Genomic DNA, 71,341 nt, shown 5'->3' with positions numbered 1-71,341 from the left:
CAAACACAAGCCCCTTTATAGAACTCAGTGGCTCAGTATGAGGTAGAGGGAAAAGGGATGTTTTAATTTTTTTATTGACTTCAGAGGCTTCAGAGTCCCATGGAGAGCACGCTAAAGAAAACAAACAACATTCACAATGACTCGTGAAACATAACACCTACGGACCCAGCCTGGCCACGCACGATTCAGCTTCTTCTTCTCGAGCGTGTCTAACACTGCCGTCGATTTGTATGAATCAGCAAACAGTGCAATAACTCCAGTACTGTTAAGGCAAGATACCCAAATGGCCATCGAATGGAACTCATTAGTCTGTGTATAAAGCAGAAGGCTGTATTTAAAAGGGAATCTTTGCCTTGCCTTCTAAAGTCCAATAGCACTGACATGTCTGCCTGACAGGGGCCTCGTTGTAAAAATGACTTTTGCAGAGTTGGGTTATTTCGGTATTCTTTTTTCCCTTGAAAATGGAGCAATGTTCCATACACCAGCAAACAGGCAGGAAGAAATACAGAATCTGTCATCTGCTTCAGACGCCTGGCCAAGCGTGGGTTACTCTACACTTCCCAACCGTCTGCTGTTTTTTTCACTGGGAGAGAGAGAGAGAAAGAGAAAGAGAGAGAGAGAGACAGAGAGAGAGAGAGAGAGAGAGAGAGAGAGAGAGAGAGAGAGAGAGAGAGACGGGGAAAGAGAGGGGGAAAAGAGAGATGGGGAAGGAGCAAAAAGAATAGGAAAGAAAAGAAAGGAAAACAAAAGAAAGGAAAGAAAAGGAAAGAAAAAAAAGACAAGAAATGAGAAAGAAAACCTCACACCACAGAAGAGAAATCCAGTGGCCTGGCCAAAAAAGCCTCCATTATTACCTTACGGCCTTCCCACCGCTCCCACAGCCCATGTGTTTCACAACAGGCAAGGTTTTACTCATCTTCCTGCTACATATTTCACCAGGGACAGTGAGGGGAAGAGAAAGATGGGGGAGAGAGGGAAAAGGAGAGAAAGATCACAAACAGAAGGGTCGAAGAGAAGAAGAGGGGGTCTATGCAGAAAAATGGAGAGAGATGGAGAATGAGGGGGAGAGAGGGTGGAGAGAGGGAGGAAAAGAGGGAGAGAAGGGAAAAGAACAGGGCATAGAAAAAGTGGGGAGAAGAGAGAAGAGAGGCAGACTGAGCAAGTGCACAAATGTGCAGCACTGATTGAAAGAGCTGACAGACACAATAAAGGATCACTCCTTGTAAATGGCTTTTTAAGATATTATATTTCTCTGTTTATGTTAGATTATGTCTGTGTTTATATAAGCTTATTTTACCAAGGCCTGTGTGTGTGTGTGTGTGTGTGTGTGTGTGTGTCTGTGTGTGTGTGTGTGTGTGTGTGTGTGTGTGTGTGTGTGTGTGTGTGTGTGTGTGTGTGTGTGTGTGTGTGTGTGTGTGTGAGTGTGTGTGTGTGTGTGTGTGTGGTGTGTGTGGTGTGTGAGTATGAGTGTGTGTGTGTGTGTCTGTGTGTGAGTGTGCATCTGTCTGTCTCTCTGAGTGTGTGCACACATGTGTGAGTGTATATATTTCTGGGCACATTGATTATTTCAGTGCATGCTCGGCGCTAATTGTTCTTGATAGCCTTGGAAAAGGACACACCATTACTAGTCTCCCTGGATTTGCCTCTGTCACTGGTATAAATGGGCTTGGACCCAGAGCTCAGCTGCAAAATGAGTGCCTGATTATACAAACTTTCACAACAGACACAAACTCTCATACACACACATGCACACCATCTGCGTACACACATACACATACACTTACTCACACACACACACACACACACCTACACATACTCACACCCACACACACACACCAAACACATGCACTTCCTGAGTGATAGATCACTACACATTTTTCCCTGAATGACCATGCTGTGCGACTGAGGTTACGACAAGTAGTGTAGGACAGGGTGATAGATGAGAGAAAAGAAGGAGCTTATTAAACAGGAGGCAACAGGAAGGGCCCTCTGCTCCTCCCCTGTTGTATCCGCACTAGCCCAGCTCGCTCACACAAACTCCCACTGGTGCTAACCACTCTTTCAGGAGGCCTCAGGTCTCTCGCTCTTGCCCCCCCACCACCCCCCGAACCCCCACCCACCCCTCTCTCTTCTGCCACACCACAAGTGTTCCTATTTTCCATGAGGCACTGTTTAAGAACTGTGCTTTTTGGTCAACAGTTAACAAGATCAACAAGCTTGATTGGCCAATTTCATGGCACTTTGCTTTTTATGGGGGCCATTCTTGCTATTCGGTGGGCGGCGTATGTTTCCATGGCCTCATCCTCCGCCATGCGCTGTGGTTTGGAGGGAAGGTAGTGGCTACTGTCTTCAAGACATTGCTGCCACCTTTAGGGCTTAAGCAATACACACATGATGATTTACTTTTTTTTCAGGTGTGATGTGCCTTCAACATAGGTTAGACACATCAATGTGAGAATGAGCCATTTGGAATCACCATGACAGTTTTTCTCTTTTGAGTCTCGTCTGTGGCTCAGTTTCCTCTTCAGAGACGCTGCTGCCATCTACTGCTCAGTACAACAGAGTCACAGTTCAGGTCAGCTTTCTGACCAGGACAGTACGCACACCCATTTGGAAAACAAAAAATGTATTTCAAATATATTCCTTCTAATACAGTGCCACTTGAAAGTATGTGAACCCCTTGAGCACTTAAGAGTTTTCTGTTGTTTTACCATGATTTTTCATTTTTTTCATCACCAATTTTCCATAGATGAAATGTCAGGTTTATGTTTATCATTTGCATGTACTTAGAGGGAATTGTTTGAGTAGCCAAAAAACGACATGAAACATGGAATTAGTGTATTCGCAAAAGTAAGTGAACCCCCAGCTGCATTGGTAAAGTCAAGCAGGTAACAGATTTGGTGAAACATATTTGGGTGCTTAATTAGTCAATTAAGCAAACCAATCAACTGAGACATTCTTAGGAAAAGGGTAGGGCAACTTAAAATTAAAAGAGAGAGGAAACCAACCAACCTACTGTAGTGCCAAGGTGTACCCACACAGATCAACAATGCTGAGAGGAAACGAGATATCCGAGAACATCAGGAAGAAGGTACTGACAGCCCATCAGTCTTAGGAAAGCTATAAGACCATCTCCAAAAGATTCCAGCTCCATCCATCCATCCATCCAAGACAAATAATTTAGAAATGGAGGGCATTCAACATCTCTGCCTAGAAGTGGACGCCCATCAAGACCATCACCAAGAAGCACCAGAAGAAGAATAAATCAGGTAAAAGTCAACCCACACATCACCTCTAAAGAGTTTCGGACCTCTCTGGCAGCATCTGGGGTAAATGTACATGGGTCTACAATCAGACGAAAATTGCTGGTTTTGATCGTGACCAAATAATTCTATCTCGGACTCATCTGTCCAAAGAAGGGACTTCCAGAAGGGCAGTTTTGTTCTTTCTTGAGAGCAGAGGCTTCCTTCTAGCAACCTGATCATGAATGTCATGTTTATTCAATTTTCGTCTGATTGTAGACCTATGTACATTTACCCCACATGCTGCCAGAGAGGTCCGAAACTCTTTAGAGGTGATGTGTGGGTTGACTTTTACCTGATTTATTCTTCTTCTGGTGCTTATTGGTGATGGTCTTGATGGGCGTTCACTTCTAGGCAGAGATGCGGTCATGTTGAATGCCCTCCATTTCTAAATGATTTGTCTTGGATGGATGGATGGAGCTGGAATCTTTTGGAGATGGTCTTATAGCTTTCCCAAGACTGATGGGCTGTCAGTACCTTCTTCCTAATGTTCTCGGAATATCTTGTTTCTTTTCTGCATTGTTGATCTGTGTGGGTACACCTTGGCACTACAGTAGTTTGGTTGATTTCCTCTCTCTTTTAATTTTAAGTTGCCCTACCCTTTTCCTAAGGATGTCTCAGTTGATTGGTTTGCTTAATGAACTAATTAAACACCCAAATATGTTTCACCGAATCTGTTACCTGCTTGACTTTACCAATGCAGCTGGGGGTTCACTTTCTTTTGCGAATACACTAATTCCATGTTTCATGTAGTTTTTGGCTACTCAAACAATTCCCTCTAAACAAGTACATGCAAAATGATAAACATAAACCTGACATTTCATCTATGGAAAATTGGTGATTAAAAAAATGAAAAATCATGGTAAAACAGCAGAAAACTCTTAAGTGCTCAAGGGGTTCACATACTTTCAAGTGGCACTGTATATATTTAATTAATAATAATAAGAACAACAAAAAATTAAATTAAAAAATAAGAAATTAACTCCCTTCAGGGAACCATAGAGGCGCAATGAAAATGGACTGTGCTGTATATTTCACCTCCACTAAAATAATACTTTTAATACTTTGCATTCATTTAATACTTTACATTCTTTGTGAAATGTGCAAACAAATTCAAATACCCTCAGGTAGTAATTACTGTAACTCATATTATCACCACAAGGTGGCATCTCTCACCACAAAACCCAAGCAGCCCAGTACGGAAAATGTCAAGATTAACCAGCAGCTCAAGATGTGCTTTTGCCCTCCCCCATTTAAAACAGCTGGGAAGGGAGACTTTGTTATGACTTGAAATTATGTCTTTTTGTTGATTTATACGGAAGTTATGCGTCAATGCTCAAAGCAAATATTTAAAAGCTGGATAAGACAACACCATAGAATACACGTGCGCTCCCACACAAACAAACACACGGGCCAGATTCTGAGTACCCCTTTACAGCGTCTTTTCCTCCGACGTCACCCTAACAGGAAGCCGACTTAAATTGTCCGTCTGTGCTCCACAAACACAAATCTCGTCAGGCACCCTGGGCGCTCGGTGTGTCAGGTGCATCACTTTGAAACATCTGAGCTGTGAGAAATATTTACCTCCGGCAAACACCTCGCGCCGTTTGTTTTATTCTCACTCTGTTGCCGAGAGATACAGCAATAAAGCTTATCAAAGCGCCTCTCTGAAAGACCCATATGCTTAAAGTGCCATCCAACGTCACACGTGAACGCTGCCGATTAGCTGCGGCTGATTGCCATGCACCGGGCCCAGAGACAAGGTTTCAAGGTGTTTGTCTGTTCCTCACAAATATTTGCGGCGTGACGCAGTGTTTTTGCCTCATTGTCCGTGAAAATGGGCCACCGTGGCACCAGCCACACGATGCCCACATGTTGGTAACTGGAGATGCTTCACTACTGTACCACACAGGCCAGAGCTGGATACTACCTGATAGCCTGACTGAAACCAGATCTGCACTGCCATGCTAATCTGGGTGAGGAGGACAGCAATGCAGAGATTTGCCTGACCAGATAGAACAGTAGCGCATGACAGCAGGGTCATTTTTGTTTACTTTGAAAGATCCACAGCAGCACATATTTGAGCACATATACACTATCAGAAATCTACAGGCTACAATGTGTGCTCTTGTATGTCTCAGGAGTTGGTATGCTCCATTGTAGTTTTCACTAAGTTAACAGTTGCATCACAACTGTTGTTTTTCATATTGTCTGAGAATTGAAACCGGAGAGGAGTTCATAACAAGGCCGGGCACTTAACTTTGCCTAAAGGTGAAATAGATACTGTTTCCAGTATTCTCATGCATTTTGATCTGCCACTGAGAGAGAGAGAGAACAGGACAGGTTTTCAAAGAGCTTAAGTAACAACTGGCTAAGTGACCTCTTTTGAATTACCCTTATTATGTAATAGCAAATGTAATTGGATAACATTTGGGGGGAATAAATCAAGGATTTCATCCAGCCAGCCAGCCCCACCTTCCCTCTCACCACTCTGTCCACAGCACTCCGTGTCCCAAACAAACACGAAGGAGAGCCAGATTAAGAGTCAACTCTCTGCAAAAGCCCTTTTTCTGTAAGAATTTCAAACATGCACTCTCCCTGGGCGAATCATAAGAGAACTTCACCGTAACAACAGGAATTTCGAGGAAGTTCTGTGTCTGAGATGAACTCGGTGACCAGAGGTGAACCCTGCATGTTTCCCAGAGAGAGCTGAAGTATTTTGTTCCACCAATCATCAGAGATGGCTAATTAGGTCCTGTCTTCACCCAGATCCAGATCCAATCAACTGATGCAGTGCATGGGGTCGAGCCAACGTGTCCTGGTGCTTTGTGCCAGTGCGTCTCAGCGGAGCATCTCACCCATTTGTCTTAACCCTGCTCTGGGTTGCATTTCCCCTTGTGACTAACCAAGAGAGAGAAAGAGGGAGAGAGAGTTCAAATTAATACTCTCTTTATCATTTATCAATGGCGATTGGCATTGATGGGAAATGCACCTGTATCACCCCTTGTGCTGCATATGTTAGGCCTCCCTTGGCCCCTCAGCCCACCAATGATAGTGCTATCATCATTAGAGTTCCAGCCGGATTGTGGAGCAGAGATCAGCCTGAAGCGACGGGTCTCCAAGTACAGAATTGACAGAAAGCTGACCTCGATGATAAGGTGCTTAAACAGTAGGGTTGTGGTGGACTGTGGTGCTCAGGGGTATCACATGCTGCCTGGTGTGACTCACATTGCTTATCAGCCATGAGTAAGACTTTCATTTGGTCTCGACATGGGTCAGCAGGCAGCAGAGCGTTTGCATGCAGGGTGATGCAATGGTTGGAAACGGGATGGTGGATCTAAAAATACAATTAGATAGATTATATCTTTGTGGATTTAAAACAAATGACAGGTTTATAGGACCAGTTACTGTATTCTCTGTCGGTGAGAACAATTTTTTATTTGCAAAATGGTTCTTCATTGTAAATGTAGAGTAGAGTGTGGCCTCAGGTTCTATGCTGAATTATAGTTGGCACATAAAATTTGAATGCACTTGTAAACCCTGTCTTGCTGTCATAGGTAATAGCATGTATTATAATCGCCTGAATTTATGAGATGCTTTGACATGGAATTTCGAATGGTATTACATTAAAGCAGATTATGTCAAAGAAAGGATGTATCTTGTGCTTACAGTGACGATGATTGTGAAGATGATGACTGTTATGATAATGAAGACAATATACTATCCTGACAAAGTGTCTGTTCAGCTTACATTGAGAGGAGATTTTACAACCTCTTTATAGCCCGAAATGCAGATCAATCTGCAACTGATTATAATTCCGACACAAACAAAATGTTACTGGACTTTGGGAAATGTGAGCAGAGAACCTGTTGTCTTTTGACCGTTTTCTCCTACTGTTGAGCCCTCCCCTCAGTCTCTGGGGCAATGAGGGACATTCCTTCCAAACTGTTAACAGATACTTGATTACCAGCCATCATTTCCTCTCTGGTGAGGAACCCATTTTCTGGGTCATTGGGTTTTGCCACAGGGGTGATTGAACCTTTAAAAGTCGCTCCCTCAAGCTTGTACCTGCTCACCCACTTCCTTAAACATGTGATGACAACGACAGCGCTGAATGTTTCAAGTTTCAGACTGAAATTTTGCACTGAAATTTGACAGAACATTATGGTCATCACTCTTGAGGGTAATATTCTTCTCACAATATTCAGTTGCACGTCAACACAAGGAGGAGGGTGACAGGGAGACAGAGAGAAAGGGACTATAAGAGAGAGGGGGGGGGGGGGGGGGCATCCCATGCTTCTACTCACCTGCTTTGTTTTTTCCCCTCTATTTTTTTGGCTTCGCTCATCTCAATTAAGGCGAAGAGGAAGGGAGGGATCCATTGCTCCGTGTAACGAGATTCCAGGGCTAATCAGTGACTTTCCTGCCTTATCTGAGCCATCAGGACACTAGGGAGGATGTGTAACAGAGACAAGGGCTGATGTCATGCTGTGATTGATAAGCTGTGTGTGTGTGTTTGTGTGAGTGTGTGTGCGTGCATGTGTGTGGGTTTGTTTTTGTGTGTGTGTGTGTGTGTGTGTGTGTGTGTGTGTGTGTGTGTGTGTGTGTTAAATGGAACACATTCTAGATGCCGCATGTGATACTGGCTGATAGTGCCTCTGCTGGCCCTACTGTAAAAGGTGTGGAGTGTGTGAGGAAGAGGGTGGAGGTGTTGGACGGGCCCACAGGATGGGAGGTGTGTGTGTGTGTGTGTCTGTGTGTGTGTGTGTGTGTGTGTGTATGGGGGGGGGGGTATAGAGATGGTGGGGCAGGGGTGGGGGGAGTGCGGTTTCGGGAAGGTGAGAAAACATTAATGGCGAGTGCTCCTCTAATGATCCAGATTGAACCTGATGAGCGTCTCGCTCTGCCTCTGTGGCTGACGGTGTCCCTTACACTGGCCCACTATGCAGCGAATGGAAAAATGAGCTCACGGCTCGGAGTGCCACTGACTTCATCCACCCGTAGCTCGGTGCGACGCCTCAGTGCACCTGAGTTTGCTCTCCGAGTGGGACAACGACGTCTCTGTGCCACTCATGTAGACACGAGCCGAGCACAACCCACCACCTACAAAAGGTAGCGTGTTAAATAATCTCTGACCATTTCTAATCGTTAAGAGAACATTCTACACAAAAAAACATTTCAACAAACAAATAATAAACAGAACTCACAAATAACAAAAACAAACAAATTAAAAACAGTTTTGACCAACAATCTTTATAATATGCATGAATGTTCATGATATATTTGACGGCCATGTTAACATAAAAACAATAGGAGTCCAAAACAATCACGTCAGTGTTTGCTGTAATGTATATAAGCCTCATTCATCAATAGTAATCCCATCTGTTTCCATCAGGCAGACACAGACTTACAGGCATTACAGTCCCTCCTATCCAACCTCAAAAAGCTTTACATTACATTACAGCAAAGCGTTGCTTAAATGTCACCAAGCTTTGAAGACATCATTGATACCCCTTAACTCCCACCAGAGTGTTGAGTGAAGCTAAAGCATGCTCTTTCTACTGCATAATTCCCGTTAGACGTTTGTCCCTCACTGCTAGCTGTAGTTTCTCCCTGAGGACGTATTTCATTACTGAGAAGCGGTGACTGTGGAAGTCCACCCGAGGCCCAGGATGCGGCTCATGCGCGGGCGCCCCTTAAACCATTTCCACACCCAGGTGGCGTGCCGCGAGCCCCTCATGCCGCGGTGATCACAAAGGCCAGGCGTGGGGATTCCAGCCATCCCCTTCTGGCCCACATGGGAGCGGAGGATTTTAGGGCCTCTGGCGCATGAGGGGGGGGGGGGGGGGTCATGTTACCCGTGGCACTCCAGCAGAAGCAGAGCTGAGGATTCACACCATTTTTCACGTGGGCCCTCCAGCGTTGATTTACAGGCCTTACGAGGCCTCAGGCTTTGTTGAATGGGGACCGTAGTGGATAGGAACAGGCTGCTGTGCTTGTGGCAGAGAGGAGAAAGAGAAAGGGGAAGAGAGGTGGGTTTAGCGGGGGCCGTAGTAGATATGAACAGGCTGCTGTGCTTGTTGCAGAGAGGAGAAAGGGGAAGAGAGAGTTTCCCCATGATTTCTTAGGCAGGATATTTCTGTTATTACTGAGAAGCCTAATGCGAGCTGGCCATGTTATCGCAGTAATAATGTTTGAATTATTATGTACACATTGCCATATATGATGTGATTTTAGTGATTTGTGGGCTGTTTGGAACTACCCATTCTAATGGGCCTGAGAACTCGGCGTTCACAACAGATTAGGGGGAATGTTTCTGTGACATTTTAAAGTCTGCATGAGAGAATGTTTTAAACAAAATAAGGCAAAGCTGCACAGTTTGAGGGATGGGGGGGGGGGGAAGCTACACTACTTTCTGTCAGGACATAAAGTTCCCTCAACGCCGTGAGGGCGTTATGTTGTACATCTGCGGTCAAGCCGAATGACCTTGTGTTATCAGGTAACACATATCCGGATAAATCCAAGCTAAACACACAGACCCGTTTGTTTGGAATCCCAAATGGGCCTGCGTCGCATTGGTGGAAAGTCCGGGGACGTTGTTTACACAGCTCAGTTTATAAGGATTCGGACTAATTACAACACGGAATCCAACAAAATTAGCAATAATCTCTTGGGAAAACATCATAATAGAGCACTGTGGAGTTGGTCAAGCATGAAGCACCACAAAAATGAACAGGAAAAAATAGAGAGAACTGAAAAGCGTGACCACATCTGTTGCTATTTTATCTGTGACAGACTTCATACTGTCTCACTATTGAAATGCCCCCGTTATTATTAGCAGCCTTCTCTAATCATTTCTGACCACATATTAACGCTATACTGCTTCTGACTAAAACTGTTGAAATCGAGGCAAATTCATTCAAAACATTCCCCTCGCACAGTGATACACACAACTAATAAAATAAGGATTTATGACACAGCATTACCATGGAAATACACATTATACCAGAACGAGCCTGTGCCTGAGTTGCTTTGATCCACTTTATTTGCACGCTGTCGGAGTTCTACCAAAACCCTTCCTGCTGAATTGCTGTCCCTCCTGGGCTAAAAGTCCCCCAATTTTCTTTTACTTCCTTTTCACTCTTACCCAGATGATACAACTGGAATTACTAAAAGCGACGTACATGTGATTTTGCTTTGTCCTCGAATTAGCATGGAAATGAACTGGAAAATGGCATATAAATGGAACCATCAGCCGGACCAACAATTGGCTGTTTAAACAAAACCAGCACTGTCGGGGACGCTAACAACGCTCCACTGTGTCTCTCCATCCACACTGATTTAGAACAAAAAGAGGGGGAGAAAAAGAGAGAGAGAGAGAGAAATAGACAGAGAGTTAAACCCTCCCTGTGGGCCTGTGCTGATATGCTGCTGGCTGGAAAAGAAAAGTTGTCAGACTGAAAAAGGGGGCTGCGGAGTGGGGAGGTGTGGGTACTGGAGAGTGGGGTGGGGTGGGGTGGGTGTCTGCATTGTGGCCCTATCTGTAGATTCAGCTGAGTCCTGGCGCAGCTGCCTGGACACCAGGGGAGGGGGGTAAAGAAAGCCTCCCAGTAGAAGGAGCTGCCCCATAAACGAGACAGGGCCATTATGCCAGCACCCTGATTGATCTTTCACAGGACTGGGCTCACAGGGAAACACTGAGCGGCGCTGAGAAACGCCAGGGGAAAGGCTTGTTGACAAACAAGCTAAGCTCTGTTCGGTGGCGGGAGAGAGGAAAGAGAAGCTGCAGGTGCAGAGAGAGGGGGCACACTTGGACCGACCCCGCTTCTGTTGGCACGCCGCGTGCCAACGCTGACATTTCCTGCCCATGGCCCGCACAGACTGGCATCCTGGCAACAGCCACACGCCGCTAGGGAATGAACAAAAGGTTAGCGCCACCATCACAATGCAGCGCCACACACACGTTTATGTGTGTCTGAAGTACACTGACGCACACACACACACACACACACACACACACACACACACCCACACACACACACACACACACACACACACACACACACACACACACACACACACACACACACACACAGACAGATCAGGACACACAGAGTACATGCACTGCCACATATGTACAGCTCGCTCAGCATGGAAGGAGCGGCCGGTACCTCCCCTGGGCTTTTGGAATCCCATGGAGCCTAGCATTCCACTAGGCCTGGTGGGAAATAATCTTTTTTTTTATGTGGACTGGCCCAGGCCAGTAGACAAAGACAATGTGACTCGGGCCTTGGGCCAGGGGCTGTAAATCTGACTCTGCGTCTGCCACCAGGCCGAGGGATGAGTTATGGCCGCTGATGGCAGTGCGAGAGGGAGAGTGCTCTGGTAAATGTTTTCAATCTCTGGGTATGTATCAAGAAAATGTGCACGCTATTCAGGTCTGCTATTTTCATAGTGTGATGAAAGATAATAAATCAGATGAAAGAAACCGTGTGCCCCATTCCTAGCGTGTTGCTTACAGTGCCAATAAACTAATCAGACCATATTATGATCCTTTAATAAGGACTAGACCAAATACCACGTTGCAGTATTTTACTTTTTTAACCAAGTCACCTTTTTCAATTCCGTAATCAAATTCAAAAGTATGGAACTCACTCAGTCTCATTCTATTTTGAACCGCATTTACAAGTCCTGGGTTTATGGCAAATGTGGGTGTTTCCTTTTTTGTTGTTTGTTTTTAGTTTAAGATCTAAATAAAGACATAAAACATTTCCATGAATCAATTCCCTCGTGCTGTTGTGGTGTGTACTCTGTGTTCTTGGCCTTGGCTCACACAATGGGCTTTTGTTGAGCCCTTTCCCCCTCAGGTGAGAGTGGAGTGACAGTCCGAGAGGAGGTTGCGAGGAAACATTCTAACATGGGGATGGGCATCAGCCACCCCAGCAGAGGATCCCAAGCAGCCTCAGATCCAAATTTGGCAGCCAGTCCCAAGGAGGATGTCAGATAAAGCAGGCAGGCACTCAAACGCGCTGGAGGCCTTATTTTTAGTTGCTGTATTTAGCTGTGGTACGTAGGAAGACGGAGAGGAGAGAACAAAAAAAAAAAAAAAAAAGACTGTACCCCGCCCAGTGCACGCTGTCTGCTCGCAAGTTTCACACGATGCCTGTTTTTACTGGGAATCACCTTCCAGTTCGCATGGCACGGGAGAGAGAGCGCTGCTCTTCCTCGCAACCCTGGGTCCACTGTAAACAAACTCTGGGTCAGCATCTTAGACAGTACCCAGCTATGGGAGGGAAGCACGTCCTGTTTGTTTAGAATGCCAAAATGACACCCCACCCCACCCCACCCCACCCCACCCCACCCCCCTCACAGTGTGAACAACTGTCACTGCAAGGTCCCAGTCCCCACAGAGGGGTCTGTGTATTTTCTGAGCACCAAAATAAAAAAAGGATTTTGTGAGTAAACAGGATTGGTAAATATAGGCTAGTTGTTTAATGGCACCGACAATATCTGTGAAATCATTTGATTGTTTTTGGAATGCAGGCAATCAGGGTGTCTATTTTTACCTCAATTGTACAGGGTTAATAGGAGAAGTGGGATTAATAATATGTGAATATGTGATTAGACTCACAATTCTCAATGAAAATTAATACAAAATGAAAATGTATTTTTAATAAAGTTTAAAACAGTTTTTTTTAAACATTAAAAAAACTGTGTCACACAATCAAAAATAATTCCTTCAAAATCAAAACTTAAAGACCATTATATCTATATATAATTATAACTCTACGTACTAAAACATTTAGTAAATATTCCTGGAATTCTATTACAGTGCATTTATTTGACTTAAAGTAAAGCTTCTGTAAATATCATCCTAAAAATGTTAACATGTTCAGTTCAGACAGCATGACATGGGTGTCTGTGCTGAAGCTTAGCCAGACAAAAAGGCTTCAGAGGTTTATTACATGCAGGTGTTAGTCTCTAGTCTTCCACTCCAGCCTTGACCGCTGAGAGATTTGAAGCCAGGAACTTCAGCCTTCTAATGTATCATCACACTACAAACTAATGAGACTTACAAGCACACGCTAAACATTTCTAGCTGGTATTTTCTGTATTTAAATGTATTTTTAAAAATCAGTGTACAAATGCACAATGTACAAAACTCCCATATGTAGAAAATGCTCCGGCCTGTTCTCAGATACAAGCATGTGTGCTTGTGTGGTTTGGCTGGCACATTTTGTCCAGTGTGCATATGGCTTGGCACTAGAATGTGGAGGAGATACACTAATTACAATCTCAACAGGGAACAGGGGTGGCATGTGACATCCCATTGAGTCAAAATATGTGTTACAACCTGGAACGACTTAAGAGGCACTGTCTGACAAATTATCTAACAAATTTGAATATTTTTTATTCTAGTTATAAATGTAAGGCCTATGATTTATATAATGAATGTGTGGGAGAGAAAGACAAGGGAGAGGGGTCCCGTATCCCCACCCTATCCTTTCGCCAGCGCGAACACAACAGCTTGATATGTCTTCAAAAACCAGCTTGCACGGTCAAATCTCTTTGATCAATAGGCTGAACAATCCCTCTCAAATAACCAAGTAGTCAACTCCCTTCCGCCAATCACTGAAATTGAATATAGCCAAAGTGCAGTCCGACTTGGAACACAGGCGTTTTTATGGTCAATTCAGGGCAAACACAGATAAAGTTTATAGTACTTCTTGTGCGGAGATGTTAATTTACATTCGTCAAAACGATGAGGATGAGGCTTAGACGGATCCAATGAGAATATGCTTTGTAGCCTATGTATCCTAAAATGTCCGCCACAACCAAGCCAATTGAAAATGTCACTGAGAGAACATCGCCTTAAAATAAAACAGAAAAACTGTTGAAGTGAAACTTGAAGTGACATGTTAAACATGTACGCACTTTACTTGAAATATTTTAGAATATGACCAAACTACAAAACGTTTCGCAGTAACTAATAACATTGGTTATGCTTGTTTTTAACCTTCGTTGAGGCTGTTTTTGTTTATTTTCTCCAGACATACCGTGACAATAAAATGAAACATGCGTGGCAATCATTCTTTGCCAAAGTGAGGGCCTAGAAGGTACAAGAATCACAAAATGTTTCATGTCCTAGACTGTCTGTTGTTAATTCACGACCGGGGAAAAACAACCCTTGACATTCATGCCAGGGCACGTTTTTATGAATGGAAGTTTTCCCCCAACTTTCAACGTCCTTTTTGTGAATGAAAAACAACTGGAAAACCTAGTAGGAAACCCTCTTGGGGTCTCAAACTCTGATTGGTCTGTTAGTTTAAAGCTCCACCCATGGTTGCTAGGCTTTAAGATGTCCTCTGATTTGATTGGTTGAAAGACGAAGCTGAGGATTCATTCATAAGTCAGGTCATTCATTTGGACAAAAAAAAAGAAATCTGAAACCCTGAAAAAGGAAATCCACCAATCACAAATCCCCTTGACCCAACGAGCATTCGACAGCAAGGAAAGCAAGTCTCACCAAAAACAACACTCATGGCTTCAAGGAGGATTCACAGCCCTTAAAGCATTCCTGTTTGCAGTGAAAATACTGTGTTGAAAACAAATACACCATGGTTTTAAGTCACATCCAATGGTCTTATCCATGGACTCGAAAGTTGTCAGAGCATGCTTTAGTATTGTAAAACGAATTTGAAAGTTTTACAAATATTTTTTAACAAAATGGCACACAGGTCCCACCAAAGTTTCGCGTGTTTGTGGAAAGATATAGTAGCCTAAAGCACCCATAAGCTTTACAGAACAGCTCAAAACAGGAAATTGAGGTTGCATTTATCTTTCGTTTCATTTCACTTGATAATGCTTATAGTAGGTTAATAACACTATGAGGACTGTTGTCAACATTCACTGACACTGTGTAGACTTAAACTGTGAAAAACGATGCAAAGTGAATGTACTAGGGAAGCAGAGAACAAGCTGTCTGTAGTTATCTACATTCTAAACGGTGAGTGACGACGTTGTGCTTTAGGCTATATGGTCGTTCGCCATTGATTTCCTTCTCTGCGTTTTTTTGTGAATGGTAGAATGGAGCTCATTATGTATGCAGCTTTCTCCCCGCTCCATTCACAACTACCGCTGCCCCTGTCCTGTTCCCTCTCCCTCTCTCTCTCTTTGCAGGCTGCGCGGATCTCATTCAACACAGCCTAAATGACCACAAACGGTTAACGGATGGATTATAAAATGGACGGATATTTGGACCAGCAAGTGCCTTACACTTTAGCTAATGTACGTATGGATCAGTACACACGTATTTTCACGGTTTGCAATGCCTTCCTCTCCGACGTATATGCTTTGCTGCGCCTCGGTTTCTGCTGCATGTGAAATGTTTGGAGCAATCGCCTTAACGGTGAAAACAGTTTTAAGTTTAGTTTAATGCTACATAGCCTTATGCCTGTCTCAGCGAACCACTTTCGGATGATTTTAAAGTACGTAAATAAACTGTTACACGTGACAAAAGTTAGTGTGATCACTGGCGTAGGTTAAGTGTTGGATCTGAGTGTTTATAGACTGTGTTGCTGCTCAGTCTTAGAGTATTTTGAAAGCAAACTCTGTCCTCACAACCTGTATGCATACTAACATGTTTTCATTGCCTAGTTTATGTGTAGCTAATTATCAAATGTAATGGAGAAGACAACCCTAATGCACATTTGCAATATATTTATTCTCGATCTTGTCAAAACATGTTGTCAATATTTGAGTATCGTTGACAATGTTAAGAGTGCCAGTATGATTATTTTTGACAACATTAGTTTACATTATAGCTTAAATTTGGGTCTGTGTTAATGCAATTATTGATCTATTTAAGTATAATTTTCAGCATAATTTAAGTGTTACCGTTAATGCGTTATTTTAAAACAAAATATTTTCCAATTTGCCATCTTTTTTTAGCTAATCGTTTTCTCTCACCCAATGTTTTTTCAGAAGACGCAAGGAAATGGGCCCCTAAATAGACTGTTGATGGCTGCGAAAAGGAAATACATGGACACCGAATTACCCCCTCAGGAATCAGAAGGTAAACTATCAAACGCGTGGAGATTGTCTCTTAAAGTCTGTGGCTTTTGAAGACAGATGAAGACTGTCATTTTTCTACTTCAACCTCAAAAGCCACAAACGACTTTACAAGGACTTACATGCAGACTTCTGCATGTGTGTTACATGACTTATAGTTCGACTTGTTTGTTACATCTTAAACTGAGGACAGTACTCTTAGAGGTCTTGTGTCATTCATCCGTCTCTTTTTCTCTTTCAGACCTCTTTCAGGATTTAAGCCAACTTCAGGAGACGTGGCTCACAGAAGGTAAGACCAATTTGCCTTGTGTATATCTCTCGCTGTATGTTTTGTCCCTCTAGCGGTTGCAACAAAAGGTCAAGTGAATCAACCGTACGTCCATACAAAACAGAACGCATGTTAATTAATTGAACCTCCGGAAGGTCCGCTTTTTAATATTATTTCAAGGAGCTCAACGTGTCCTGTTATTGCTGCTCGTTATTGAACTTGCTGAACAATTTGTGGTACTGCAGTATAATCATGAGCATGGAATTTATTTGCCGTCTCAATTTGTTATCTAATACGATGTTTACAACACAAGAGCCTGGTTCATATTTCCATTGCATTGACAATGACATTGGCCTTAAATACCTCACGCACTGCCATTTACATTAATAACTTTGCATTTGTGCCAGATGCAAAACAGGCATTTGGTCATTAATGTGACAAATTAATCTAAGTTTCATTGTATAGAACTAGGTTGCATGGTGTATCTTGTTTCGGCCATGTTGGCATAGGTGTCTCCAGCCAACACACACACACACACACACACACACACACACACACAGAGACAGCCTGAAGAGACTGGTACTCTGGAGGGGAGGTGGTGAAATGAGGCTCGGCAGAAACAATGCTCCGTATTTGGAGCTGAGAGCACACAAGTGTTACAAGCCTACTAGAACTAGCTGCCTGACCTATGTATGGTGATATAGGAACAAAGTGAAGCCTATAGGTTCTTCCTAATTTCCTAACTTTTAGGAGTGGAGCCGTAAAATCTTGGTTTTGGTTAACTGTTTTTGACTGTTGACGTTCTTTTCTCAATATAATCCCTTATGTTTTGCTCTGAGATAAAGTTTGAATTTAGTTTGACAGTTGAATAGGACAGATGATAAAGCACATACACAGGATTTATGGGTGTTAAGCAGATGCGGTACTGGGGTTCTGTTAACCCCCTTGGTCCTCGAGTTCCTCAAGTGTCTTTGACAAAGGACTTCAAAGGGGATACGGGATGCAGTAGCAAGGCAGTTCAAGGTCATTCTTGAAGTGTTGAAGTGGAGCCATAATTGGCATCAGACATAATGGATGCAGAGGAATTCAACAATTTGCCTTCCTGGAAAACTGGCGTCACAGTTGCCTCACGGGCAAACAACGTGATACTCCACTGCAGACAGTCAGACGGCCCAAGATACAACGTAAAACTCACCACTGCCACAAGTGCTGTAGGTTAATTACATGGTGACAACCACTGCTGAAGGCGAAGGCCATCCTTTCACAGTTTGTTCCCTTTGACATCGTCATGTTTGCCTCTGGAGAGTGTGTGACTACCAGTGGGCCTTTCTCCCTGGAAGTAAACACAGGTTTATGGGGCCATTCTCTAAAGTATAGACTTATCACCCATTATCATGCAGTGTGGACCTGTGAATTTCACACATCAGCCCAAAGGCGACGCGAGACAATGGCCATAAAATGGCAACAGTAGGGGAAGCTCACAGTACTTGATTACCTTTATAGGCTTGTGTGTGTGAAATCTTCAGGGAAGGAATCCTATGAGGCAATAGCACATTGTGAGAATTATAAATAGAGTGAGATACAGATTTATATGTAGTGTGTGTTTGTGTGTGCGTGGCGGGTGGTTGTAGGACCTATCAAAGAAGAAAAGCATTAGTTGTGCCCTAGATGAATGCAGTCCTTTGTTCTGCTTAGTTTTTGTTAAGGGTATATAATCAAGTGATGGATGGTAGAGTGATTCACCATATTGTAAAAAAAAAAAAAAAAAAATGCTCGAGGCATCATAGAGTTTGAAGGAAAGGAAGAGAGGATGAGACAACAGGAAAGTCTCAATTGAAGGAGCTTGTTCAGTCTTGTCATTAGTTTTTACTTTTAAGACTGGGACCTTTTGGCTCCGCCCAGGATCTATTTGACTTTAAAAAAAGGAAAAGTGCTCATTGAGTTTTCCTCAGAGAAAAGGGAAACATGTCTCCACGCACTCACAGACGCACTTCCAGTCTTGTGCTGACTTGCATTTCAAAGCCCCTGACAAGACGTTCCTGAAAGCTAACTGACTCCTCACACACACACACTCACACACTCACACACACACACACGCCTGTGTTCCAGTTAGCCCAAGAGACTTGTAGGCTAGAGGCACTGAGTCTCAGACTATCCTTAATGTTTTTTTTCTTCGTCTACTTCTATTTTTTTTCTAAGGCACATTGCATGTGTTCCATTTCAGACATGTTGAAACTGGTCTGAATGATTTAGTGTTTGATCTGCAGGACCAAACACACTGGCCTGTGCTCTGTCCCATAAAAAAACGGCCTTATCCTATTCCTCGGGGCAGAGGAGAGGAAAACTTAAATGGAGGTAATAGAATTACTGTATAGCAAATGGGGACAGAACAGCATGTAAGAAAATCAGTGTGATTTATCTGACCGTGCTCAGAGAGCGAGAGAGAGAAAAGAAAAGAAAAAAACACAGGAAACGGAAGGATGGTTTTAAAAGAAGTGGATTTGAGAGTCTCTTATTTCCTCTCTCCTGGTACTGTGCGTCATGTAAGGTCTGGTGCCTAAGGAAAGCGTAGAGGACGAAAAAAAAGTCTGCTAGGGTGCAAACACTGGGCTAGGCCCTGCCTCTTAAACTGGATCCGCTGATGTCATTGGCACTGGCATTCACGCGGTCTGTGTGTTGGGCCACTTGCATTGCATTGTGGGAGGAAAGTCCGGGAGTAGACTTGAGTCAGAGTGAAGGACATAAAAAATAATAATAATAATAATAATAAAACTGCCCTCTCGGAGGTACAATCACGCTGCACAAACAAGTGGAGATTATGGGTCATTCTGCCTCTACGCATTCATTTCCTTAACTTCCTCATGAGTGCATCCCCTGTGAAACCTCAGCCAATTATTTTAATTAATCAGATTTTTAGAACATATAGTCAACAATCTAAGTTATTGTGGCTAGTTTTTCTCAGGTTTTTTATTGCAGCTTTTGTTTGTGGTTGACTTAGCACTTGTGAAATCCAGTGATTGTAAGTGGTAGTCACTGATTTTAACATAGGAGGGTTTGATTTTTCTATATGGCATGTCCTCGCTCCTCTATCATGCAACCGGGTTACCATGCCAACGGGTTGGCTTGCTGTCGGCGGGCTGCTAAGCCCAGTCCCACCTGGCCATAAGCCCAACGGGTGAACACTGGGCACTAGTGTGCTCCAATCCCAGTGGGTCAAGATGGCCTCACCCCCCCCCTTCTATTCCCAAGGTTGGCACACCAGTGCAGAGGGAGGCACAACTGATCTCGCAGCCCCCATGGAAATGGCAAGTGGAGAAAGACAACACCATGTGTCAAAGTTGCACCTGCAACCAGCACTTGGGTGGGTTTGCATAACGACTACTGAATGCCTTGGTTGTGGTTCTATACAGTTGGTTGTGGCTCAGTTCATTGTAAATGGTTCTTGTTTGAAAGGGGACTTTGTCGACGGGTGGATATGGAACTCCTCGGGTAAAGGAGACATGACTAGTGCTGATTTCAGTAGCAGTTTGAAATGGTTGGTTCTCCGGTTCCTGCTGAGATTAGCTGGCTCAACATCGGGTTTAGGGACACAAAAGGGAGGAGTGCACATTTTGTGTGTGTTGGAGTCGTCTCCTTTGGATGGCTCTTATTTTAGGCGTTTTTTTCCCCCCTCCATCTTGGTTGCTACCAACATTCCAAAGCAAGCACAATAATATGAGGTCCCTTCTGGAATGACTTTGGGATGGGCAACCGTTTTAAAAGGTCACAGTGAGTTCACAGCCTGTTATTAACATTGTGAGTCAGTCCTTTCAGTGACAAGTTATTATGTTGTGTTTACACAGTCCGAGTCAGGCAGCATTGTTGACTGAGTACACTCCATTCAATACTCACAAGCAAAGCAGCCTAGCAATAGAACTCACTAACCCTCCACATAAGTGCTAGATGCTGTGTGTAGCATTCATGCATGTATCCAGAGGGCTTTGTAGGCCAGGGCGAGTGGATTTGTTTCAGTGAGAGAGTGTCTGAGTGTGCTTGATGTTGACTTCACCCTATGTGGCCCTTGAAACAACTGAGACAGTAATCATTTTGAGGTTCACCAGAGAACTGATCGGAGTCCAACTTCTCTCCCTCAAATTTGGAAGGAAGAGGACAAAAAGTGCTGGATAATTGCCCCTGGGAATGGCATATGCAAAACACTGCTATATCAAGTTCTCAATCAATCAACAACATCCACATGTTTAGCTGTGTTGCTGTAAAAAATAACTTGAGAGCGCAGTCATATTAAATTAGGTGCCGCACCATAGCACTGGCAAAGCCGTAGCACTCACTTACCAGGCTGTCAGGGCTCTACTTCATAAAAGACAGACCTGAGAAGCTCACATCACATGATTGAAGTTCAAAAGGGGAAAAAAAGAAAACTCATCCTGGAATCCTCCTTGCCCTCAACCTCCACCCACACCCACACACACAGACACAGACACACACACACACACACACACACACACACACACACACACACACACACACACACACACACACACACACACACACACACACACACACACACACACACACACCTCCTTCTGGCTCCTCTGCTGTCTGTCTTTCTCGCTCCTTCACTCGCCAACCACTTCTGGCCTGACCTTAAGCAGCGGCTCATCAAAAGGCCTCTGGGCAGGTGATGAATTCCAGAACACCTCGGCGAACAGCGCACATCAAGGCAGGCCCTGGATGGGCTGTGGGGTGCTCCAAGAACAGGATGAGAGAGAGACAGAGGGAGGGAGAGAGAGAGAGAGGAAAGAGGTAGAGATAGTGATAGAGAGAGAGGGAGAGAGACATGCCATGCACTCCAGTTGAATGTCTTCATTCTAGTTGGCCTTCATCTTGTTTAGTTAACATTTATTCATTGATTTACAAAAAAATCATGCAACGCAGCTCTAAAATTTGAACCAGGATACATTCACAGTTTATCTAAACCCTGAGTGTGTGTGCCGTGATTGCAGATGTGTTGCAACCCACGTTTTAAGTCCATCCTTGGCTGAAAGTCAGTGTATGGCGAAAGGGAGGAGGAGAAGCTCCTTTGGCCGCCATATTGATCTGCCATGGGTTGGTTCAATACACATAGTGTGCAACTGACATTCACTCACATAAAGCCCAGTCTAAAGGCTTTAAATCACAAAGAGCAGTGGTCAGGATGCCACTAACACAGCCATCAGTTATCCCAAGCAGGGATACATTCACTAAGACTGATTGCCAGCTTTTGTTGCAGCAGGGCGAGGTTTTTTTGTCAGTGGTGTCTTTGGACTTGGACCCCCTGTGATGCACCTTGGGGCTGGGGGGATGGTGTGTGTGTGTGTGTGTGTGTGTGTGTGTGTGTGTGTGTGTGTGAAGACGAACGGCATGAATAGGAGTCTAGCTTAGCATCGGCGCTTACCTTCATGGGATCCAGCAACAATGAAATTCCCAATTCACACTTACATAGTCACACACACACACACACACACTTGCGTGCACACACACCACTCTGTGATATTGATCCGCTCCTCGTGGAAAAGTGCTGGCACATAGAAAAAGAGGAGGTGAAGGTCGCCGGGCCCCGGCCGAGGCAGTAACTCAGATTTCAGCGGCTGGGGGCCGGGAGGCGTGCAGGGCCATTAGAGCTTCAGGAAAGATCAAAATGACAAACTCATTCAGAGGCCCGCTCCCCGGCCTGATCATCAAACAGTAGTTACAGGAATATTCACGGCTCATAGGAGACACATAACGGGCCGCTCGCTGGTCCAGTGCCCACTGTGATGGACGGCCAGGGGATCGGTGCCGAGGCGTGGAAGAATGAAACATTTCAGAGGCCGCTTTCTGAAAGGCAGAAACTACTGCTGGGGACGGAGTGTCTTTATACTGAAATATCTCACTGGGGTGAAATGGGTGACACTTGCCTTGGAGCCTAGGACGGACATTAATAATAATTATCTGTAAATACTACTGTAAAATAAATGTGGGCAATTGGCAAAAAATTAAGTCACAAAGATTTTGGACACATGTTTTCCCAGTGCAAATGCCCATGCCCACAATGTCCATGTAATTGTGACATAGATCAAATCTACACCAAAACTGAATCAAAGGAGTTTAATGTGTGCATTTTACTTCATGTTCTTTGTCTCACCACTTGCCCTCTTCTTTTTTGACTGCAGCTCAAGTTCCTGACAGTGATGAGCAGTTTGTCCCTGACTTCCACTCAGAAAACTGTAAGTACAGTCTGGATCTGTTCATTAATAATGTTGCCATGCATGCATGTTTGTGATTGGGATAGACAGAGAGATGAAAAGGGTCGATGGATGATGAGAGACAGAGAGAGAGAGAGAGGGGGGGAGAGAGAGAGAGAGAGAGAGAGAGAGACCAAGGAACAGCTCCTGGTGCGGGCGCAGTTGCCTTGCTCCTATAGCATGGGACTGTAGCCTCTTCCATGACCCAGAAGTCTCTGACGTGGTTACATTTGGCTGCCTGTGTTCTACCTGACAGGTCCATTTGCATGCGCTTGAAAGAGTGAATGGGCCGACTCAGGAAACCAGTAAAAGATCATTCAGGCGGCCGATACAAAGATTGCCTTTTGTGCCCATCAGAGGTGTAAATGGACAAGCAAATTCCACTGGCCCACAAGCCCAAGGCTGCCTTTTCAACGGCGGTGTTCCTTTTTTATGTTGTTGTGTCTTCACACAAAGGTGTCTAAGGCTTTGTGGTGGTATAAGTGGCTGGGTGTGTGTGTGTGTGTGTGTGTGTATAAGTGTATGTTTGCATGTTTCCCCTAGATTCTTTGTCATCCCTTTAACAGATCCATAGGTTGGGCCTGAACTATGTCTGTGAAATGAAATACACACAAAAAGCACAATACCTGTTGGGAAAAACATGTGGGACACAGTGACGAGGTTAGGGAGTTCACAAGATGAGTCACCTCATGTTATTTTCGAGTGTGCCAGAGACTGCAACCTGAAATTGAGCAGCCTCAATTAAATGGGCCGCACAGACGCTACCACAATTCTTAAAATGTCAATGTAAGCTTCCACCACCATAGCAACATCTCTTCCTCAGTGTGTGTGTGTGAGTAAGACCGAGTTTGAGTGAGAGAGTGTGTGAGTGAATGATTGTGTTGGTTTCTGTGTGTGTGTGTTGTCTATTTGTGTGTGAGTGTGTGTGTGTGTGTGTAAACAGCACAGTGTTTAACCCTATCACTGCACTGACAGATGCGCCCACTAACATATTGTTCCTGTCTGCCGCCCGACAATACGTGAGAGGAAGTGGGGCTGAACTCGGGGGCACGCAAAGGTCATGTCTACTTAACCCCAGCGGGGCGCAGCCAATCGCTAATCACATCACCGGGCCTTAGCAGTCACAAAGCCACTAGGCATTCAGCTTGACAGACCCTTCACATTAGTGAAGTGCAGCGGAGCTTTGATTGACAGCCACACCGATCCTTTACCCAAGCACTGACCAGAGGTGATATTTGTTGTACCAGGTCAATTTCGCCACCCGTGGAGCTGAAGAAAACTTCAACCGTGTGTGTCTGTGTGTGTGTGCTGTGATGTGTCTGTGGTTTAAAATGTCCGTGAAGTTAGGCCTCTTGAGGGAAATTTAAAGTGAGGCATTTCTGTCCCCGTGAACTCTTACCTCTCTTAGCCTCGTGACCCCCCTGAGGAGGTGAGTCAGACCCAATCAGCCCTCTGAATGGTGCCAGCCAGCAGGATACCTCACAACAACAGTCCTCAGTCTCGTCTGTTGCCTGCAAACAATATCTGAGTGGCACAGAAACAAAGAGGGAATGAGAAAGCGACAGGGAGAGAGAGAGGGGGGGGGGATATGCGTGATATCGCATGAAATGCCGCCGCGTTGTCTATCGAGCCAGTTGCCCGTTGGGGACATGAGGCGGAGTGGAGCATGGGCCTTTTGGTAGAGCAGGCAGGAATGTTGGATGGGGAAAGAGGGTGGGGGGAGGGGGAGCTTGGGGTTTTAGCGAGTGGTTGTGCAACACCTGCACATCTGGCAAATCTATCCTCGCCGAGGTTCGGCTCGTCCCTCCTCTCCTCAATAACAGCTAACAAGCCCAGCCCGGCCACATGATTAAACAACAGCACAAAAAAAGAGTAGAAAGGGGAAAAAGGGGAGGATGACCTTTCCTTTCCTCCGTGTCTTAGGCAGGTGGAGATTACCTATACTGGATAGTATGGACATTCTGTACTGTACTAATGAGCTGAGCAAGAGCAGGCTGACCAGTTCATATCCCTTATGGCAAAAAAAAGATTTGTTTCATGATGTGTACCATTCTGTTGATTGCAACATATTCACACACACATTTCCCATTGTCATTTGCATGCTCAGATCTTGACATAAGACATGATAATAATGATAGTTAATTTAGGACACTTCATTGTGTGCTCTTTTAGAAAACCACTGTGAAATATTTGTGTATTACTAAGACAACGCATGTCCTAGTGGACTAATGGATGTTTTTGTCGAGCGGACACAAACTATTTTGCTGTGCGATTTGTGGTGGTGGTGGCGGGGGAGGGGGCACCTGAGGGTTTTTTCTTGTGGGGTTTGGGGGGGGGGGGGGGAGGAGGTCAGGGGTTAGATTGTCCTTTGGGGCTTTCGTCTCCGTGGGGACAGAGCCTCAGCAGAGGGCTCTTTGTCTTGCGTCTGTCAGCTGCGCCGCTCTGTCGGTTAAAATAACGCATGTGTGCTTTGTCACCTTCCTCCGACCTAAGTTCAGAGCGCTTATTAGACGCTTATCTTATGAATGGGGAATTAATAAAAAGTGTAAATTCAGGAGAGAAAGGTGTGACGCACCTTATTTCCGTTTAAGACTGATACATGTGTTTCTCATGACACGTCTAGGTGTATATCTACTGTATATTTTGGACTGATAGGAGATAGGGAAGTGGGAAAAAAAGAAAGGTGGAGAAAAAAAACAACAATGGGCTTGCTTGTGAGCATTTCTCAAAGCAAGAGCTTTACTCTCAGTCTCTCATTCATGAAAATGTCTTACAGTCAGGCAGGCTCCACCCTCATTCCTGCTTTTTTCTGAATGGAGCTTCGGAGCCCTCCCCCTTCCTGTCTCTCCACAAAACTAAGCTGAATTTAAAAACTCCACTAGCCCCCCTCCTCCCTCCTCTCTCTCTCTCTCTCTCACTCTCTCTCTCCTTCCCTCTCTCTCTCTCCCAGTCTCACTCTCCTCTCTCTCTCTCTCTCTCTCTCTATGCCTCTCTCTCTTTTTCTCTTTCTTCTTCGTTGAGTGTTCCAAGATGTGAGCTAATCCAGCAACTGCAGTGTTGTGTGGGCTGATTGTTTGGTTTTGTGCCTTGTAGTAATTATATAGGAAGTTGTTGCTCTAAATCCAGTTCCAGCTCATGAGAAGAGCAAAAAAAAAGACTTACGAGTGTAAAGAGCCGGCAGGAATAAAAAACAAAAGGAAAGAAAGAGAGATGGTGAGATACGCAGACAGAGAAAGAGAAACAGAAAAAAGAAACCAACAGATTAACTCAGCCTGGCACAAAACTCTCCCTGTAGGGAAACTGTCTTCTGTTTTTGGCACAGAGCGCCTTTGCATAAATGTGCCGTCTGGGTGTAGTTGTCGTGTTATCCAGCTGTTTGTTTGGTGAGCTGTCTGTGGACCGTTTGATGGACTTATCACCAAGCTCTTCCATTTCATCAACCCACCCCACCTCCCCTCTGTCCCAAAGCAAAATATGTAGTTTGAGTACTCTCAACTTTCCAAAATACAGCTGCTATGCAACAAGTCTGCAAAAACATCCAGCCGACTGCCAGAAACACATGGATACCATTCGTCCTATCCTGTGGAAGGGGCCGTCCCTCCCAAGGAACTTTTTTTCTACCGAGAACTGACCCGTTCATACGCGCGCACACACACACTCACACACGTATGCACACACACGCACACACACACACACACACACACACACACACACACACACACACACACACACACACACACACACACACACACACACACACACACACACACACACACACACACACACACACACACACACACACACACACACACACACACACGTACACACGTACACACAGACGTTTTTATGAATGGGCTGGTTGTGAGGCACTGGCTGAGGCAGCACATTGAGCGCAAACGGAATCTCCATTCATGAATCGGAGAGGGTGAGCATGAAGGCTCAGCACTGCGGAACAGTCCCCCTCCCCCCCACCCACTTCCCCTTTCAGCAATAGGTTTCGTAAACAAAGCAAGCAAGGTAGCTAAATTTGACATCCTTCAGAAGTCTACTTCTACTTTATTCTGTGCACTTCTCCTTTGGAGGACTACTTTTCCTTCTAACCCTAATGAACTTCAGAGAATTCAGGGAAGCTTACTTTGTTTTTGCCTTCCAAGAAGTGTCCCCTGTGTGCACTGTTTTTTTTTGGGGATACTTTTGTACCACTGAGTTGCCACTGAACAAAAAACACTCTAAACCAGCTACCCCACACAACAATCACCCATCGGGAAGCTTTTGTAAAACCAGGGGGAAGCAGTGTCCACTCCTGTGCTGTGCTGTGTGTGTGTGTGTGTGTGTGTGTGTGTGTGTGTGTGTGTGTGTGTGTGTGTGTGTGTGTGTGTGTGTGTGTGTGTGTGTGTGTGTGTGTGTGTGTGTGTGTGTGTGTGTGTGTGTGTGTGTGTGTGTGTGTGTGTGCGTGCGTGCGCACTGGAAGCTGGATGTGGCCTCAGTCAGCTCTCGTCCAGCCAGGCGGAGAGGTATGGCCACTGGAGCGGTGGACGAGCACAGTGAATGGACAGCAGTGTGTGTTTTACTGCATCGCTGGGGCATGGGGGAGAGAGGAAGAGAGAAGGAGGGGAGGGGAGGGGGATTTGGACGGCGAGGGGGGAAGGGAAGGGAAGGGAGGGTTTAAATACGTACCAGCCCAGAACATCGTCTGCTCGCTGCGTCCTCTCTGAGGAAAGCTATTTTTCCCTCTCTCTTCATTTCTGTTGCTTCCCCCCCTCCTCCTCCCGCACCTCCTCCTCTCTCCCTCTCCTTCCCTCCTTAGGGCTCCCGCTGAAAGAGAGGGAAGTGTTGGGGGAAGGACGACTAATGACAACAAGTCAGCCCATGTGTTGGGCAATACTCAAAGTCCAGAAGGGCGATATCCTCAGCAGTGAAAAGAACTCGTTGTAACAAACAGCCATTGCGTCGTCCATATCATAGAGCTGTCATTGTCTTTCAGACACAGAGATGATAACTGTGTTTATTCTGGGAGTCTTTGGCTTGCCTAATGGGTCCGGTAACTGGCTGGACCACGCTACGCTAGGCTGTGTTTGCCCCCTCAACCCCGAACATCTGTTTTGTCCATTTGTGCCGTTGGTTCTGCTGACACAGGGCTCTCCGCTGTGGCCCGACGGGCCTGAGCGGTGGAGGCTCGTCTCCATCGCCAGTTTGGGGGTGGGGTGGGAAAGGTGGTGGTGGTGGTGGTGACGGGGGAAGGGTGGGGGTGGGGGTAGGGTCTGTGCGAGAAATGAAAGGTTAAGTGTTTCTGTACTCTCACACCCATTCTAATTAAGATCTCCGATGAGATCCCTCAGCTGAGTGAGTGACTGAGTGAGTGAGTAAGCATGACCAACGGAGAGAGAGATAGAGGGAAAGAGACGGAGAGAGAGAGAGAGGGAGGGAGTGAGGTGGGGGAGAAAATGGCAGGCGGCAGGCCTGTTAGAAATGTATTTCTCGCTGGCTTGACGGAAACTCGATGGGCACGTGTTATCTCCCTCCTGAGATGAGCGAGAGTGCTCCCCTCCTCCTCTTCCCCCTCAGCTCCTCTCCCTCCCTCCCCATCTCACCCCTGGATGGGTATCAGTACAGTGGGAGCTCATTATATAATTTCAGTAACGGCCAGCAAAATCAATACGTGCATTAAACATTAAGAGGGGACAGCTATATTGGGGGCTGAGGGATGCGAGGTGGGGAGATTAATTATCCACATCCTCTTCACAGAATCTCTCTTTCTCTCCCTCTTCCTCCACACACTCTCTCCCTTTCTTTCTCTCTCTCCTTCCCTTTCTATACCTCCCCCTGCATCTTTCCCTCTCTCACACCCTTTTTCTTTGTCATAGACACCACTCACCACACACACACGCACACTTTAACAAAAGATATTGTAGTCATCCCTGCCTCTTATTGTGTTGCTTGCTATTACATCATTACAGAGAGCTAGTTCAGTTGTTATCCAGTGTCACTTTACAACAGGGTGTGGATGGTCAGACGGTGTGTATTCTGTGTGAACTGGCTCCTTGTAAGATCCTGCCAGAACAGCTGGTAGGGGTCAAACCAAACCAAAAGCAGAAGTCACTTCTCCAGAAAGAGGAAGCGAGAGTTCTGTGATGACCTGCTTCTCATCACATGCCCTCGGTTTCAATCACCCTCCTCTCAGCACGCGAAGCCCACACTTATTAACACGCTGCCACAGCCTAACCATGCTGAATCTGCACGAGTGAGAGAGAGAGAGCACTGAGCTGCATGCTGTCTGACAGATAATTTCCTGTCAATGCATCAATTGTTTTTTTTCCCTGTCAGATCCCGTTCGGCTTGTTTGTCAACATTGTTCTCAAAAGTCTTGAAAGAGGAATCTCCGAGGCCGCCCTCAGGCCACTCTTTAATTAGATCAAAACGGCCCGGGGAGCTCACTGGCCTGCTGGGCAGCTTTGAACCGGGCAGATAGCCTGGCAGAGGCCCCATTTTGGCTTAGAGAGAGCTGCGCCGGTTTCTCTGGCTGGCCCCTTCTCATTCTGATTGTGCAATGACCTGAACGCCACATGTCCAGCACATGTGTCCGTCTCCGTGTCCGTGCGTGGCAGAAGCGGCCAGGGCTGTTTCTCTGAGGGGCTGCTGAGAAGCCATTTCCTTTCTCTGCGTGTCTCTCCCTTTTCCACTGACCACTTTTCTTATTAAAGCTTATGTTACACACTCACTCACTCACTCAAACTTGCTCTGTGTGTGTGTGTGTGTGTGTGTGTGTGTATCTTTCTCTCTCTTTCACACACACACACACACACACACACACACACACACACACACACACACACACACACTGCAATTTGAAATAGTTTCCCATTTTTCATTTATAACAATACAGACTTTATTAATAAGAAAAACGTTAAAAGTTTACTTTTAAAATAAAAAATCGCTTCCATTAGAAGGAGACCATTAGCAAAAAGCAGTACACTTCTCAAAGAATATGATAAAAAGTCTTACTTTATCGGTTACTGTAAAAAAGAAGGATCTCTCCTGACAGGCAGAAAGGCATGGCAGCTTTTAGGAGTGGTGGGGGGTTTTAAATGGCATACCAAAAATCAATAGCCTCCTTTTTAACCTTTAAAGCCATTGTGACATAATTGGCATCCTTGTTGTTCTCATTGATTTGTCACTACTGGAATCAATTGGCCAATGGAGAGAGCCAGGTGTGCAGCCCACACACACACTTTCTTTCTTTCTCTCTCCCTCTCTCTCGCTCTCACACACACACACACACACACTGTCTCTCTCTCTCTCTCACACACACACACACACAGACACACACCCTTTCTCTCTCTCTTTCTCTCACACACACACACAGACACACACACATTTCCTGTCTCATCGGCCCATGTAAATTGCCTGTTTCTTACATACAGCATGCACACTGATTATGGTTGTTCGGGCCGAAACCTCAGTCCATCACATCAGAACAGGTGGATTATGTGGTTTCATTTGTTTACTTAACCCAAAGTAGTGTTTACGCACTCACTCTCACGACCTGACTAGAATGATCAGGTGTTCCCTTGCGTGGTGCTCCCGTTCTCTTGGGATGTGTTTATGGTCATGTTATATTATTTTACAAACCCACCTGAATGATTACATACATTCGCGCGCGATATTCAGGACTTGGCTGTGAGCGAGGGCCGTGGCAGGTTCCAGGGTTCCAGGAAACGAGCGCAACATATAAACACGGCCGCAGTGTAAAACTATCCAGATCCTCAGCGCTTCTCAAGTTTGACTCTAGAGGTGAACTATGGAGAGGCACAACCACATAATGTGCAGATAGCTGGATGTATTGAGTTTTAATACTGTCCAGGGAGAACAGTGCCAGGTTTCTGGAAGCAAACAGAAAAAAATCTATGGTCCTTGTATATATAGATTACATAAATTAGTTAAATGACATGATTGTGTTGGTCCTTGTTTATATACATTACATAACTGAGTTAAATGACATGATTTTTTCCCCCCAAATATATGTATTTATAATTATATACCAGATGGTGAATGAGCTTGTTTTGTCTTGTATGTGCGAACAATCATGTAGACATTTTGGTTTCCAAAATAGGGCCACCACTATTTCCATCTGTTACAGCTGGTGAGTGGTGTGTGTGTGTGTGTGTGTGTGTGTGTGTGTGTGTGCCAGGGGTCCCAGGATTTGTTTGTGGCGGGATCTGCCTTGAATGGCCGTCCATAATGATCCTCCACTTCCTAAAGCACTCAACCATGACCGTCACCTTTCACCCTGGCCCATCCTTTCCTCTCAAGCACGCTATTTACATATGTAAAGTCCCACCACAAGCACCACCTCCCACCCTGGGCCCAGCCTGCCCTGTCCTGCCCTGCCTCAACAGACCCTCCCTGAGTGGGGGATGCTCCCCCGATCAATAGCTCTCACACACACACACAAACACACACAAGGGCTTTTTATACAGCCTGTTCAAGGCGCCAAAATTGCACCTTTAGTCCAACTCCCTGTCCGAAAGTATGAAGGGGGAATCGGGGGGGGCATTGTTGTTCTGCCTCTGAGCTGGCAGTGGAGGTAGACACAGAGCCAAATCGACGTCTGTGTAAAAGGGACAGCCAGCATGGCAGACCAGAGGTGTATAGCAGCTAACTAAAATGAAGCAGGACTACTGTGTTGTCAGAACACACAAATCCGACATGATAAGCACAAACGTGTTGTATATGATGCACACCAACTTCGCTTGAGTCAGAACACTGGTATTAATGCGCATGGCTGGCAAGAGCCTGCCCACACCAAGTTCACCTGTCACGCATCTTGTCATGCTTTTAAAAAGAGTTTTAACCTTTGACATAGTCACAGTCTCTGTAAGGCTCTGTTAGGTTCATCGCCATGTTGATAAAGTGTGACAATCAAAGACAAATCGATTCAATTAAGTCAAGCTCAAACTTCAAGAGGCGCTGTAGTGCAATTTTCTGAGTTGGAAGTATCCGAGTTCCAAGTGGTCTTGAATGCAGCATTATAGGTCAAGCTATGATGCTGTGTTCAACGCCACCCGCACACTGGCTTGGGCAGCATTATGCCACCTCTGTATGGTTCAGAGTAAACAAGCGAAAGGATGCCATAATGAGGGCTCTTTTTAACGGCAGTATAGGCGGGTTCACTGTTTAAAAAAAGGAAACAGACACACAATGGCCTCAGGTTTTTTCACACCTCCGTGTCTCTCTAGGATAGAGGTGTGAACGCCAGTGAAGTCTCTGCATGTAAATGGGAGCTGCCAAACAACAACAACCACAACAAACGGAAAAAGCAGGAGGGACAATAAGCTCTGGCCTTATGATAAGGTTTATTACTGCCTCTAGGAGAAAGCGATGAAAAGGAGAACAGAGATGTCATCCTGACTTTGTGGTTTACCGCTCCCACCCCCTGCATGAGACATCAAAGAGGGCAGTATTGAGCCTCAGGTGATCCTTTTGGTCATGAGGGTTCAAGTCATCTGAAAATCTGAGGAAGTTCCCATTTATCAGGAGTGATACCACCATTCCACCCCCACCCCCCCTCCTCCTCTCAAAACACCACCTCTTCTTCTCAAAATGGACCTCCTGCCTATTCTCAGTGCACAACCCCCCATCTCAACACAGCCCACGCTCTGTGTACAGTATCTGACAGGGAACATCTAAACAATTCGCTCAGATGGTGCACGCCACATCCACAAGTTCACGACCCCCCCATCGAAACAAAACGATTCGATGAAATATGAGAGGGGGGATGATGTAACTTTCAAATGAATTTGCCCAAGAGAGAAACCAGAAACGACAAAGCTTTAGTTTTGAAAAAAAGAGCTGGGTTTTGAATGAACGAGGGCAAAAGAGAGGGATGGAGGGAGAGAGAGAGAGAGAGAACATGGAGTACCTCAGCCTCACCTCAGCGTTTACTCCACTGCCACGGCGGTGTAAACTATGGAGAGGGAGGTTAACGGCACTCGGATGCGCTTTGACGTGGTTACATTTTCCCGAGGATTTCCTCTGGCTGCTGGCAGGGATGTTTCACAGCACTTAAACCACATCTTTAACTATTTTCAGAAACCATCATTCATTCCACTCTAATTCTCTCTCTCTCTCTCTCTCTCTCTCTCTCTCTTCTAGTCTCTCCCACTTCAATATTCTAATTTCACACAGCAACCTGATTGGATTTTCACGGAAATCTTTTAATTCTTAACCTAGAGTTTCTCCCCTCCCAAAAAAAACACTCCAGCTCGCTTTTTAATCCTTGACCTGGTTCTACTAATTAATTACTTGGCATTCGTCAGTGATAGGGTCAGGAGAGATCGGCTAATTGGAAAAGTAGTGCCAGGAGTCGTCACGCAAGCGTCCAATGTTCTTAAAAAAAAAAAAAAAAGAACCAACAGAGCATAGAGCTCCTGGCAAAGACACCTGCCATCCACACCCACCGAGGACGTATCGACGTGTGATCGTGTTGCCTTGACACAGTTCCGCCAATCCCTCTTTAGAACCTACATCAGAAAGAAGGAAAGATTGAAAGAAAGCGATGAAGGAGACATTTTAGGCCTCGGCTCTCAGCTAGGCAGCCTGACGACACATAATACACACGGGTTCCATCAGATCTCTGGCCCGCTCTAACACCCAGACGCAGACGTACTTAGACAGTCGCACATTCTTCCAGTGAAGCACTTTGATATCTATATGCAGGTCTAAGCCCTTGCTCTGCACATGTTGGGAATAGACTGGGGGGGGGGGGGGGGGGTTGTGTGGGATTAATGGGCTTAAATCCCATTGTCTCTCTGTGAGAGATTTAGTTTAAATACTCTCTAATCCATCAGAGCTGCCAACTAAGCCAACACTTCCTCACTTCTGTGTTTAGCACCCTATGGGGTGAAGAAATCTGCGAGATTAAGTAAATGACGGTTGTCTGTCGTTTTTCTTCCCTTTTTTCTCTCCGCCAAATGCTTTGTTTCCGACACTTTTTTTCATCATAGCTGCTTGGGGGGTTGGGTGTGTGTGTCGAGGTATTACTGTAACAGGAGGCACTCTCTTTCTATTTTTTTCTCTTCCTCTTTCTCTCTCTCTCTCTGTCTCTCTCACTCTTTCACACTGGGCGAATGAAATCTGTAATTACCTGGGAGTCGTGTTCTCGGCGGCCGTGCCTGTTCTGTCAGGTCCTCCTCGCCCACGACAGTCGGCGCGCAAACAGCCGTAAACACGAGCGTCTGGCGCATAACGAGGAAAGAGAGAGAGAGACAGACAGACAGAGAGAGGGAGAGAAAGAGAAAGAGAGAGAGAGAGCAGCTGCTCCTGTTTACTCTACGCCGCCCAGAAAAACATCCTGTGCCGCGCAGCCAGCGGAACGCTTCACAGGGCCCAACAATAAACAGCAGCAGCCAGCGCCGACCCCACGCTGGAGCTCCAACTGGAGCGTGAGCAGCAGGCGCTTCACATTTAGCCCGAGCCGGGTGGCAGACGTCTGGGGGGCGACACGGGCCTGCTCTCGGCCCCTAGTGAACACATATCACCACAAAAGGTTTAGTTATAGGAAAGATAATGAAAAAACACAAAGGTTAGAATTGTTAAGTGTAGAGACAGCAGCGAGTACACAGCGCTTTGAGTTAGGGTGTGAGCATGTATAAAAGAAAGATGCTCCACTGCCTCACTGGTATATGGTTTGGCATATATGTCATTAGATGATGTCTTGCATTTCTTACAGTACATATTTTGTTATACATCCTTTTGGCTGTTTTTAATGTGGTCGGTGGATTAAAGCCATGCCTGGCTTTGCTTGAGAGAAGTAAGACAGGGAATAGGGTCGAGTGTGTTTGCTGCAACAGCTCAGCAGTGAAGGCTTGACCGCGCCGTAACGGCTGGCATGTGTGTTTAGACAAGGCCCTCTGACGACAGCAGAGTTTGCGCTGGGCACAGAGGAGCACCACGGTTCGTGTTGTGTCTGCCCTGGCAACACATAAAAGCGGGTGAGGACAAGAACGGCCTCCCGATGGTTACTGGAATGTGTTTGTGTGTGTTTGTGTGTGTGTGTGTGTTTGTGTGTGTGTGTGTGTGTGTGTGTGTGTGTGTGTGTGTGTGTGTGTGTGTGTGTGTGTGTGTGTGTGTGTGTGTGTGATTGTGTGTGTTCTCATCTGCTGTGTTGTTTGTTTGTAGTTGAGTGTCACTGACATGCCCAGGTACTTTCAGTGCAGACAGACGCATTTGAGTTTTTTTTGTTGTCAACGGGTTTGTCAGGAGTATACAGGAATGTTTATTAGTCACACAGAGTTCTCTCTCTTTCTCTTTCCCTCCGCTCTCTGTCTCTCTTTCTCTTGCTCTGTGTGGTTGTCTTAGACTTTTTGACCTCCACGTGCTATTTCCATCGGTGTCATTTTCTAACATCTAGCTTTCTCAGTGCAATATCCTCTAATTTTCTTTCTTTAAATTAGTTCCTCTTCTCATTTTTTTTCAGTTTCATCATATTGGTTACTCTTTCACAACTTTTTCTGTTTATGCTAATTTCTCGCTCATGAAACAGTTTAGCTCGGGAAACAGTGTCCTCACTGTCTATCACTCTTTTCACATTTATTTTTCTCAGTCTGTTTCCCTTCCAATTTCTTTTTATGTATATCTCTCATTTCCCTTCTCTTTCTCTGTTTTTCTTCTCGTCCTCTTCTCTCCTTCCTGACGTTTTTGTTCTCTCTCTCTCTCTCTCCCCCTCTCCATCTCCCTCCAGCTGTGGCGTTTCACAGCCCACCGGTGAAGATCAAGAAAGAGCCGCAGAGCCCCGGCTCCGACCCCAGCCAGTCCTGCAGCCACAAACAGAGATTCAACTACCCCAATGGAGGAGAGCAGTGCCTTTATGCCAGGTGCCTGCCACACACACACACACACACACACGCACACACCGTACTCACACACACACACACACACACACACACACACACACACACACACACACACACACACACACACACACACACACACACACACAAAAAACACACACACACACATACTCTCACAGCTCTCCCTTCACATACAAACACACACACATTCACCCTCACAGATACCCACACTTACTCCCACACACACACACACACACACGCACACACACACACACACACACACACACACACACACACACACACACACACACACACACACACACACACACACACACACACACACACACACACACATCCAGTCTCACAGATACCCACACCTACTCCCACACACCCACACACTCTCCGCAAGATTAGATGAAACCGCATCCTCCTGATTAGCGAGGAACGTTGCTGCCTTGTTATCAGCAGAGAGGAAACACACAATCAGGCATTTTGACCATGATCTACAACAAATGGGTTCCTCAACACTCTACAAACACAGGTTGATAATGATGTACACTTACAAGAGTATGGTAGTAACCTAGGAACACAAGAGTATGGCATGAACCTAGGAACACAAGAGTGTGGTAGGAACCTATGAACACAAGAGTATGGTAGTAACCTAGGAACACAAGAGTATGGCATGAACCTAGGAACACAAGAGTGTGGTAGGAACCTAGGAACACAAGAGTGTGGCAGGAACCTAGGAACACAAGAGTGTGGTAGGAACCTAGGAACACAAGAGTGTGGTAGGAACCTAGGAACACAAGAGTGTGGTAGGAACCTAGGAACACAAGAGTGTGGTAGGAACCTAGGAACACAAGAGTGTGGTAGGAACCTAGGAACACAAGAGTGTGGTAGGAACCTAGGAACACAAGAGTGTGGTAGGAACCTAGGAAAGAGTGTGGTAGGAACCTATGAACACAAGAGTGTGGAAGGAACCTATGAACACAAGAGTGTGGAAGGAACCTAGGAACACAAGAGTGTGGTAGGAACCTAGGAACACAAGAGTGTGGTAGGAACCTAGGAAAGAGTGTGGTAGGAACCTATGAACACAAGAGTGTGGAAGGAACCTATGAACACAAGAGTGTGGAAGGAACCTGTGAACACAAGAGTGTGGTAGGAACCTATGAACACAAGAGTGTGGTAGGAACCTAGGAACACAAGAGTGTGGTAGGAACCTAGGAACACAAGAGTGTGGTAGGAACCTAGGAACACAAGAGTGTGGTAGGAACCTAGGAACACAAGAGTGTGGTAGGAACCTATGAACACAAGAGTGTGGTAGGAACCTAGGAAAGAGTGTGGTAGGAACCTATGAACACAAGAGTGTGGAAGGAACCTAGGAACACAAGAGTGTGGTAGGAACCTATGAACACAAGAGTGTGGTAGGAACCTAAGAACACAAGAGTGTGGTAGGAACCTAGGAACACAAGAGTGTGGTAGGAACCTAGGAACACAAGAGTGTGGTAGGAACCTAGGAACACAAGAGTGTGGCAGGAACCTAGGAACACAAGAGTGTGGCAGGAACCTAGGAACACAAGAGTGTGGTAGGAACCTAGGAACACAAGAGTGTGGTAGGAACCTAGGAACACAAGAGTGTGGTAGGAACCTAGGAACACAAGAGTGTGGTAGGAACCTAGGAACACAAGATTCTTAGTATTGTACTCTAACATTCTGCCTTAGCCACACACACTGTGCACATTTAAGAAAAGACAATGAAAGGGTTAGCTGCGCTACAAATACACCACATGAAATAGCAAAGACAAATGAAATATGTGTGCATACTGCATACTCATGCTGTTGTCTGTGTGGTGGCTCCTGCAGTGCCTATGAGCAGAAGAGAGCCGTGGCAGCAGCAGCAGCAGCAGCAGGCGGGTCCAAGAGCTCCTGCCCCGGAGCCCAAGCGGGGACCATGTCCCCCATGCAGCATTACTCCCCCAAGCCACCACCCATGGGGGCCCGGCCTGAGCAGGGCTACATGAACAACCCTGCGGGCTCCCAGCCTCTGCCCGGCCACAGCCACAGCCACAACCACAGCCACAGCCACAGCCACAGCTACTCTCTGAACCACAGGTAAACCCCCATCTCCACCTGGAACACATAGAGCAACGTGACCTACACATGAAAAACACACAATAATTTTTTTTTTTACATTTAGTCATAAAGCAGACGCTTTTATCCAAAGCGACGTACAAAGGAGTAAACAATCAAGCTACGAGCAATAGAGACCTAGTGTAACGATAAATAGTACTTTACATAAGAAATAAAAAGTGCAGGAATGCACTACTATACTGTATGTGCCTGAATTAGAATTATGAAGCCATACGATATTTTGGGATCAATGCTGCGTTAATCTATACCATTGATTTTTTTAGCATTGACAGTGAACTGATACCTTGACCGAGCATGAATGAAATGAAATCGACACGAGAAGGGAATCAATATGGTTACTTATACTCTCAGTGCTCTAGCTTTTTTCTCCATCTCCACCTGTGGGCTAAGACTGTGGTGTCTTTGCTTCCTTCTCTCTGCTCCAGGTATCAAGGGGGTCATGGCCAAGGGGACATGTGTCCTCAGTTCCCCCCTCAGAGCCAGCCTCTCCCCTGCATGCATCCTTCAAACAGTGCTGGGCCGGCGGGCAACGCAGGCGGAGGCGGAGGAGGTGGAGGTGGAGGCGGAGGGGGTGGTGTTGGAGGCTACCATCGGCAGCACTCGGACCCCTGCCAGCCGTACCTGCAGCAGAACTTCAAGCAGGAGTACCTGGACCCCCTGTATGAGCGGGCGGCGCACCTGGCCGGACCCCAGCATCCTCCCCAAAGGTTCCCCCCGGCCCACATGATGGTCAAGCAGGAGCCCACCGACTACACTTATGACCCAGGTGAGTGTGTATGTGTATGTGTATGTGTGTATTGGTTTGTATCATCAGTGAGTCTACAGAGAATGAGTGAGTAAATGTATGTGTGTGCGACTCTGCTTGCATCTGTGTGTGTGTGTTTGTGAGAGAGAGAGAAAGTGAAAGACAAAGTTTTTGAATGAAACAATGCACAGTCGAGGGTGTGTTGAGGCACTTGTGTGTATTATAGAAAGGTTTGACTGAAGGAGTGTGACAATGTGTGTGTTTGTGTGTCGGTGTGGATGTGTTGTTTGCACAGGCAGGGTCAGAGCAGTGCAGGCGGGTGGAAGTAGTGTAGACGGTGCAGGGGACTGTGGCGCCCTGGCAGCACACTGCAGTCACTGACTCATACAGTCTTTCGCTGGCTGCAGATTCCTTGAAATGGCTGTTCTGCTCCGCTTTCAGTTTCCCCGACTATGGCCTTTGGAGCAGAGGACAAAATGGCTCTTGGTCCAACCCTCCCTTCCTCTTCTTTCCTTCAAAAACCTGTGGTTTTCCTGTATTGTCTCATGCACTCCTCTCCTCTTTTCTCCTCTGCACAACTTTCTTCTTAGCTTCTCTACCATTTTTCTTCTTCTTGTTCATTCTCTACTTCCCCTCTTTTTTCAAACCATTTTCTCCTCTTTCTCCTCTTTTTCTTGACTTCCCCTCTGCTGCTCCCCCTTGTTTTCTTCTCTCATCAGCTCTTCTCTCCCTCTCCCTCTCCTCCACCTCCTCCTGCTCTTTCTCGCGTTCTGTGAAAGGGAGGCAGAGGAATTTCATTGAGAAAATGGAGGGCATTGGAAAGACTAGAATCCCCAGCGGAGCGCTCGGAGGTGTAGGGTTTCAGCAGCGGCTTCCTTTTCTGCAGGCAGATGAACTCATAATGGAAAAATGAGCGTAGCCGCGGTAACGCGAGCCGTGTGCTGGCTTGGTGGTGATGGGGTGAGGTGGGGGCAGGAGGGAGGAGGGCAGGGTGGGGTAGCCGGGGGCCTTGGCCCATAGAAACACACAGCTTTGCTGAGAGCAGCAGAGTCCAAGTCTCTCTCTCTCTCTCTCATTCTTGCTGTCTCCCTTTCTATCCCAGCCATGTGATTGAGAGAGTAAGTGTGCGTGTGTGTCAAATACAGTGACCGAAAAAAAAACCTTGTGAGGACCATTCATTAATACAGTCTGAAAGATCAAAACAAGGGATGTCTTGGCTGTGCTGAAGTTTGCATAGCTGACGTGCACTAGATGGAGGGATGGAGGGATGGAGGGAGGGAGGGGAGGTCAAACACAAACGTGGCTACAAAGGCGGCCCGGTGGCCATGAAGCAGCGTCCCGTTTCTCCCTCTCTTTCAAACGCACTGGATTTGATAGGGCTGTCAGACTCAGCTTTGTGCTGGCCAGGAATCTGGCGGCGTCAGAGGCGAGCGAGCTCAACAAAAGGATGTTTGTCTGTGGATAAACTGTGCTATCAGAGGTGGAGCCCGGCCTGCTGTGGCCGCCTTATCAGTAAACTGTGAGGGGGTGTGCTTCACCCCCCTCCCTCTCTCTCTCCCGATCTCTCTCTCTCTCTCTCCGAGTCATTCTGTCTTTTCCCTGTTTCTGTTTTGATCCCACTCTTGCTTTCTGTGAACCAGTCTGTCTCTTTCACTTTTTTGTCTCTCTCTCTCACTTATTTTGAATCTGTATATCTGTTTCCCTCAATTTTCGTCTTCCCTCTCTTTTTTAATCCGTCTATCTGACGGTTAGACTGTCTCTCCCTGTTTTTGTCTTTCTCTGAATCTGTCCATTTGCCTGTCTACCTCACTTTCTGTCTCTCTCTCGCTCTGATTCTGTTCATCCATCCTTTCTCTCTCTTTCTCTTCTTCTTTCATACTTTTTCCATGAATCTGTCTATCTGTCTGTCTCTCTCTCCCTCTCTCTCTAACCCAGCCAACAGACCAGCTTCTCAGGCTGCCTGCGCTCCCTCAGGCCCTGTGGCAGGCACTCCTATTAGCACAGGAATGGTGAATGAGCTGGAACACATTCAACACCAGAGTCTGACACTGATGAGGGTGTTGTCCTCAGTGTTGTTGCAGACTGCGCGAGAGCCTCATGCAGGCTCGCTGACATTTAGACAGTAATTATAGTCTTACGCTCTTTGACAGACGCGGTGGCACAGCAGAAATGGCAAAGGCATTTAGGTCTATTAGGATTATCTCTCACATACACTCAAGTGCATGTATTGATCAACCCTGTCTACCCTATTTAAAAAAGCAAACAAACAAAAAAATGATCATGTTACTGCAGGAGGAAGTAGAAAACATCAATTCAAAAACTTATCAAAACATACAGTGGCAAATTGTCAGAGCATGAGTCACCTTGCAAAGAAGCAAGGGCACTCCACCTCGGAAACCTCCCCCACGATACACACTTAGAACGACAGCACAGACACACACAGACAAAAGGAATGAAGCGGAATTAATGAGGAAAAAATTGTTTTGTTTGGGATATATATATATCGTTAAGAGCTGTAATGTACTAATAATGAATAAAAACTGGAATGTAAGCGCACACTCTCATCTCAAGTCTCCACTCCCTGCCCTGAGAGATGCAGACGGTCTTGAGAGAGTGAGAGAGTGAGACCGTCAGAGATGCACACGGTTGTGAGAGAGTGAGACCGTCAGAGAGACAGACGGCAGTGAGAGAGTGAGTCCGTCGGAAACGTAGACGGGAGTGAGAGAGTGAGACCGTCAGAGACACAGACAGAAATGAGAGGGTGAGACCTTCAAAGACACAGACGGCAGTGAGAGAGTGAGTCCGTCGGAAACGCAGACGGGAGTGAGAGAGTGAGACCGTCAGAGACACAGACAGGAGTGAGAGAGTGAGACCTTCAAAGACACAGACGGCAGTGAGAGAGTGAGTCCGTCGGAAACGCAGACAGGAGTGAGAGAGTGAGACCGTCAGAGACACAGACAGGAGTGAGAGAGTGAGAGAGTGAGACCTCCATTACTGGCCGTAGCCAGTGTGACAGGTCGGCTGCAGGTGGGTGCAGTGCGGTGCAGACGCTGCAGGGAGCCCGCTGCCCCAGCTGGCTGCAGCACCGCGATTCCACCGTGCCTCTCTGGTCGCCTGGCGCCTATAAATACCCCCGCCGACAGGTGATATTATGACAAATGCCAGTGTCGTCCTTGCTGCACTCCGGAGTAGAGGTCAATACCATCAGTATAACACAGGGGGTTCTGAGACAGAGGCTCAGGAGCAGAGGTGGAGGACTGAACAGTCCAGCACATAGTCGTACAATGTGGTTGACTCAGCACTGCTACACTCCCCTTGATGCTAACTTATCCCCTCAGCTTTGAGATTTGACTCACTCCCCTCCTTTTTGTCTCTCTTAGATGTGCCTGGATGTCCTTCTATGTACCAACACAGCGAGGGCTACCAAAACCAACAGCATAACAATGAAGGTAAGAGTTTCCATCAATATCCTGAAGAATAATGTGATGCACAATACAGTATACCACTTACATCTTAATGCATAGTTGGCAGATGTCTATAACAGTGACACTGACTTTGACTTTAAAAGGCTAATCTCTACAAAGGGTATGCAGAGAAGGAATTGGTATCCTTTTATGCAAACAAGGTATATCCAAATTCTGCTTGATTATGCTGTGTCTCCTTCCTCTCACATCACATCACCTCTTGGCCTCGTAGGGAATCCCCTATGGAACCGGTCCATGTGAGGGTGGAGTGATGAGTGCTTGAATGACTAATGCCAAACTGGCCTGGGCGAGCTGTAGAGTGTTGTGGTGAAATGGTTAGGCAGAGACTCGTGGATTCGCCCGTTCATAACTCGAATGCGCCCGAGGATTGGCCGGCGCTTTCTGTGGTCATTGGCTTACCAGGCCAGAGGGTCTGTGTTTCCATTGGCAGAGTTGCTCAATCCCCCCCCCCCCACACACACACACATCCCCTTTGCCTCAGGAATTCCAGGATAAATATTACTACTGGAAAAGCAAAGTATTTTTCCTGGAGGAGTGAAAAAAGAATCCATCTCCTCGCTACACTTTGTTTGTGTCGCACCATTTTGAGTAATCCCAGCAGTCTTCTCTACGCCCTGCTCTAATGAGTTATTAATAACAGAATGGCCGTCACATCCTCTGCAGCTGGTCAAATGTCCCGAGCGCCACAGATCATCCAAAATAAGTCTTTGTCCTTTTTTTCCCCCTCTTGTTGTCGTTGTAGAGTTCAGCCTCTATGAATCACAAGGACTTGAGGAGAAATGCTATGTACTGTATCTCCTGAAGAGTTTCTTGGAGTTATGCAAGGCTTTCTTTTTTTGTCTTTTCTTTTTTTCGTTTAAGCAAAAACACATTTGTTGCCCCAGTCATGATTTTCAGTGTAATTCAACCTCATCGCCTTGACGCAGGCAATCTGGCTTGAATGAACAAGCAAACATTCATAAGAGCTTTGCTCTGTGCCTTTTCTACCTAACACATTTTTTACCTTTCTTTTTTGTTTTGTTCCCAGGTTATCTCTTTGAAAATGACTCCCGAGTCGTTCCTGAGAAGTTTGAAGGTGAGTGTCTCACTGAATATCCTGAGGTATTATATTAACTTCACAAAAGAAGTACACACATCAAGAATGGGGTTACTAGGAGCATCAAACGATGGCTAAATGGCAACAACACACATGCACACAAACGTTTGTGTTTATTCACGTGGTACACAGACCAGGATCAAGTCTCGGGCAGACAATAATCCACACCTGTACACACAGCTATCAGTGACCACATCCTTGGTGCAAGACGCAACTGATACTCCTACAAACAATAACCTTAAAGGCCTTTTTTGCATTACCGACTTGGGCCGCGATGGTGCGTGGTGTCTGTTTCCCCATGTGTGAGGGATACCAAGGCTCTCATGACATCTTGAAAATGAGCTGAGCTGTCTGTTTCCCATGGCGCTGATTGATAAGCTGGGCTGGGATGGGAGTCTCAAGGACAGTCGGACCAGCTGAACTGGTGTGAGCGTATTCTCTAGCCAGGTGTCAGTTACCCTACCAGGGTTCCCACGCTTGGGAGCCAGTTAATGTAGTGAACCTGCTAATGCTGATATCATGCTCACCATTGAGGAATGCAACGTAACTTCCCATAGTAAATCGAGAACCAGGAGTTTGCTTACTCTTAATTTTATAAATGATTCTTTGAACTTGGTATCTACTTGTTGTAGAGCATATTGGTGGACATTGCTACTTGCCACTGTAGTTGAAGTTAGCTCTGTCATTTGTTTTACATCTGAATTGCCCACAGCATGATGTTCTGCCTTCTCCGAGTGCAAGTTAGCTTGGAGTTGAGTTTCTAGTCTTCCTTCTTTAAAGACTGCCCTCGAGGTGAAGGATTACAGTCCTTAAACCACCCACAGACAAACAGGCCTACAGGTTGTCCACTGCACTTGAGTCAGACTGCTACGCTGTAATTAAGGTCTATCCGATCTCTCCGTGAAAGACGATCTGGTGTGGTCATTTGCACCAGCAACACAAGACCGTAGAGGTTGTAACCTTGTTTCAACAGGTCTGGTATGAGAATTAAGAGTAACGGATCCTGCTCACTTAACTAGAGGCTTGCGACCACACAATCTGTTTACAGAGGGATTATACTTTAGGGTGCCTTTGTTGTGAAGGCATACATAGCTTTCTTTGATTAGCAACAGCATTCCTCTGTCCATCCCTTTGTCAGAGCTTGACCCTTGTGAATTCCATGTTTTCCCAGCAGGTGAGGTCAAGCAGGAGGGGGCTAGCGTGTTCCGCGAAGGCGCCCCGTACCAGCGTCGTGGATCTCTGCAGCTCTGGCAGTTCCTGGTGGCCCTGCTGGACGACCCGGGCAACGCCCACTTCATCGCCTGGACTGGCCGTGGCATGGAGTTCAAACTCATTGAGCCCGAGGAGGTAAGACACCATCCAAATCTGTCCTGAAACTTTGCAGGGAAGATAATTACTTCATAATAGTTATGGGGGCCCTAGACTTTTTCTCAAGGAAGTAGATATAGCTGATGAAGTGGTCATGAGGGGATATAGGGCTGATCTAAGACCATGGCAACTTTTCCAATCCTAATACACAAAGTCCAGTCAGCATTATTTTATTATGGTGCCCTGAGACAATTTCTCAAGGAAGTCACTGATGCATCAGCTGAGCCACAGGTGACATGTTTGGAGTCGCCTCCAGCCCATGCTGTCTTGCAGTGTCTGGAACAAGGGATCCGTAAAAGAGATTCGCCTTCCTCATCAAACCCATCTGTCCCACCACACATCCCCAACTCCCCCAGGTCATGCCAGTGCCAGCTCTCCATTAGCATCCATGCATTATTTACCCCCTGTCCTCTGGCACACTTAGCGGCCCGAGCCAAACACAAAATGGAGGCCGGGCTCCATTACAAAATATTACCACCCTCTGCACTCTGCGGCGCATCTGAGCTAGGCTGCTGTGGTCGAGGGCGAGTGCGCGTTACCCTCCCATTGTCTGTGGTCAGTAGACAGCTAAAGAGCATTACTCAGCAGGCAGCAACACTCACCGAGCCTCCATCAGGCCAGCACTGTACACATTAATCATTCATTACAGCTGGACTTTTACAGCGGCTGAGAGCTCTCTCTCTTTATTTGAGAGATCAAACACAAACATCCTTGTATGGGAAGTCCCGTACCCCCCCACCTCTCAATCACAATTCTGTTTGGAGAACTTTAGATTCAATCGTAGATTTTAAACCCACTTAATAATACACACACACATCAAAAGGAGTAGAGCTGGAGCAAGAGCGCACCAATGGTGAGGTTGTGTGTACCTCACTTTTCAGATGGTCGCCTATCCTGCTAAGTTTAGTTGGAGCGCTTGTGCGTTTCAGAGGGGGGTATGAAAAACACACGTTATATCTCGCCGCAGGAGATCAGCTCTCGTGCATGTAATTGCGGGGTAACATAAAGAGGAGCTGAATCAACACGTTGGGGGCTCGCCCTATTTTCCGCACTCCTGCGCTCTCGACAGCAAAACCTTAACCTTAAGACACACACTGAGCCAACAGCACCCTCTAGTGTTAATTGTCAAAGTGGAGTGATTCTCATTAGATTAATATGTTTTCAAAATATTAAGAAATAATGAGCGTTGGTAAATAACTGATAGCTAGTCTTACCGGTGAACCTGAATCGTGTGCATTACAACACGGTTCTTTCAGCCCAATCACACCTTCTTTCTCTTCCCATTCCTCTCGCAGGTGGCCAGACTTTGGGGGATGCAGAAAAACCGTCCAGCCATGAACTACGACAAATTGAGTCGCTCACTGCGCTATTACTATGAGAAGGGAATAATGCAAAAGGTAAGTAGAGGAAAATGTCTACCTGGCTACAAAGAGACTGATCAAGGGACATTTAAAGGCACCCAGTGGAACTTTCGAGGCTTAAAAATAAACATTCAATTTCTAGTCTTTTTTACACCTAGTAAGTTAAGTTTCAATAACTCCATACCATTACATACCGACATTCAAGGAGCAAAGATGAGACGTAGTTGTGTGGTGAGAACTGATAGAAAATCGTAAACATCAACAATCGCCGCCATTTCCCCCCCAAATCTTTATTTATTGGTGCCGCCAATAAATAAAGCAGGATTCCAGTCAATGGAAAAATGGCCTCTCCCCACCGACGATTGTTGTTGTGTACGATTTTCTATCAGTTCTCACCAAACAACGACGTCTCATCTTTGCTCCTTGAATGTCGATATGTAATGGTATGGAGTTATTGAAACGTACTACGTGTAAAAAAGACTAGAAATTGAATGTTTATTTTTCGAGTCTCAAGCCTATAAAGTTGCACTGGGTGCCTTTAACACAGTACAGTGACGACTAGGCGTATCATATAGTCTAATGTTATTCTAATTTACAACATCAAAAATGCGTGTGTCAGCATTTACTGCGTCCACATATTGAAAAACAAACTTTGTAGTCTCTAATCTCACTGTCTTCGTCACTGGCAGGTGGCGGGAGAGCGCTACGTTTACAAGTTCGTGTGCGAGCCGGAGGCGCTCATCTCCTTGGCGTTCCCCGACAATCAGCGGCCCAGCCTGAAGGCTGAGTTCGAACGCTACGTCAACGAGGAGGACACGGTGCCACTCTCCCACCTGGACGAGGGGGTGAACTACCCTCCGGAACAAGCCGCCACCGCCATGGGGGCCCAGCCCTATTCCAAAGGCTACATGTACTAATGCCACCGACTTGCCCCCCTTACTTCCCCGACCCATCCCACCTCTCCACACCTTTACCGCCCTCCCTCCCCATCCCTGCACCTATTGCACATGCCCACCCCATCCTCTTGTATATAAGGCTATGGTGTTTTTTTTTGTTTTGTTTTGTTTTAAATTAATCTCATTAGGGATTCTGCATTCCTCTCACTTCTGAGGCTTATCCAATCCAGACACAAGTCTGTGCTTACAGAGATTGCTTAATAAAGACCCAATATTACTACTAACCAGGTGGCTGTGGATTATTTGCATGGATGTGAGGGGAAGTACTTCTCAAATAATGAGTAGTTTGTGGTGATCAAAAGCGGGGATTTTCCATTACCAACCCTATAAAACACGATGGAAGGGACTCCGTACTCTTGATGGAAGGTTGTTTGTGCTGTTTGTGAAAACTTGAACTCAGTGTACCTCTAAGACACATCAACAAAACTGTTCAAACCGTGACTGGACAGACAGAACACATCCCAAATCCAACTGGCTGGGCAAGGTGCCAACACCAAGGACCAAATACACAAAACATTTAAACTCTCATAAAATATATCCCCTTCCAATATATAGTGCACTTACTACATCTGAAACTCAGAATAGCAGATATCTCAAATAAGATTAAGATGTTAATCTAAAACATAATATAAAATAACTCTCAAATGTATAGAACATTAATATGTCCATGTCTGGCAGACAAACAAATCCAACTAAATATTTGAAAAAGAGCCCAGATAATACCTTCTTACTAGATAATGAATGATTTGACCAACTGCACTATTAGCTCTGTATTCTCTGGAGCAAACTCAATTTCTTTTAAAATTTACACCACAAGCTCCCATGCAAAGGACAGCTAATTCCAGCCCCAGGGGTTAGATTTCATCAGCACTGATAACTGTATACACTAGTTGTACTACACAGAAATACAAGGTTTATGACCCAGCAAATAAATCTTAATTTCCCATGAAATATTCTGTCGAGGTGAGCATAAACATTTTTATGGGCTCGATGGATTCAGTTAGGCTTGAGGAAACAATCCCATATCTCCCTCTCCGCTGTGGCCACTGACATAACCTAAAAAGCTACCGATAAAACCACTGATAAAACCATTTAATCAAAATCCATTAAGCTTGGTGCCAGACAAACTAATGGATATGGACTATATAGGTCTAGTGTTTGACAATACTACAATACTTTAATGACACTTGAGAACGGAACTTTTGTTTTAGGGGTTAGCCAATGTATTGCAAAAAGTACACACAATAGTAAACTATTTCCTGTTGTCTGTTCTGTCGACACAGTATAAACGTTTTTAATGACCTATAAATATATTACTCCTCTCTCTCTTTCTCGCTCTCCCTTCCTCAGACACACAGGCACATTCAGTTGCACATGCACAACATCTGTTCGAGATATCCAGTCCCATTACGAGACATCCACATTGGAAATAATTGAATTGAGTACCTCCTTCCGTTACCCATTCTTGTCACCAAATATGGGCCTGGATTCTGCCTAAAGCTAATTACAGTCCCACAGTACAGAAATCTCTATAATATGTTGAGTAATCTGAATTGATATCTGCTTAACACGATTTATAAACAAACCAGCATTATAGCATTAAGAAAAAAATAATCGATTTTTAATTTCACATGTATGACTACTGTAAGGCAAGTGGATATTGCCAACTGGGATGTAAAGCGAGGTTGGAGATGTGTCCTGTGTCAAAGAAGAGTGTCAGGAATCAGGAGCGAAGCAAGAGGAATGCCTCCGCTTTGACGAGACAACAAGAGCTGTAGTGGCTGGAGTAGTGTCATGAGAAAGAGACTATCTTCTGCGGAAAGCTCTGGAAATTCTCCAGGCGTTGGGCTCTTCGTAGCGATTGTAGAGCGGCTCCAGACGCTGCATTTTCTTCTGCTTGCTGAGGCGTGTGGGGTCCGACACTTTGAAGAAAGCTGGGGCAAACTCCACCAGCCAGCGCGGGTCAATTGTGGTCACCTCTCGCATGTATTCTTTTGTGGTCAATATCAGCTCGTGGTACACTAACCTAATGACGAGAAACAGGGAAATACTCAGTCAGTGACACAGGAAGACAACGCTTCTTTCTGTATTATGTTGCAACATTCTGGTCTGACAGTTTAAAACGTCGATAGACAAGGCCACCAGTGCCAACAGTAAGGCAGGCGAGATCAAGGACGTTCTCCTGGAGGGACATTTCTAACTAAATCAAAGGCTTAAAGAAATGAGACAGCAGAAGGTATCAACAGGACCTTTTGAAGAACACTGCCTGAAAAAGGTTATGTGTAGGTCATGTCTAGACAAGCCGAAAGTTATTACCAACAGAGCCTCTGATCTCTCAGACTTTTACAACAAAATTACACAAACAACAACACAACACTTTCAGGTGTGTTCCTGTCTCCTCTTTGATGGTGTACTCACCACTCTGGCTGTCGGTTGAAGAGGGAGCTGGCCGGGTGGAGGTAGACCACGTTCTGGTCGATGAGGGTTCTGTAGCCCTCCTGCGGGTCCTTCTTGGCAGCGTTACGGAAGAAACCACTGCATATGGCTTTTTGCACACGCACCGTGGCCTTTCCACAGGTCACCATATCCAACTTATGTCTATGAGGGAGAAACAAACGCTACGTATAAGCATGCTTCCGATATGCTTCAGTATGATCAATCAATGTGATCAAGCACGGAACAAGCTATTTGTTTAAATTAATTGTTTAATTTGTTCTAAAATGTGCAGTGGTTGGTGCCATGGAGATATGACTGCATGATGATTCCATTCTCAAAATGCTTTTCATAGCAACGGTGAGGAAGATATCCCAGAGTTCCTTACCGGTCCATGATGCCCAGCATCTGTTTGCGGATATCCTGAGCTCGGCGCAGGGATCGTGCCTGGATGAAGTTCTCGAAACACCAGGGATTGGAGAATTTGTTGTTCTTCCAGGAGTTGTAGACAGACAGTAAGGTCAGATGGTCTCCCTCAGGCTGATGGAACTTGGCCTTCTTCTGGTCAGCAAGAGCTTGCTTGTCCTAGGGCGAGACAATACCATACAATGAAAGTAATCGAAGACATTAACCTCACACTGTTATATGCCTAAAGACTCTAGTGTAGGTGGCCGACGGTTGTCTAGCCCAATTACTGAATATTTCACGTAATTTCCACAAAACCAAAACTAACCTTTGGCCTGTAGAAGACGTTTTGCACAGACAGCATGGACACAATGGTCAACATCTCCTCACTGCAGCCCAGGTGCACCGACATGATCAACATCTTACACAGCATGGGGGTGAGGGGGAATTCTGCCATCTGAGAAGATATGGCAAGAAAGCGAAGAGAGCAAAAAGAGAAAGGGGCAAAATGCATAATGTATCTGCCCATAATACCCCCAATCAGTCCTACCCAAGTTATTGTCTGAGGTGAGGTTTCCTTTCAATTTATGCTTAAGTTCAAGCTAAATTTATTAGGAAATTCCTACATTTGAACTGGTTTATCTTCTCAATGTGACTAACGTATACAATAATACATCTGCACGCACAAGCAAACATTATCCTAATCTCACCCTGCGACCAAGGCGTGTGAGCAGTCCCTCGTCATCCAGGGCTCCCAGAGTATAGAGTTGCTCCATGGCCGTCACCAGCGTCTCCATGGGAGGGGAGTCCATGAAGTCAAACGACAGAAGGTCATTGATGCCCATAGCCTGAGCAAAGGGAAACGGATGTGTATTACTGATATGTATCATGAATCACAGTGGATACGAACAACAGTATTTGTCTAAGACTAGTAATCTATTGGCAGCCTCTTAGTTGACTAACAATTGCTGTGTTTTGGCTGACAAAACACGCAGACTTAAACAAATAGATTTGAAGCCAGTCATTTTAATTATTATCTGTTATTGCCCTGGATATATTTGCACCTGAAAGCTCCCAAACAGGTGCTTAACCTTACAAACGAGGGTCAGGGTCATCACACAAGGATCAGAGTAATCAAGTGATCAAGTTCAATTCTGGTTTTGTTGGCAGCTAGAAAATGACTGGTCAGACATCTCCATCATGCTTGGACATTACACTTGTTAATGGGGATTTATATACATGTGCCCAAGGAGTACCAAAGATGAAGTCTGTGAAGTTAGACACAACATCAGGGTTTCTTAACCTGAACAGAGAACACAAGAGCTAGCTAGATGAGTACCTTAAGTGAGAGCATAGTGCTGGCCAAGTCGGTTCTCTGGATCTCGGGCACGTTGGTGGTGAGCATCTCGTCTCTGTAAGCTCTCTCTGTGTACAGCCTGTAACATTTCCCTGGGCCAGTTCTGCCGGCTCTGCCTGCACGCTGCTTAGCCTGGGCCTGTGGTTCAAAGGTCATCGGCAAGGGGTTTAACATTTGAAGAGGTGAACCAATGTGACACGTCTGAGTTTGAAACCATTTGAGTACAGGCTTATTGACAGGCTTGTGTACCTGTGAGATGGGTGTCACCACCAGCTGGTCGATGCCAGTTTTGGAGTTGTAGACGTTCTGCTTCACAAAGCCAGGGTCCACCACGTAGTAGATCCCATCGATGGTCAGGGAGGTTTCTGCAATGTTGGTGGCAATGACCACCTAAAAAAATGAAGAAACCCCAAAAAATAAAATCTACAGTAAAACTATACGGGAGACAAAAGAGGCACCTTCAGACAGAGAGATAATGAGGAAAGGAAGATGAAACAGAAAGAAAGAAACAAAGAAACAAACTTGACACCTTTCTGCTTCCAGGGGGTGCTGGATCGAAGATCCTGGTCTGCATCTCGCTGGGCAGAGCAGAGTACACAGGGAGGATAATGAGCTCAGGAACATCTGGCCCGAGGGACTTCATGCGCTCGTACAGAATCTCACAGGCTGTGTCGATCTCCTCTTGACCCGTCAGGAACACCAGAACGTCACCTGCAAGAGAGAGAGAGAGACGGATGGAGAGAGAGAGGGATGGAGAGAGAGAGAGAGAGAGAGAGAGAGAGAGAGAGAGAGAGAGGGGAGGTTTATTTAGTGTCTTGAATGATGATAAAAATGGAACAAAACACACCACTGAGAAAAGTCTTTCTATACACAGAGAAAAGACTTATGTCACCAGAACTACAATGCCAGGCCTCCATAGGAGATTAATACATTGCTATTTAGAACTTAGTACTTGGTACTAAATGTTTTGTTCTAGGTAATAATGTGTATTTACATGAGATGTAAATAGCATTACTTAAATACTTAATTTAAAGTGATACCAAACTAAATACTACAAAGGTGTCTAGGAGGGGATGCTTTACCTGGGGGCTCGGTCAGGTGGATCTGCATGACCGTGATCAGACTGGCATCCAGGTAGTCTGTCTCCGGCTCTTTACAGTAGAGCACCTCCACGGGATATGCTCGACCGGGAATGGTGAAGATGGGCGCCTCGTAGAAATACTGGGAGAACTTGACGGCGTCCAGCGTGGCGGACGTGACGATCAGCTTCAAATCTTTGCGAGTTTTTATAGTCTGAAAACAAAGGAGTAGCAGATTTAGACTGCATTGCGACTCGAATACAGGAGAGATCCACAGTAGCCTGTCTGAATTGCACTTTTTATAGTCAAGCACTGGATAGGAAAAACTTTGAAGAATTGACATCTTGTTGTCTGACTTGCAAACCTTTTTGAGCAGGCCGAAGAGAATGTCGATGTAGATGTTCCTTTCGTGGGCCTCGTCCAGCATCATGACGCAGTACTGCGTGAGATTAGGATCGATGAGAAACTCTCTGAGCAGCATGCCGTCCGTCATGTACTTGATGACCGTCTCCGTGCTGGTGCAGTCTTCGAAACGCATGGTGTAGCCCACCTGCACAGATTGGCATAGGCACATGCAGCGTTAATTTAGCATCAAATCTTTCTTCTAACACTATCGTCACGTAGTAAATCTCTATGTTAATATTTAAATATCATTTTTCTTTAGATATTCTGAAAGGAAAGTTTAAATTGCTGACATTCCTGAGATTCCCCTTTATAAAATACATGCAATTGCAAAATAAATCACAATAATAATAATATAATACACAATATAATAATTGAATATAGACTGGTGCAGTCTTTAAAACGGATGGTGAAGCCGACCTCTTGTCCCAGACAGCAACCGTACTCCTCAGACACCCTCTTGGCCACAGACATGGCAGCCACTCTTCTGGGTTGGGTGCAGCCGATCTTCCCCCTGGTGGTGTAGCCCGCCTCAGCCAGGTATTGTGTCATCTGAGTGGTCTTCCCAGAGCCCGTTTCACCAATCACAATCAGGATCTGGTTATCATTGATAGCCTGGAAAACAGAACAAAACAGGACAAATTATAGATCTTCCTCTGTATTTTCAGAGACAAAAACAATTATCCAAGTAGGCGGAAATGCTGAATGTGCACATTTTTTCTCTGCGTTTCTGATTATGTTGTCTGACAAAATGGTCTGACAAGGTGGCCAACATTTTCCAATGGTTCAGACATTCTGTGAGCTATGCACAATGAGAATTCACTCATAACTGGTCATAATAAATGAAACTTGACACTCCGCCACACCTTCCTAAAAACAGTGTGTCAGTCAATGCTGTTTGGTAAAATGAAACCTGGCTGATCACAACATGGGCAACACATCAATGAAGATGCCCGAGCAGTCGTGGTGTGCACCTGAAGCAGCTGCTCCTTCAGCTTGTAGATGGGCAAGCTCTCTCTCTGCTCCAGGATGGTCAGCGCGGTCTTCTTCCCGTACGACATGGTGTTGCCGCCAAAGGCGTAGCGCTTCCACTCTGGCACGTCGATGTCAGGCATGATGCCAATGCCCCGCATGTTCTGGGCGATCTGCCTGCCCTCGACTTGGAGAGAAAAGAGGAAGTGTGTTTGTTTCGAGATTGGCAATTATGATAAACACCCCCCCCCCCCCAGCCTCACCCCTACCCACCCTATCCCCTACTTGCCCCACCGGATGCTGACTCACATGCAGGGACAGTGGCCCTATCACCTCAGGGCAAATTTGTGTGTGTATGTACGTATGTGTGTGTGGGTGGTGTGTACCAGGGCACCAGGGCTGAAGGAAATGAGATGGTCATCAGAGGCCCTGAGGGTTCACAGTTGCGAAGGAAGCCAGTAAAGAAAAATCTCTCCTTTTCTCAAGACAAGCGGAGAGGATGTCTGGCACTCGCTCTCAAGTGTGGGGTGATTGAGGAGCCATGATGGGAGGGGAGTGGCGTGTCTTCTGGATGCTTCAGCGTGCCTGGGCCTGACTCAGCACTAGCCCCCTTAAATGAAGATTGACGGCCATCTCTCTAAACACTGGACATTATTCTTTGCAGGGCTGACAACGACGCTTTGCTAAATGTCATCCTTTCGCCTATATGGCGCTGTTCAATTTTAACATCTGGGGGTTGGAGCCTGGCAGCCGGTATCCCATTTACACTATTGATTGTTATTCATCTATCAAGTGCTCCTTAACTCGAGAGGCTGTTGCATCTGTGGTAATAATACAATTAACAGTATCGTTATGTCCCTTCATTTAGGACTCCAAATGGCTGGCGTGTGCTGACGAGGCGGTGTGGGTCATATTGATCCGGCATCCAGTCAGGAGGACGAGACACTTACTATCAGGCAGGGGGTCGATCCAGTTCTTGTTGAGGCCCGTAGGGATGCAGTCCATCTCTTGCTCACGTGCGGCCTGCTTCATCTCCCTCCGCTCCTTGGACAGAGCGCTCTGCATCATGGCGGCCTGGGACAGAGAGCCGTCCGGGTTCTGGAGCAGACAGGAAGGCAGAGAAAAGACGAGTCATTAGTTATCACAGAGAGCCACATCTGGATTAATACTGGAACAGTTTTCATTTTAAGATCACCCACAATGTCTGAGAAGGCAATATGGATTAGAGTACACTGCAGGATAATTGAACGAGGAAAGGGGGGTAGGGGATAAGGCAAGGAGAGACACTGTGGCAGCAGACCTTGACGATTTTGACAGGACTCAGGTTCATGGTTTGCCCGGTGCGTCCCCTGAGGAAGGGGGGCTCTTCTTCAACCAGCTCCACATCCAAATTCTCATCTGAGGGAGGACACAGCAATTATAATGAAATGCCTCGCCCCATAGTGCTAATCATAAATGACATGAATGAGCATTGAATAAATATGTTTTTAACAAAAGATACCTTCTTCATCATCTATCCTTGGTAGGATGCCAGTTTCTTCATCAAACTCAGGGTAATCCTCTTTCGATAAAACATTAGCGGCAATCATCTATTTAAAAAAACAAAAACAAACAGACAAACAAAATCAGTATTTAACAGTCCATTGCCAGAAAGGAAAATCAAGAAATATACTATACAAAATTTCAGAGGCAAGTTTTTTTTATTTTCTTATGTAGACCACATCTCCAAACTCTCAGGCACACAACACCTCAACACTCAGCACACTAATGCTGCCACCTAGTGGAGGAGGATCCAATAGCAGCTAATAGAGTACCTGTTTGATCTCCCACTTCTCCAGGTCAGTTATCTTGGTTAGCCTCTTCTTTTCCACAGTGTCGTCCTCCAAATCGGGAACCTGGTTCAGGTTCAGGTCCACGGGTCGGTCTGGGTTCCTCATGGACTCCTCTGTGCCCTCTCCTAAAAGATTCTTCCTCCGGTTTGGGTTCAAGTCCTCACCTGTTTCTTGGTCCACGTCCTATAGACAAAGGAAGTATTGTAATTCATGCAATAAGGTTGATTAATTTAAGCAACACAATTGGACCAAAAAAGTGTTTTCCCATTGACTTACCTTCATACTGAGGCTGGTTTTGGTTCCAGTGAAGGACAACACCTTGATTTTGACCTTTTGACCTTTGCTGACCACATCTGCCACATTGGCCACCCTCCCTTCTTTTCGTAGCTCTGAGACGTGCACCAAGCCTTCCCAACGTTTTCTGCCGAGATATTATGAAATAGGAGCTTTCACATGGTATACCCACAGACACACACAAACACAAAGTACACTCTCATTTCTCAACATGAGAAACATCAACATGGTGAAAAAAAACGTGGTATAAACATCAAGGAGCAGAAGCTTCTAGTTATTAAACTTACCTCAGTCCCTCCAGCTGCACAAAGCATCCAAACTGCATGATGCTGCTGATTTTGCCGTTGTAGATGTCTCCAACCACCGGCTCCTCTGGGGGGGGTCGGTCCACATGGACAGGCCGGTCGTCGTGCCTGTCCTTCCAGGCGTCGCTGTCCATGTCCCAGCGGGACTTCCGCACCCTCTTGCGGTCTCTTTTTGGGGAGCGAGACCTGGAACGGGATCTGGACCGTTGGCGACCTCTCTGGTCCCGCTCTTTGCTTCGACTGCGACTCCTCTTTCGGGCACCACTTTCATTTTCTGACCTTGAATGTTGACAAGGACATTTTTTCAAAAGTTTGGATTCAACATGAAAGAGTAACACAACAATTTCTCATATTTCTCATTATATATTTTTAATACATGATTAGTTGGAAAACAGGTTAGACGGATCCTTACTTGTCTGTGTCCTTTGTTTCTTGAACACTGGGCATGAACATCTCCAGCTCTTTCATGATATCAGCTGCCACCTTTGCATCATCTGGAACCGGCTTAGTCTACACAGATAAACATTACATCCTGAACTACTGGCTTCCATTTTCAAGTCAGAGTATATTTTATTGTTAAAGCTGTATTTTCAATACCTAATCAATGTAGTGGGAATACTTTAATTAATATACAGTGTAAGAGCAATGACTGCGGGAAAGAAAATTAATGTTGGGTCTCACCCATGCGTCTGGATTGTCTGGAATACAGAGACCAGGGAACATCTCCCTACGTTTGTCTTCTTCACTTTTTGGTTTTCCCGAGGGCCCTGAAGATAGAAGCAGAATGGATATAAGGATCAACAAAACCAAAAAATGTAACTGGAAGTTGTATTCACTAGTATCCCAAGCATTCCTGAGGTATGGTGTTCGATGATTACCAGTAAGGATTACTGACCTTTACTGGTGGATGGAGTGGCAGATGGATGCATTGTCTGAATGAGGCGCAGCAAATTGGTGACGAGCGAGTCCTGGAAAACATGAATTATTGCAATGTGACATTGTGATATTTAGAACAGCTTTACGGGTCTGGTTCTCATTTTCTTTAAGACTTACCGTGAAGTCGGCTCCATTTTTGAGTAGAGCTGCCTTGAAAGAGTCAAACGTCGGATGCTTTTCGGCCAAATTAATGATGAACTCAGCTGAAAGTAAAAACAACAAAAATCAGCCTGTCAACAATATACTAAAAAAAAAAAAAAAAAAAAAATCGCCCATGGCAAGGAGCTTTGGTTTAGTCTCTTCTGAAATGTCCGTGGTTGGTCAAATGGTTGGTCAAATGACTTGGTATTTGAAGGGGTGCACGCAATATTAGATATGCTGGCCTCTATCTACGAAGTGTACTGGGCATTTTCTCAGTAAGAATAATTGTGTGACCTAATCACAACCCATCTGGCAAATGTATATAAGTTTTGTTATTATAGTGTCTATACAATAACAGTGTGTTAGCACCTGATGTCTTCTACAGACCTTTTCCATATGGTTAAATCCTCCTGCTAGAGTGATATCCTAATTTAAAAGGCTGAATTATTAATGTACCTTAAACCTCTACAAATTACTATAAAAATAAGATATTGAGAACAGTCCAATGACTCTTATTAGTCAGGATTTCACGCTGTCTAACAATATTCAGCCAGCTAGTCATCAGGGTAAGCAGTAACGACAGGGCTAAATTAACTCCAGCGTTTTAGAAGGGACGGTTAAAACAACCTCAATATCAGAGTTCATAACTTACAAGTGATACATGTTAAAGGCACCCAGTGCAACTTTATAGGCTTGAGACTCGAAAAATAAGCATTCAATTTCTAGTCTTTTTTACACGTAGTATAAGTTTCAATAACTCCACACCATTACATATCGACATTCAAGGAGCAAAGATGAGACGTCGTTGTGTGGTGAGAACTGATAGAAAATCGTAAACAACAACAATCGCCGGTGGGGAGAGGCCATTTTTCCATTGACTGGAATCCTGCTTTATTTATTGGTGGCACCAATAAATAAAGGGCTACGCTCTTGCGGCTAGTTTAAGCGCTGTTTTAACGCCCAAAGTGTCAAATAATGATGCAAATGTGCTAATATGGTGTAAATGTCAATATCATAAAGAATATTTCCATTTTGATGCCCTAATGTTGCACTGGGTGCCTATAATATGGCTATTCACCTAGCTTCCTAAGACAGAAGTGTATGTGGATTATGCTTTATTTGGTAAACTCTGCAAGCGGGGTAAGCTAACTTTTAACCTTTGGGCAAAGATCTTATATCTACACATAAAATAACGTTAACAACCAGTCACAAGTGGGAAGCTAGACTGCTAGCTAGCTAACTAGCTAGCAAGCATACAGCAAACACCTGTGTTTACACTACACACTTACGTGTGCCTCAATATCTATGGCATATTCGACTGCCGACAGTCTGATTTGTTATGTGTTGCCAACATTGATTCAATTCAATTTAACTTAACCCATACTGACCTACAAATAACGTTAAACAACATACATTTTGCAGGACATCCAACGTTAGCATATAGCTAACCTGGTAAACAGCTGAACAGATAGCCTTCCAGCTATCCGAAGGCAAACTTGGACAAATTCGAACGAAACTTCAGCAAAACCAACGTAAAGTTTACAAAGAGATACTAATAAAGAGGGTTCTGTTCTGACGCTACTTACTCTAAAAGCAGAGTGTTTATTTTGTTTGTCTTAGAAAAGCAGGATAACATTAGCTAGTCCAGTTTGTTGTGCTAGCAAAGTAATGACTGCATTGCCAACACTGTTACTTCATGGTGCAACTTCAGGGACAACTTCGGCTTACCTAGGTCTTTGTCGTTTATTCCTAAATGGTTATCGAGTTCTGTGCAAACTTTGGACACCAGAGACAGGAACTCGAGCCTTTGCAGCTCGACTGTCTTGCCTTCCGCCATCATTCGTTTCTTTATGGAGTTCAACGCGCATGTGTAGACATCACCTTTCTTGCTGCGTATCTCAGGGTGAAACTGTCGTGAAATTACTATCCCTTCCTCCCCTAACACCCAGCAGCAAATTCATCACGGACACACTCCAAAAGTATCTGAAGAGCCACCATTTTAATAAACATAGAAAGGGGCCAAGTTCACAACATTCCTGAACACATTAACCCTGTTCAACAGAGAAAATAACAGTACACCAATATTTCTACATGGTCCATAATTAAAAAAGAAAAGAAAACCTTGCACAGACTTCGCATGTTATGGGCACTACCGTCTCACAGGTTGCAAGCACAGGAACACAACGACCCAAACAGTGAAACAAGTACCAACACTTAGAAGCTGGCCTGTGTTTTATACAGTTGTCATTTTATTGGGCCTCATGGCTCATCAGCTTTTTGTGAACTGGTAGGTATGGGGCCTTTATCATTGTATTATCTACAAAAAGCACTGACAGCAATTAAGCTCTAGATAAAAACATTGTTCCAAGGTAAGAAGCATTTCTAGTCTACAACAATCTGAGAAATGTCTTGAAGTGAGCATAAAATAAAGTTTACATTTATTTACAGGAGGACTTCATTCTCACACAATGTTTGTGTGATATTTGAGTGCTCTTAAAATTAACAGGACAACTGTCAGCTCATGCAAAATAAGTGAGAGACTATCGTCTGCGGAAAGCTCTGGAAATTCTCCAGGCGTTGGGCTCTTCGTAGCGATTGTAGAGCGGCTCCAGACGCTGCTGCTTCTTCTGCTTGCTGAGGCGTGTGGGGTCGGACACTTTGAAGAAAGCTGGAGAAAACTCCACCAGCCAGCGCGGGTCAATTGTGGTCACCTCTCGCATGTATTCTTTTGTTGTCAACACCAGCTCGTGGTACACCACCCTAGTGGAGGAGGGAAACATCAGATCATGAATGAGAGCACAGTTATAGTATATTCGGAGTAAACCAACACGGGAAAGTGACAAAACCCAACTATTACCGTAAAGATTTAGCACATTGATAACTGTAAAAAAAAGATGCAAGACATCCTCACAGACCATTCAATAAAAAAGGTATTCAGGCCAGGGAATAGCCCACAAAAGTGGTTATCATACCCCATTACCCTGAACAAGCTGTCTGTTTACATACACTCAGGCTACGTAGTTAATGAGTGAGAAGATGATATTGGAGGTAGCGAGCCATGTTGATGTTGAAATCAGGCCCAACCTCTTCTTTTTTTTTAAAGCCTGCTAGGTATAGGTTTCCATTCAACTTAGAGGATTGATTGATCGCATTAACCCCTAACAGAGGTTTGCTCCTGCCAGTCACGGTTTGTGATTGGTGTATTCAAATGTTCCCGGTCAGAGAAACAAGTAAAAAATCCACATCTCAGTGGGAAAGTTTAATTTATCAGTGAAATTTAAAACATAACACGCCCAGGCATCTACCATCAAAATAGGGCCCCAGGACTCCCTCTGAGTCTGTCAACTCACCACTCTGGCTGTCGGTTGAACAGGGCACTGGAGGGGTGGATGTAGACGACCTGCTGGTCGATGAGGGTTCTGTAGCCCTCCTGCGGGTCTTTCTTGGCAGCGTTACGGAAGAAACCACTGCATATGGCTTTCTGCACACGCACCGTGGCCTTTCCACAGGTCACCACGTCTAACTTATGTCTGTTGGAGATAAGCAAAGCTTGGAGAATGAGAAGCTAATTCCACATCCATGTCATGATGCACTCAAACCTTCAAGACTCCTCATAGTGGTGCAAACCTAGAACTTCTTACCGGTCCATGATGCCCAGCATCTGTTTGCGGATATCCTGAGCTCGGCGCAGGGACCGTGCCTGGATGAAGTTCTCGTAGCACCAGGGGTTGGAGAATTTGTTGTTCTTCCAGGAGTTGTAGACAGCCAGTAAGGTCAGATGGTCTCCTTCAGCCTGATGGAACTTGGCCTTCTTCTGGTCAGCAAGAGCTTGCTTGTCCTAGGGAGAAGCAATACCAGAAAGAAATCGAGGAATTAACTTCACACTGTAATATGCCTAAAGAATCTAGTGTAGGTGACCGACAGTCGTCAAGCCCAATTTCAGATTTCACGTAATTTACACAAAAAACTATGCAAACCTTTGGCCTGTAGAAGACGTTCTGCACAGACAGCATGGACACAATGGTCAACATCTCCTCACTGCAGCCCAGGTGCACCGACATGATCAACATCTTACACAGCATGGGCTCCAAGGGAAACTCTGCCATCTGAGAAAGAGAGAGCGAGAAGACGTGGAGAGATCCATATGAGTGATGCTGAGAATTCACACTTTGTTTCACAAATAATCTACAGGTTATAGAGAATCAGCCAAACAAAAGATATGTCCTACCCTGCGACCAAGGCGTGTGAGCAGTCCCTCGTCATCCAGCGCTCCCAGAGTATAGAGTTGCTCCATGGCTGTAATAAGGGTCTCCATGGGAGGGGCGTCCATGAAGTCAAAGGACAGCAGGTCATTGATGCCCATAGCCTGAACAGAAAAAGGAAGAATCAGTACTGGGTTTCTAAGATAGAGTAACAGAGACATTTCATTCATAAAGTTAATCTTGTTGATCTCATGATCACAGATCAATATGGCTTTTAGATTATTAACTGAAATATAATTCACAACAACAATCAAATCAATAAGTCATTTTTTTATATGGTGCATTTCATACCAAGAGGTGACACAATGCACTAACAAAAAACCTAGCAGCATAACTTGTGTAAAAAGGAGTACCTTAAGTGAGAGCACAGTACTGGCCAAGTTGGTTCTCTGGATCTCGGGCACGTTGGTGGTGAGCATCTCGTCTCTGTAAGCTCTCTCTGTATACAGCCTGTAGGTTTTCCCTGGGCCAGTTCTGCCGGCTCTGCCTGCACGCTGCTTAGCCTGGGCCTGTGGTTCAAAGGTCAAACATGGCCACATGAAGGACCTGGCCACTAGGGTGCACTATTATGTGATTTTCATTCCCAAATGTGAATATTTGCCACTGATGTGTGCATTGCTTTAGGTTCTACTGAAGTCATATGTAAACAAGCAACATTTACGTTAGGGCTCTATGAGATGATACGGCTGGCAAGTTATAAAATATGACTAAAAGTAATTTAAAAAGTGAAATGTCCAGACTACAGAGTTGAAAGACTTTCATCAATGTACCAGTCTTACCTGAGAGATTGGAGTTACCACCAACTGGTCAATACCAGTCTTAGAATTGTACACTTTCTGCTTCACAAAACCAGGGTCCACCACATAGTAGATTCCATCGATGGTCAGGGATGTCTCTGCAATGTTGGTGGCAATGACAACCTATGGGAAAGAGAACAGGCAAGTCAACCATGGCATTTACAGCACAAACAAGCTTACAGGGCCAAGGAATTAGACAGGGGAGAAGAAATGGCCACTCACCTTTCTGCTTCCAGGGGGTGCTGGATCGAAGATCCTGGTCTGCATCTCGCTGGGCAGAGCAGAGTACACAGGGAGGATAATGAGCTCAGGAACATCTGGCCCGAGGGACTTCATGCGCTCGTACAGAATCTCACAAGCCGTGTCGATCTCCTCTTGACCCGTCAGGAAAACCAAGACGTCACCTGCAGGAGAGAGGGCAAGATGTCTGTCTGGGGCTCTGTGCTGGCTCCAGTAATGAACAATAATAATAATAATAATAATAATAATAATAATAATAATAATAATACTTAAATTTTTTCTAGGTACTCAAAGATGCTTAAAGAGCACAACTGTGGCTTTGTTTGACTCAAACTGGTTAGGCCTCAGTGCTTTGTTACTGTTGCCAAAATAGAGCTCTTGATATATTTGATGAAGAGCAACTTGATCATGAAAGGAAGACTTTAAAGCCTGTTCATTGCCAAGGAAATGCGCAATCATTTTGGTGGAACTACAACACTTAACCTTTCCCATTAACAATCGAAGATTGCTAAGAGAGGATGCCATACCTGGGGGCTCAGTAAGGTGGATCTGCATGACAGTGATCAGACTGGCGTCCAGGTAGTCCGTCTCCGGCTCTTTGGTGTAGAGCACCTCTACTGGGTATGTTCGACCGGGAATGGTGAAGATGGGCGCCTCGTAGAAATACTGGGAGAACTTGACGGCGTCCAGCGTTGCAGACGTGACGATCAGCTTCATATCTGTGCGTTTCTGAACAGTCTGGTGGAGAAAGGCAGGAAACGCTTGTCAAGCAAAAATGACCACTACAGCTATGTAATGTTTAGATTTCCACTGGACATGAAAGTGAACCCTGAGGTATGTACCTTTTTGAGTAGGCCGAAGAGAACATCTGTGTGGATGGTCCTCTCGTGGGCCTCGTCCAACATGATGATGGCATATTGGCCAAGGTCTGGATCAATGAGACATTCTCGAAGCAGCATACCATCCGTCATGTACTTGATGACCGTCTCTGGACTGGTGCAGTCTTCAAAACGGATGGTGTAGCCGACCTCTTGTCCCAGACAGCAACCATACTCCTCAGACACCCTCTTGGCCACAGACATGGCAGCCACTCTTCTGGGTTGGGTGCAGCCGATCTTCCCCCTGGTGGTGTAGCCCGCCTCAGCCAGGTACTGTGTGATCTGAGTGGTCTTTCCAGAGCCCGTCTCACCGATCACAATCAGGATCTGGTTATCATGGACAGCCTGGAAAAGGACAAGGCAAAAAAAATATGGATAGACGCTATAAACAGTTTACAGTCTTACTACAGAAAGATTTCTATAGTAGCCTATAGTTAAGTTAGCAGATTTCAGAGTAGAATTTATTTTATTATAGCATGGTTCAGTGGACGTTTAGATATCGATTTATTAATTTAGAAAGCAAATGGATTTTATGATCTGCAGATTGCAACTGTAATAGAACATACAAGCAAAAATGGTCCAAAGTCTAATCCATTATGGATGGTGTGCACTGTGTGTGGTGTTTGAAACCCCTAAGGATAAAAAAAAGTATTTCATATAATGTAATGGCCAAGACAGGAGACATGGTCTGTTTGTCTAGTTTGACAAACCTGAATGAGCTGCTCCTTGAGCTTGTAGATGGGCAGACTCTCCCTCTGCTCCACGATGGACATGGCAGTCTTTTTCCCGTAGGAGGCCTTGTTTCCTCCAAAGGCGTGCTTCTTCCACTCAGGGATGTCGTTGGGCATCATTCCAATTCCCCTCATGTTGGCTGCGATCTGCCTGCCATCAACTGAAAGAGAGCGAGAGCGAGAGAGAGAGAGAAAGAGGGGGTGGGAAAGGGAAGTGTGTTTTGTTAGAAGATTAGCAATTATGATAAACTGCCTGCTCTGGACGATGACTCACACAACGACAGGGACAGAGCCCCTCAGGACAGTAGGACCAGAGAGAGCTTCAGAAAGCCAGATGGTTATCAGAGGCCCTGGGACTCGCATAAGGAGCCGTTTCAAGCAGACGAAAGGATGTCTGGTGCTTTAAAATGCCCTGCTGATCAATTCTTATGGGACCAGTTGGCTATGATGTGAACTAATGCTTCATGTACAGTAATACATTATTAGATGCTGCCCGAGGAAGATTAAATCATATTGTTAAATTCTCAGAATTTCAACAGGCTAAAGCACTGGCTAAGGCTTTGAACTACGGTTCTGTGTGGACAAGGCTCTTACCATCAGGCAGGGGGTCCACCCAGTGCTTGTTGAGGCCCATGGGGATGGAGTCCATCTCTGCCTCACGTGCGGCCTGCTTCACCTCCCTCCTCTCCTTGGCTAGAGCGCTCTGCATCATGGCGGCCTGGGACAGAGAGCCGTCCGGGTTCTGGAGCAGACAGGCATGAAAGTGTGTTACTCTTTTGAAGAATTCAAATTCAGACACATCAGGGACCAGCTTAATTTCCATACTCTATGCCAACTGACTGATTTTGAGACGATAAATAATCTGATGACAAATGTCGCCTGACGGATTGGACATTACGTGCCCCAATGGTCAATGTCAACACAGCGCCCCACATAGCTTCATTATTGCAGCGTGCCACTGTGCGCAAGGATGCGAGCTTTATGACCCCAAAACCCAGATTTCACGTGTGAAATAAAAGGCCTGATTTCCCACAAATGAACCCTGTGTGAAAGTGTGTATGGCCAGAGAATGGGATTCCACACCTTGACTATTTTGACAGGGCTCATATCCATGCTTTGTTTGGTGTGTCCCCTCAGGAAGGGTGGCTCCTCTTCAACAAGCTCAATTTCCAGATCCTCATCTAAAAGGGCAAAGAAGAACACACAACTTCACATACTTCAGTCTAATGCGGTAATGAGTAACACAGTATAATCATAAACAAACAGCACATACCTTCTTCGTCGTCTACTTTAGGAAGGATACCAGTTTCCTCGTCGAAGTCAGGAAACTCCTCTTTGGACAATACATTGGCAGCAATCATCTGAGGGGAGTGATAATGATGAAACCATATTAAGCCAAGGCGCAAAAAGTTGTGTGGACAGTGAACATTCTGGGAGAACAGATTGAGCATGGGGCACTGGTGCCACCCAGTGGTAATGAAACAAACATGTTCTAAAATTGATCCTGACAATTCTCCTTCAGTCCTCAAATTCAATCAAATCCTTAAGATAGAGTCTTTGGAACAACTAAAAAAAGAAAAAGAAACTGGTTGTAGATATGATTACCTGTTTGATTTCCCACTTCTCAGGGTCTGATATTTTGGTTAGCCTCTTGCGCTCCAGGGTATCGTCCTCCTGCTCAGGTACATGGCCCAGGTTGAGGTTGACGGGTCGGTCAGGGTTCCTCATAGCTGTCTCCTCAGGTTCAGCATTTCTGCGTCGGTTGGGGTTAAGGTCCTCTCCGGTGTCCTGGTCTACATCCTAGAAGAAAAACAACAACAACAAATCAAATATATTCATGTTAAATAACCCTGTTTTGATAGACAAGCTAAGAGGACTTGAACTTTCCCTGTATGTTCAATAACTTTGAAGACAAAAGGTCTAAAAAATATATATATATAAAAGAAATGGTATCTGTGCTTTCTGGAAGGTTTATTGGCATCTTTCTTTGGATCCAATTAGGAAATACCATGAGCACTTTCTGAGTGTACCTTTATGTGTGAATGTCATGTCAAGACTGAACTGGCTGGGTGTGGCATTTTATCAAAGTTCCTTCCTCTTCACTTACCTTCATGCTGAGACTGGTCTTTGAGCCAGTGAAGGAGAGCACCTTGATCTTCACCCTCTGACCTTTGCTAACTACATCTGCCACATTGGCCACTCGGCCCTCTCGACGGAGCTCAGAGATGTGAACCAAGCCCTCCCAGCGTTTCCTGTGCACAAGAACACACACAGTAAGATTCTCTGAATCTTTTAGCATAGGAAGAAAACACATCTGCTCATCCCAAAGCCTAAATAAGAAGTGAGAATGAGTGCCCATGCATAATTTAAAAAAACTGCACCATGCCACTGAGCGCAATTATACAACTAACCTCAGTCCTTCGAGCTGCACAAAGCAACCAAACTGCATGATGCTGGTGACTTTGCCGCTATAGATGTCTCCCACGGAGGGCTCTTCTGGAGGAGGCCTGTCCACGTGTTTGTCCTTCCAGTCCTTCTGTGGGCTGCTGGAGCGACTCTTGGAGCGGAATCGGCTTTCCTTTACCCTGGGTCTCTCTTGTTTGCGCTCCCTATCCGTGTCCCGTGACTGAGACCTGGATCGGGAGCGATTATAACGCCTTCGGTCCCGATCTCTGTCTCTATCCCTCCCCCCACCCCGATCTCTGTCTCTTTCCCTATCCCTATCCCTACCCCCATCCCGATCCCGATCTCTGTCCCTGTCTCTATCTCTGTCTCTTCCCCCATCCCGATCTCTGTCTCGGTCCCGACCCCTATCCCGATCTCTGTCCCGGTCCCTTTCCCGATCTCGGTCCCTATGCCGATCTCTGTCTTTACTTCGGCTCCTGCTCCTCCTCCTCTTGCTGGTTCCTGTGTCGGACCTTGTGAGAAGAACAAAAATTAAATACATTACCTGAATAGCAAAAAAATGAATACACAGGCTAGAAGGATAAGACCCAAATAACCAAACAGTGGGCATGCTTTCAAAATATTAAGCTCGATGTGATATACAGAAAATGCTTTCATACTTTTTCTTGCTGCTTTTTAAGTCTGGTCCGGGGCCACTTGGCATGAACATCTCCAGCTCTTTCATGGCATCAGCAGCTATCTTCATGTCATCTTCATCCAGCACTTTCTGTTAGATAATATGGAAATATTAAAATCAGAATAAAACGGTCTATTCCAATGTAGATGCAGAATGCAGATGCAGAAATTATTTGACTGTGTTCTGAAATAAAGGGTTTCAAAATGTCACAGCATTACCGAATGGCATTATTCAGTGCAAAAGTAGTGTGTCAACTCACAGGAGGGTTGTCAGGTCGGCACAAACCGGGGAACAGCTCTCGCAGCTTCTCCTTTTCTGACCTCGGTTTAACAACTGGTTCTGAGAGTGTAAACAAGGGTTCGTTAAGCTACAATGGTAGGGTAGGACGATCAGAATGATTACGCGACAGTTTATCTGTCACACAATGTGAGCTTACACATCATATTATTATTAAAAAAAAAAGTACCTTTACTCGGTGAAGTTTTTGATGGTGGCCGCATCGTTTGGATGAGACGAAGTAAATTCCCAATGAGAGAGTCCTAAGCAAAGTGAAGTTTACATCTTAGCTAACAACCAACACGACACATTTGGTATGAATGGATACAAGTCAAAGGACACGTACCGTGAATTCAGCGCCATTCTTCAAAAGGACTGATTTGAAGGCATCAAACGTCGGGTTTTTCTCCGCTAAACTGATGACAAACTCCGCTGAGAATAGAAAAAAAGACTGTAAGGCAAACTGACAATTTGACAGATAAGCTGTCGGCGTCATTATCAATAAAAGGCAACGCTGAATTAGCCACGATAGTAACTTTCTAGCCTGGCTAATCTCTGCGGTTATAAACGTTAGAGCCCATGATAGTAATTCATTGATATTGAGATAATTTACAGACGTTGATTGTGTTTTTGGGTCAAATGGAGTTCACATCTAAAGTTGTATTGTATTGCTAATTCGTTATCACCCTAAAAAAAAGCCACGAACTAAACAAAGGCGATATAAACAACGTAGGGTAAGACACTTAAATACTCAGACATGGACAGTTAGAATGACCACTTTTATTAAAGCCACACAAAGTTGTTCTCAATACAAAGCAAGTCCAAGTGTAAAAAGATAACTAATAGGCACGCAAGTCAAGTAACGTTAGCCAGGGAAAGTTAGCTGTTTATTAGCTTGCTAGCTAGTAAACGAAATGTGCTGCGTAGCTATCAGCAGCTAACTTAGTAACTATCAAACATACCTAGATCTTTATCGCTTATTCCCAGATGGTTATCGAGTTCTGTGCAAACTTTAGAAACCAAAGACAAGTATTCGAGCTTTTTAAGCTCATCTTCTCCAAGTTCCTCCATTTTCACGAAGTTTTTTTTCACTCAGTAACGGTAGTAGCTCGCCAGGACCACATTCGTCCACTGCACCGCGCAGCAATATGACTTTATTTCCTGTTATGAAGGAAGCGGAAATGATCCAACGGCCGTGGTAATTATTTTGTACGACCTCAAGATGGCGTGCTTTTATTATTTACGGTAGACCAAGTAGGCTACTCACAGGACCGAATAAAGTTAGATTAAACCAGTGGTTCTCAAACTTTTTCTATCATTCTCCACTTTGAACAAGGGGTCCCTTCCAAGCCCCACCTGTCCCTCATTGCTCCAATTAAATGGTGGGCCAAGCTTAAAATTGTTACATTTATTGAAATAACGATAAGTTCTAAATCTTAACTAATAACAACAGTTCAAACAGTGCACAACAGTGCAATGGTGTCAATCCTTGCCGCAAATGAGTTCCAAAAATAAAGAAAAGGGCCTACTATGCTATGTGTTATCAATGGTAGGCCAAGCTTAAAATCTCCCTTGTAGGCTACATCGCTTTAGATAAAAGCGGCTGCTTTTTGTAATGTAGGCCTAATGTAAAATTGTCAGATGTATTGAAATTTACCATTTTCTTTTGGGTTGATTTTTTGGTGGATCAGCTGTCTTTTTCGCCACCTTTGTAGGCTATTTCGTGTCACAAATGTATCCAAACGAATATTAGCCCATCGCCTACCAGCAGTGGTGGGTAGGCCTATAGAGTACTGGAAATTGGTACTCAAGTACAATTACCTCCTTCAAAATCGACTTGAGTAAAAGTAAATATTCCTGGGAATATCACGATAACTCGTATCAGTGTTGTATGTACCCCATGCACATCGTTTGGCCATTTATGTTGAAACTACATTACCACAATTACACACTTGTTTTTGTCCCGTTGTGGCTTGGGGAAAAGGGATGAAATATACCCATTCTGCAGCCTATCGAGATACCTACTGTCGGTGTTACATGTACCCCAAGCACATCGTTTGACCATGTTTTTTTTTTTTTTTCATAAGCAACATCAATCGATCATTAAATTATTGAAAAAGGTCTCCTCCCTGTTGTTTTCAATGGAGTTATCGGAGGTGATGTCCGAGTCCAGTTCAGGCTGGAATGTCATTGGTTCATCTGCGTTCTAGACCTGTCGCTAAGCGCCGCCCTTAGAACGCAGATGAACCAATGACTTTTTTGTGTTGGAGTGTTTGGATCAATGCAAAACATAACATGAATATTCAGGAAGAAATGCACTCTTGAAACATTTCTTCACAAGTTGCTTCATTGTATCATGTATTTTTTTTCTTTTTTTCATTACACGTCTCATAGATCACACATACATTACTTTTATTTTCATTAAACCTTATTACACGCACACTTAAGCTGAGCCAACCAGACAAGACTAGACTACATACTGTAGAATCAGATCAACTCCAGAGATGTATACACACACACGCAGACCGTTTTTTATTAACCATACCAGCGCTATTGATGTGATAAATAATTTTAACATACTGTAGCCTAGGTATAGCCTACTTGTTTGTGCCCTTGCATATTATAGCAAACGTGCATTCGGACGTTAGCTGGCAACTATGTCAGTCAGTCAAACAAACTGCTAACTTTAACGGTGGCCATCTAGTCGTTACGCTAGCTGCTAACATTCTAACGTGACTACTGCTGCCAATGTAGCCTAACGGATGGAAACGTCTTAGCAGTATAGAGTTTTATCAGAGAGTATAGAAGTACCTCTATACTCTTTGGTTTTATGTGCAAGAGTTTGCACTGCGCCTTGTGCATAGGATGTGAGTTTGTAAAATGGTAAAGGATGTAACATTTATCTCCAGGACTAGCTGCAGTAGCCTACAGATAAAACGAATGCAACTTAGGCTACCTGAACATGTTTGCGACACTGATCTCAAAAAGAAACTTTCTTTTTGAGATCAGTGGTTTGCGAAGGTTCGATGTGGAGTTTTTGAACGCTATGAAATGACAACAATGCTGCGACCTGTGGAGGGCGCGTCGATAACGCATAGCTATATAACTGACCTCTCCGTTTTTACCCTCTGGTTGCCGTGCGCTTGTATTCCAGTAGACAAAGATAGCCTATGTGTAATTTTATCACAATACTCATTTTAATGAAAGCACAATGGAAATGTAACGGAGTAAAGAGTATCGTAGTTCAAATATTTACTCGAGTAAGAGTAAAAGTGCAGACTTTATAGGAACGCAAAAAGTAGCCTACTCCTTACCCGAAAAAAAGTACTTTTTTTACTCATTTGCGTTCCTTGTAACGCGTTACTACCCACCACTGCCTACTAGCCTACACTTTCATGATCTGGGAACGTTTTTTTTTTTACGCCACGTCAATCTACATTTTCGCACTATGGTTCCAGGTCACGTTTTCATCCCGGTCCCCCATCTAATGTTAATACAGTGTTGTATAATGGTGCAGCTCCTGTAATGTATAATGTAGGAACATGTAGGCTACAGGGTGGCTGTGGTATGCGAGCGAGAGAGAGAGAGAGATAACGGTGATGCACACTGTTAAATCAGATGTAGCGACCGGAGCAAAGTTATGTTGCTGTAACGTTGAACTCTGGGCAACCAGTGTGGTAATAAGTCCTCGGGCCAAATTAAGTTGCCATTAATTTGCTCATCAACCGCAGACCGAAGCGAAGGGAAAGGGAGATAACCCTGGAGTTTAGAACACTTCGGCCTGGAGAAGTAGCTAATCACAAATCTGCCCTGTAATCTCCGACTGCGACTAGCAAGGTTAACAACAGGCTAATTTATGCAATACAATACTTAATAGGCTAATTTATACAATATTAATTTGATGGGGCGGTTGGTCGTTATTGTCTATAAAGGAAGGTATTGGGGAAAATCTCCCGTTCATCGCGTCCATTCGCGTCCCATCTCTGCCCCACACTGGATTAAACG

General features: G+C 45.1%; 3 protein-coding genes across 3 annotated transcripts; 1 reads left to right on the top strand and 2 right to left on the bottom strand.

The window, feature by feature from the left end:
- The first annotated feature begins 15,474 nt into the window (after positions 1 to 15,474).
- On the top strand, positions 15,475 to 47,138 carry etv4 (ETS variant transcription factor 4). Its single transcript, XM_080835179.1, has 12 exons — positions 15,475 to 15,590; positions 16,287 to 16,377; positions 16,615 to 16,662; positions 22,833 to 22,886; positions 35,644 to 35,776; positions 37,616 to 37,864; positions 38,329 to 38,669; positions 42,029 to 42,097; positions 43,161 to 43,208; positions 44,401 to 44,576; positions 45,893 to 45,994; positions 46,648 to 47,138. The coding sequence occupies exons 1-12, from the start codon at positions 15,534 to 15,536 to the stop codon at positions 46,873 to 46,875; spliced, it is 1,596 nt and encodes a 531-aa protein (XP_080691305.1). The 5' UTR covers positions 15,475 to 15,533; the 3' UTR covers positions 46,876 to 47,138.
- A 1,113-nt stretch (positions 47,139 to 48,251) lies between these two features.
- Positions 48,252 to 58,912, bottom strand: LOC308362494 (ATP-dependent RNA helicase DHX8-like). The gene is made up of 23 exons (XM_080835177.1): positions 58,799 to 58,912; positions 57,047 to 57,132; positions 56,889 to 56,961; positions 56,675 to 56,760; positions 56,406 to 56,503; positions 55,976 to 56,272; positions 55,671 to 55,815; positions 55,377 to 55,577; positions 55,064 to 55,151; positions 54,863 to 54,960; positions 54,513 to 54,660; positions 53,565 to 53,749; positions 53,011 to 53,205; positions 52,553 to 52,738; positions 52,192 to 52,402; positions 51,639 to 51,820; positions 51,359 to 51,499; positions 51,092 to 51,247; positions 50,463 to 50,600; positions 50,081 to 50,209; positions 49,736 to 49,932; positions 49,333 to 49,512; positions 48,252 to 48,940 (listed from the first exon to the last, which is right to left on the bottom strand). Exons 1-23 carry the CDS (start codon positions 58,908 to 58,910, stop codon positions 48,721 to 48,723), a joined length of 3,552 nt encoding a protein of 1,183 aa, XP_080691303.1. The 5' UTR covers positions 58,911 to 58,912; the 3' UTR covers positions 48,252 to 48,720.
- Positions 58,913 to 59,054: 142 nt separating this feature from the next.
- On the bottom strand, positions 59,055 to 68,459 carry LOC308362493 (ATP-dependent RNA helicase DHX8-like). The gene is made up of 22 exons (XM_080835176.1): positions 68,299 to 68,459; positions 67,683 to 67,768; positions 67,527 to 67,599; positions 67,320 to 67,399; positions 67,044 to 67,150; positions 66,390 to 66,896; positions 66,086 to 66,230; positions 65,584 to 65,778; positions 65,252 to 65,339; positions 65,062 to 65,159; positions 64,573 to 64,720; positions 63,958 to 64,139; positions 63,212 to 63,592; positions 62,897 to 63,107; positions 62,352 to 62,533; positions 62,112 to 62,252; positions 61,686 to 61,841; positions 61,299 to 61,436; positions 61,048 to 61,176; positions 60,712 to 60,908; positions 60,421 to 60,600; positions 59,055 to 59,830 (listed from the first exon to the last, which is right to left on the bottom strand). The coding sequence occupies exons 1-22, from the start codon at positions 68,405 to 68,407 to the stop codon at positions 59,611 to 59,613; spliced, it is 3,753 nt and encodes a 1,250-aa protein (XP_080691302.1). The 5' UTR covers positions 68,408 to 68,459; the 3' UTR covers positions 59,055 to 59,610.
- Between the last annotated feature and the right edge of the window lie 2,882 nt (positions 68,460 to 71,341).

This window comes from Sprattus sprattus (genome assembly GCF_963457725.1).
Source record: "Sprattus sprattus genome assembly, chromosome: 3".
Lineage (NCBI taxonomy): Eukaryota > Metazoa > Chordata > Actinopteri > Clupeiformes > Clupeidae > Sprattus > Sprattus sprattus.
The sequence above is the reverse complement of the archived record's forward strand: the minus strand, read 5'-3'. Positions and strand labels throughout refer to the sequence as shown.

Coding starts and splice junctions, on each gene's coding strand:
- etv4 (XM_080835179.1), top strand. CDS start 15,534: ATGGATTATAAAATGGACGGATATTTGGACCAGCAAGTGCCTTACACT. Junction 16,663..22,832: donor GGAGACGTGGCTCACAGAAG/GTAAGACCAATT, acceptor TTTTGACTGCAG/CTCAAGTTCCTGACAGTGAT. Junction 42,098..43,160: donor CCAACAGCATAACAATGAAG/GTAAGAGTTTCC, acceptor TTTTGTTCCCAG/GTTATCTCTTTGAAAATGAC.
- LOC308362494 (XM_080835177.1), bottom strand. CDS start 58,910: ATGATGGCGGAAGGCAAGACAGTCGAGCTGCAAAGGCTCGAGTTCCTG. Junction 51,248..51,358: donor TGGTGACACCCATCTCACAG/GTACACAAGCCT, acceptor TTTGAACCACAG/GCCCAGGCTAAGCAGCGTGC. Junction 50,601..51,091: donor GCACTATGCTCTCACTTAAG/GTACTCATCTAG, acceptor CCCTTTGCTCAG/GCTATGGGCATCAATGACCT.
- LOC308362493 (XM_080835176.1), bottom strand. CDS start 68,407: ATGGAGGAACTTGGAGAAGATGAGCTTAAAAAGCTCGAATACTTGTCT. Junction 64,721..65,061: donor GCCCTGTCAAAATAGTCAAG/GTGTGGAATCCC, acceptor TGTCTGCTCCAG/AACCCGGACGGCTCTCTGTC. Junction 60,909..61,047: donor ACGTCTTCTACAGGCCAAAG/GTTTGCATAGTT, acceptor GCTTCTCCCTAG/GACAAGCAAGCTCTTGCTGA.